General features: G+C 26.5%; 6 protein-coding genes across 12 annotated transcripts; 3 read left to right on the top strand and 3 right to left on the bottom strand.

The window, feature by feature from the left end:
* The first annotated feature begins 2,737 nt into the window (after positions 1 to 2,737).
* Positions 2,738 to 3,861, top strand: LOC113552160. Of its 4 annotated transcripts, none has more exons than XM_026954883.2 (5): positions 2,738 to 2,935; positions 3,071 to 3,168; positions 3,241 to 3,316; positions 3,425 to 3,526; positions 3,602 to 3,861. In XM_026954883.2, exons 1-5 carry the CDS (start codon positions 2,926 to 2,928, stop codon positions 3,826 to 3,828), a joined length of 513 nt encoding a protein of 170 aa, XP_026810684.1. In that variant the 5' UTR covers positions 2,738 to 2,925; the 3' UTR covers positions 3,829 to 3,861. The 4 variants fall into 4 exon arrangements, with proteins under 4 accessions (XP_026810684.1, XP_026810685.1, XP_026810686.1 ...); XM_026954884.2 differs by having other exon boundaries at positions 2,740 to 2,935; positions 3,434 to 3,526; XM_026954885.2 differs by having other exon boundaries at positions 2,741 to 2,904.
* A 225-nt stretch (positions 3,862 to 4,086) lies between these two features.
* Positions 4,087 to 5,832, bottom strand: LOC113552159 (sin3 histone deacetylase corepressor complex component SDS3). The gene is made up of 8 exons (XM_026954882.1): positions 5,532 to 5,832; positions 5,425 to 5,470; positions 5,230 to 5,343; positions 4,978 to 5,162; positions 4,653 to 4,916; positions 4,459 to 4,597; positions 4,317 to 4,401; positions 4,087 to 4,228 (listed from the first exon to the last, which is right to left on the bottom strand). Exons 1-8 carry the CDS (start codon positions 5,635 to 5,637, stop codon positions 4,130 to 4,132), a joined length of 1,038 nt encoding a protein of 345 aa, XP_026810683.1. The 5' UTR covers positions 5,638 to 5,832; the 3' UTR covers positions 4,087 to 4,129.
* A 1,675-nt stretch (positions 5,833 to 7,507) lies between these two features.
* LOC113551669 (trafficking protein particle complex subunit 10) lies at positions 7,508 to 14,870 on the bottom strand. Of its 2 annotated transcripts, XM_026954051.2 has the most exons (19): positions 14,546 to 14,870; positions 14,239 to 14,459; positions 13,875 to 14,068; positions 13,612 to 13,810; positions 13,435 to 13,546; positions 13,180 to 13,367; positions 12,907 to 13,113; positions 12,650 to 12,835; positions 12,326 to 12,561; positions 12,127 to 12,233; positions 10,563 to 10,890; positions 10,348 to 10,471; positions 10,024 to 10,245; positions 9,762 to 9,953; positions 9,454 to 9,699; positions 8,997 to 9,179; positions 8,720 to 8,918; positions 7,863 to 7,997; positions 7,508 to 7,728 (listed from the first exon to the last, which is right to left on the bottom strand). In XM_026954051.2, the coding sequence occupies exons 1-19, from the start codon at positions 14,610 to 14,612 to the stop codon at positions 7,631 to 7,633; spliced, it is 3,444 nt and encodes a 1,147-aa protein (XP_026809852.1). In that variant the 5' UTR covers positions 14,613 to 14,870; the 3' UTR covers positions 7,508 to 7,630. The 2 variants fall into 2 exon arrangements, with proteins under 2 accessions (XP_026809852.1, XP_026809854.1); XM_026954053.1 differs by lacking the exons at positions 7,508 to 7,728; positions 7,863 to 7,997; positions 8,720 to 8,918 and adding an exon at positions 9,326 to 9,371 and having other exon boundaries at positions 9,020 to 9,179.
* Positions 14,871 to 16,540: 1,670 nt separating this feature from the next.
* On the top strand, positions 16,541 to 22,619 carry LOC113553362 (protein N-terminal glutamine amidohydrolase). 3 transcript variants are annotated; one of them, XM_026956665.2, is made up of 6 exons: positions 19,724 to 20,020; positions 20,080 to 20,243; positions 20,954 to 21,107; positions 21,195 to 21,337; positions 21,398 to 21,519; positions 22,328 to 22,612. In XM_026956665.2, exons 2-6 carry the CDS (start codon positions 20,173 to 20,175, stop codon positions 22,423 to 22,425), a joined length of 588 nt encoding a protein of 195 aa, XP_026812466.1. In that variant the 5' UTR covers positions 19,724 to 20,020; positions 20,080 to 20,172; the 3' UTR covers positions 22,426 to 22,612. The 3 variants fall into 3 exon arrangements, with proteins under 3 accessions (XP_026812468.1, XP_026812466.1, XP_026812465.1); XM_026956667.2 differs by lacking the exons at positions 19,724 to 20,020; positions 20,080 to 20,243 and adding an exon at positions 16,541 to 16,753 and having other exon boundaries at positions 22,328 to 22,619; XM_026956664.2 differs by having other exon boundaries at positions 19,725 to 20,243.
* A 3,956-nt stretch (positions 22,620 to 26,575) lies between these two features.
* On the top strand, positions 26,576 to 32,362 carry LOC113552670 (receptor-type tyrosine-protein phosphatase N2-like). The gene is made up of 5 exons (XM_026955516.1): positions 26,576 to 26,609; positions 30,054 to 30,332; positions 30,451 to 30,524; positions 31,088 to 31,291; positions 32,228 to 32,362. Exons 1-5 carry the CDS (start codon positions 26,576 to 26,578, stop codon positions 32,360 to 32,362), a joined length of 726 nt encoding a protein of 241 aa, XP_026811317.1.
* Positions 32,363 to 36,484: 4,122 nt separating this feature from the next.
* LOC113554635 lies at positions 36,485 to 49,407 on the bottom strand. Its single transcript, XM_026958561.1, has 7 exons — positions 49,360 to 49,407; positions 47,668 to 47,745; positions 41,011 to 41,129; positions 38,956 to 39,124; positions 37,851 to 37,991; positions 37,533 to 37,745; positions 36,485 to 36,603 (listed from the first exon to the last, which is right to left on the bottom strand). Exons 1-7 carry the CDS (start codon positions 49,405 to 49,407, stop codon positions 36,517 to 36,519), a joined length of 855 nt encoding a protein of 284 aa, XP_026814362.1. The 3' UTR covers positions 36,485 to 36,516.
* Between the last annotated feature and the right edge of the window lie 10,689 nt (positions 49,408 to 60,096).

The raw sequence follows: 60,096 nt of genomic DNA on the forward strand, positions 1-60,096 counted from the left end.
TACAGTAGCTATTCTAAGCACGACTTAAAAATTAGGGAATAAAATAATATTTAAATAAAAAATATTATTGATATATGGAAAACAGTTATATTTGTACATAAACAATAATAATATTATATAATAAGCAAAAAAGCATCTGACAGGACGACGACACAATAAACGTGGACGATTGGGGGGGGGGGGGGTGATACACGAATTCGGTGTTAAAAGTCACCTGCGCAAAATCCTTCCGATCGGTCTTGCGGGAAAATGAGTGCCGCGGACTCGTTCGCTTGGGCTTGCGACGTGTCTACCGTAACGGCGGCCGAGGCCCGACCGCCTCGGCCGCGGGAGTTTACGGCTCCGCACGACCTGAGCGTCCGAGCGCCCTCACTACCGTCAGAGGGTTGACCGCGCGTCACGGAGACCCGCGAGCTCACGACGACCCGCGAACCTGTTTGCGTCCGCAAGTGATCTCTGGTGAAATGTGCACAGGGGATTTACCCGCCTTCTCGTATCCCCGGGGATCCGCTAACCCGCACGGACGCAACATGCGCGCAATACGGCTCGTTTTACGCGTTTCCACGCCGCCGACAGCGGGAAACACGTTTTGCCTTTTCGTTGCGTCTGACTCTTCTCGGCGTTTATCGCTCTCCGCGCCCTCCACCGATGCACATACCGCCATTATAACTTGTTCGACCACATGACCGATTACCGGCGATGGTAATTCGTTCATCTGTGCAGTCGTTTCGTTCATCTGTGCAGTCGTTTCGTTCATCTGTGTAGCCGTTTCGTTCATCTGTGTAGCCGTTTCGTTCATCTGTGAAGCCGTTTCGTCCGTTCACATCTCCTCTTGTGTTTCGTTAATAAGTGCCGTTTTGTCCGTTCTCGTCTGTTTCATCGTCAATCAGTGCCGTTTCATCAGTTTCCATCTCCGTTGTTTCATCTTCATCTGTAACTCTTTCTATCACGTTTTCCACCAGTTCTCTCAAGAACGTTCGAATTGATGCAGCGTTCTCGTCTGCCATGTTTTTCGATACCATATCGTATTGAAAAGGTAGTCAATATTAGTGCGAGAAATGAATGCGTCTGACACGTTGGGCGTCTGGTAAGTTAATAAGCTTATTGAGTTTATTTTTTCGTACACCGTGGCAGATCATCCGGACAACGAGCTCACGGTGTCGTTTATTACTATAGCCAGCGACTACCACCGCGTTCGTCAATAATTCTAATCGGCCGACATTATAGGATTTCGCGAGCCCGTTTATTTTTTTCAAACACTATTATTACTATTATTATTTATTTATAGAAATTACCTCTATAGTAACATTATAACTATTTAACGAGGATTTCGGATATTTCGATTCATACTGTACCCGTTAGGTAAACTTTTAAGTGGTCTTTTTTATTTTATTTTTCAATATAATATATATTATATATTTATACTTCATTCAGTTTAACTCTTTGCCCACATTTTTTCAAAATAAAAAAATTGACGATGTCGAGCAACTGCACATTTTATTATCATTATTATGATATGTAATTTTGCTATAATTTAATTAATAGTGCAAGTGTATAGTATGATGTATATTATATTACCGTTATAACACAGTTCAATATATCTATTGGAAAATAATTATTAATTTGTATTGGACTTTCATTTAATTAATTTATAAAGCGTGACAAAATAAAAAACAACATTTGAAAAATCAAATAGAATGTAGTAAAATATTATGGATATTTTCAACTTTTTTTAATTAAAAATTTACCTAAAAAATATTTTTAATCGTTCAAAATTCTAACAAGTTATCAACACAAGTCAATACTATTAAGATGCTTGCAGGTTAAATTGAACCATATCAAAAGTCAAAATATAAATGTAGTAAAACCGCATGGTGTATATAACTATACGATTTTGCCCCACAACACTTTCAAAAGAAATCGAGCTTCATATGAAACATTAAGTAAATAAATGAATGTATTTAAACTACAAAATGTAAATTACACTTAATTAGCTATTGAATAATAATAAAAAGACGCCTGTAAAATTTTTTTCTTATGAAAATTCTTATTCAATAAATAAATAAACAAAACATTTCAAACTAGTGTATTCAGTTTACGTCTATGATATCAATAATTATTGATAAAATTCCGATTATATGATTTTGCTCCACTTACGGTAATAACCCGCTTTTTTGGATCTAATTTGTGCTTTAAAGCACGAACTAAAGCATATCTTAGTTCGTGCTTTAAAGAGTTCAACATTTTTACTTTATTACGGTATTAATTAATAGAAAGATAAAATAATAAAATAAAATTTCAAATATCAACCTGCCGTAATACTAAAAGTAAAATAAATTACTATTTTATATTTATACAATTTTCTTTTGAATAATTCTTTACGTCATATTTCATAGGATGTATCTCACATTCTCACAATTTTATGCTTAAATTAATATTTAATAATTATTATTCAGGTAATCTTAAATAATTAAATAAATTTGGGAGTGCTAAAATATATTTTGAAAGGGCTAAGCCCTCTAATTCCCCTTATAGTTGTGCCAATGCACTCGTACCTATGCGAAATATTCACAGAACAATATATATATAATGTATTATTAATTCATTATGTTTCGTCTATATAAAACATATAAAGAATTATAAATAAATTAGTAAATAATGAATAATATCATATTATGATAGTTAATGATAAAAAAAAAACAATGATATTGTTATCAGTATTTTTGTTGTTATTAGCACGATCTGAGATATATCCACTGATATGTAACATATAATATAGAATAAACTATATTATATATTATATTGTTCTATATAATATCTCAAATAGTGGCTTCTTCAAATTAGTTGGTTGACCGGTCATCACGAAACACTATCGGTTATAGGACATAGGCCTTTGTTTAACCTGTATGTTTTAAATCACGGTTAATGGTTATTGGTAAAAAATAAATAAATCTTCACAGATTATAAAATACATTCTATATAATATGCTCTATACAGTATACACTCTTACAATAATACTACTGTATAAATGTTAACTTCTTAAATCTTATAACGTAATTCTATTTTAAAGATTTCTTACCAAATACTTCAAACAATATGTCAGATAAAGCGATGCTCGTATTGGGAGAAGCTCCAGAATCCGATGATGAAGAGTTTCAACACGTTGAGGTAAGACCTACTATAGCGTTATTGTTATGTTTAAAACACACATTGCCATTGAAAAATAATGATTATTTTCAGAATTCAAAAATTGGAATAGCCGAGAGTGATCACGCTGAGTTTGAAGCCGATTCTAATTATCGGACAAGTAATTCAAGTAAGTCAAAGCAGTTGTTTATGCAATCAATCACTTTCGAATATTCACTAGTTATCTAAATAGTTATTTTAATTGTATCATACACCAACTGTTTCTCATTAATGATAGCTTTTATAGAAAATAGAAAAAGACAAGTGGGAAGAGAAAGTTTTGCTAGCCGCTCTGACAATTTCAAAATGTCTGAAGACACTTTACTACATAGAAAATTAAGTAAGTATCTATGGCAGTGTTGCTGATAAATGTCCATCATAATTCATGGTTATTTGTTTAATTGAATTTGTTCAGAAGAGAAAAATATGCAGTTTTATTCAAATCTGACGACATTTAACAAGGAAATGTATGTAAATGCTATGAATAAAATGAATGAAACAAACCAACAGTTGGTCAAAGCTCAAGTATTACTGCAAGATTCTGTGACTAATTGGAAGTATATTGAACAAAATTTATCACACATCAAACGGAAGTTGAATGATATACTGGCTGAGGAATATATTCCTAAAATTATTATTTAATGCATTTTTTTCAGTTAATACATGTTATAATTGTTATTCTATATTTCTATACAGAAAAAAAAAATGTATTCTACTATATTTTTACACTATAAACGATGATTTAAAATAATTACATTTTGAATACCTTGATTTAATCATAGGAAATGTAACATTATTATAGGATATAAATTATAATTTTTATACATACTAATAATAAAAAATAAAAAAAAACAAAATGATACATTTTAAAATAAAAATACATGCTTAAATATATATAAATATATACATAGAACATAACATCTGAATAAATATAAGTAGTTGTTTAAACAGCAGCTCGACGTTTGATTGACATTTTACCTTTTGATAGGTAAGACAGGTTAATACGAAATTTACTGTTGTCTGATGTTTTCTTTACCCAAATCTGTAATAAAGAAAATATTAGGTATTTTTAATTATGCTATTTTTCAGAATGTAGAATATAAACTGTCTTCATAATTTTAATGACTTACAGTTTCGTTGCCAATGGCAGAGATAACAGCTGGGAATTTTGCCATTTGCCTTCCTTCGACAAAAACAGGTTGTCCTCGATGATACCTAAAATTAAAATAATTCATATCTAAGGAAACGATTATACAATTAAATTGTTCATACCATCTCTTTTCAAACAGTAGTTTTCCATCCTCAATTCGCGTATCTGGTATGGCTGATGATCCCCCCTCAGTGTCTGAATTCTGACATTTTTTAGGACTCATATTACCTGCAGTTGAGGAACTTGTACTTGGAAGAAACCCTAAACAGTAATTTAAAATAAATACTATCGCTATGTAATTGTAAATTTTACCTACCAGGTTTCCTAATAGATGAAGAATTAACTGTATCACGTGTTTTTACTGTAGGAGTTGTTGTGGTAGAAGTAGACGGTATTGAAGCCAAAGACTCTTGAATAAGCTTAACATCATGTTCAATTTCATGATCTTGCAACAAATAATAAATATTTGATACTGGTGGTGGCTTGCGGCGTTTTTCTTGAGGCGCTGGCACTACTGGATCATTTGGTCTTCTTCTCAGTTTTCTTGTCATAGCAGGTTTTTGATCTGACAAATCTGGAGCTGGAAACCACTCGATTAGTATAAAAGGATGAAATATACTATAAACATATGATTTACATACAAAGTTCCACATTTAAATTTTCATGTTCTATAGCTTTTTTCCTCTCATTTAATTCTGATATCAGAGTTTCAGTGAGTTCAGAATTACGATCTTCAAACTCTTTGTGAGCTAGACGCCGTTCTCTAATAAATTCTCTTTCAATAGCTTCAAGCAAGCAGTCACGCCACAAATTGTTCATCATTAGTCTATTAGAATATATATTGAATGATTATACTGGTATGATAACATTGAGAAAAACAAATATTAACTCACTCATTTTTATGTTGGGCATCTAATTTTTTCAATTGTTTTACATATTCCACGTGCGTCCCATCGCGCAACTGTTGTAATTGCTTTTGGATACTAGCCAATTTGTCTTGATAAACTCTAAAATAGTTTAAAAAAATTAAACATAAATAGAATTTTATCATCAATACAGTTAAATCGCGCAAAAATCAGCTAACTTACTGCTCTTGTATTTCAGTGTGTTTCTCACGGTTTTCTTTCCCTTCGTCTGGAAAACAGAAACTTATGGCATTAATGTGTTTGTTTATTTCTTATAAATTAGTTCATACCTTCGGAGTCAGTTAAGTCTTTGTTTTCGATTTTTACACTGTTGTTGTCGTCGTCGTCCATTGAGAATGTCGAAGATGGCGACATGTTACTGTCGTGGAAAGACATTGTTTGTCAATAACAAACAGCTCCAACCCACACTCGTCCACGAAATTGATTCAACAACGTGAAAGAATAAAATTACAACAAATAATGATGGAACGCTTCGAGACTATAGCAAGCCAACTAAAAACTGTAAGAGACAAGAGCCTAAGCCGTAAGGAAAAAATATTTTAATGCTATTATTTTTTTTAATAATAATAAATAATAACAGATAATGAATATCAGCTATTATCTAAATTATAATTTATCAGTTTAATACGATCGATACAACAACGGTTGTTATGTTGTTATCATTAAGACTATACTTATCACTTGATAATGCTCAATGCAGTTAGTACGCACCGGTTTTGAGAACGTTTTAATTTTTTTGCTGTCTATTCATAGAAATAAGATTAAATCACAGATATATAGAATAAACTTATTCTTTGTGTCTGTAGATTAAATTCTTCTATAGACCTACAAAAAAAATAATAATGTATTATAATATGTGATATTATTTAATTTATGGTAGCTATAATCTACCTACTATCTATACTAGACTATTTACATTTCGTGTTTTCCTTGCTGTGAATTAAATTTAAAATTCTATTTAATTTAAGAACCAAAAACGTATAGTTATTAGTTATAAATATATAATGGAATCGATTTTAAGTATTATCAATGAAAAAATAGATCTATTATGTATTGTGCACAAAACACCTGTAAAAAAAGGTTAATTGAGTTTATTATGAATTCAATAAAAACATAATTATGAGGGTAGGAATCAAGAAGATAGGTTAACCAGTATCTATGCATGTAAATGATGATTTTATTTATATCATATTATATTATATTTGAACTTTGAAGAAAAATTATTATAGTAATTGTTTAATGATTTGACGGTTTATACGGTTAAGGATAATCAAATTATAAGACGTACTTTATAGTCTTACCATGGTGTGATAGTATGTTTATGGTGTAGTTTATAGGAAATTTAAAATTAATAATTGAAAAAATATAACTGTATATTGAAGTTTATAATTATAGTAAACCTAAGTAATGGTGAAGTTAGGCGTCCACTACAATTAAGAATTTTCTAATTTATGAAATATCTAATAAGTATCAGTGTTTGGAAAAATTCTGGAAGTGGCTGGATGTTGTGAAAACTATTAGCATACCCAGTACTAAGGCCAGAGTTAAAGACTATGACAAAACATGTAAAATTATATAATTTCTTAATTTTGTTAGTAGTATGAATTAAAATGATTGAAAACAAACAAATTTATAAGATAAATAAACAATTTCCACTGTCACACAATCAATATGTAGATTTTGTAATCTTGCCAGGCTCCATACTTTTATAGGTGTGTTTAAAAAATATATGTGAAGTACAAGCAATTTGGAAAATCTGTTTATATCAACCAACATTTTTAAGGAATATGGTAAGTTATCTAAACATTTTTTATAATTAAGTGGGTATTTAATAAAATGCCAAACGTATCACAAGTGACGTATAATGCTAACTTTTGAAAAAAATATTCATACATTAATACATATATAATATAATATGTGACATATATGTCCTTTAAAAGACAATGATTGAAATTTGTATTTGTTTAATATGTTTATAAATCAAGTTAATAGATTGGATTAATAATTATTATATTAAACATACAGATCTTACTTGACTTAATAAGAAGTAAGCTTTTTTTTACTTTCTTAATCAAATATAATAATTTGTATATATTTTGTAAAAATGAATAGATAATAAAAAAAAAAGTCAATTATCTAGAAAATAAAATAACATGTAATATATAATACAATGTATAATAAACCCTGTACAATATAATATATAATATGTATAACATACTTTAAACAATGGCAACAAGAATAATGATATAAATATATTGTATGTATATGAAATTTTAATATTAAAAATATTATTTATTATATTTATGACGTATATTATAACATGAGCAATAAATTTTTTTGGATAATACTATAAAAATAATTATTATACTTAGGATGTATCTGCTGTTATACGAGGTAATACATGTGTTTGTACACCTTTACTTGCATCGTATACTTGACCAGTTGAAAATTGTTCCATTTTAGATTCTGTAATATAAAAATTAAGAAATTAACATAAAAATCAATACATTGGATTCATTTAAAAGGATTTTATTAGAAAGGATTCAGTAATGATTTTCCATGGAAATGAATCATAACAAAATATTAATGTTGTAGCTTACCTATGTTTTGACGTGAATTGGATGGAAAGTAACGAAAAACATTTAATGTAGGTATAGGTAAATATCCACTCATCAATGGCATTACCTCGACTGAAACACTCTGTGTTATTGAATTTGGTAAAAATGTAATAACATCTATATGAATAATCAAAGAATACAATGAAATTATTTTAGTTATACTTAGCATATTAAATATAAACATAGGTATAATAAATTAGGTAATTGTTATTTGTAAAGCGAACACTATATTTTCATTTTGGTATCTCAGTAGTTATCATTTTACAAGCCTATAGTAAAACAAAATTATATACAACAGTATACATTTAATTTTGTTAGTTACTTTTAGTTATAGAATGAATTTATTTATTAACAAATTCAAACAACATAACTTTAAAAATTAAATGTGAATTGTTAAGAAGACGCTACATCCACATGTGTTGTCTTTGTCTGACACATGTAAAACATAGCATGAACCACTCAGGTTGTAGTGACAGTTAAGATTCCAAATTGATATACAATATAGTTGAGAATATTATCTGTGAAATAAAATCTTAAATTTTTTTTTGATATCACTTAATGAAAAAGTTCTTATTGTTTAAAATCCATTATTTTTGAACTTGATTACTTTTTTTTTATAGTTTTTAATATTGAAAAATAAAAATGATATTAAACAGCCAAAGTTTTACTTTTTATGAGGTAAAAATTTCTTTTTATAGTTATGACTGTAACTTTCTCAGCTCTTTCTTGCGCAAAATAGTTTTTGTTATGCTCTATATTTGTAAGACAGAGACAACATATGCGGGTGTTGTGTTCTCTCGAAAAACAATTAAATTAAAAACACATTTTATCGAATATACCAGATCCACGACCACAAACTGCCCACATTGTTTTGTCTGCAACAATTTCGTATTTAAATGAAATTTCACTTGGAGGAATGTTTGTTTCAGAATGTTCAGATCTCTTGAAATGTGCAGTGTATGTGCATACTGTATTCATGCGACAGAATTCTCCACTTTTACCAGCCATTTCAACTCCACTTTCAATTAACAGTAGTGTCTGTTTTAATTAAATTTACATAATAAATAATTTATATAATATGCAAAGTGATTAAATAAAATAACATTACATTTTTACCTTATAATTGTTAATAGTAAACTCAAAACTTAAATCTTGAGTACAATCGAGTTTTTCAGCAGAGGAATACTTTGTATGGAAATTTAATCTCAATGATTCAGCAAACGATCCTAATGTTTTAATGTCTGTAGTTGATAAATTTATTTCCCACAAATAGCCTATTGTTTCACCATTTTTCAGATACTAAAAAACATTTTAATTGAGTATATTTTACTAAATTGAATTCACTACTACAATATTAGATTTTCCATGAATATCAAAAAATAAAACACTAGAAATATTATGTTGCATAAACTGAGAAAAAGGTGCATTTATAAAGAGGTAAATACCTCCAAAAAGGAACGTTTCTTCAAGTCCACTGCATGCATCTTCTGCCTAAATTTAAACCCCTAATGTTTAACCCAACAAATAAAAAGAAAAAAAATCTACTAACTTTAGATGCTTGTTGAATACTTACAGTTAACTGGTCACATGTTGTGTTCATTGAGGTTAACTCGACAACTGAATTAGTAGGACTAACACAGATTATTTCTGGTATCTTCAAAGCCAATGACCAATCAGTATGACAAGCAATGTTTATACCAACAAATTTACGATAGTGACATGTATGTAACCTATGAGTTACAGTTAGCGGAAGATTAAAGTCTATAGAAACGCAAATCATTTCTTCGTCATCTGATGAAGTTTCACATTTTATCCATAACTAAAATACATTTATAGTTAGAAATTAGAAATTTTTTAAATATATCTTAAAATATAAATTACCTTATGATGAACTATTCTAGGATGATCTTTTAATGGTGGTAATTGGGCAAATAATTTAATAGGTAAAGATACTGAATGACTAGAATTTATAGATAATGGAGATTTCATATACATTTCAGAGCAAAATTCTGTTTTATCCTCCAAACAAAAAGTTAAACCAGGCGTGGAATGTAATCGAATTTTTTCAACAATCTAAAATTAAAATAAAAAAGCAAGCATAATTTTTTTTTTGTTACTATGTAATTAGAAAAAAATGAATTACTTTTTTCGATTTTGTCCCAAACTGAAGAGACAATGTAGACAGTTCTTCAATACCAGCAAATAAGCATTTATTATCTGATAAAATAAGCTGAGCAGTTGAGTTAACATTTTTTAATGCAAACATAAGACCATAAGGTATACTAGTCAACAATTCTAGACGAGGTTGTAGTATTACAGATAATTTGTCCAAAAAGTAAATTCCAGATTCTATATTTTTTGAATTCTAAAATATAATTAACATTTTTTTTCTTAGTCTTAGAATAATAATCTGTGCAGTCTTATAAAATTAATGTCAGATAGAAAAAAATAACTATTTATTACTTACATTAAGTGTTAGGTCAATAATATTCATTCCAGGTTGAATTTCTACATTATTTGCAGATATTATGTCATGAAATTCATTTTTGTTATAATTCATAGATGGTTTTCTTCTTTGACTATCCTGTCGCCTACATATAAATAAATTAAAGATAAATAATATAGCTATTTATAATACTAATAGTATGTTAATAGTATTATAAAATAATCGGAATTGATTACCTCAAATATGATTTTTGATTTAAGCAAGTTATACCAGTAGATGCAAAATGGCCATCTTGTTGATAATTATGATTGTATGTCATTGGTAATATATTGCCTTTGTTTATATCATAACTATAGGTGTTTTTTACTAAGTTTAATTTATTTTTCATTTTTTTCAATGCAGATCCAATTACCACAGAAATGGAAATTTTTGGACATACGATAGTTTTAGGAAGATTGCTTTTAAATTTTAGTGACACTGTGGATGGATAATTACTTTCTTCATTGTTGCATTTTACATCTATTTGATCCAATACTATAACATCGTCCATTGGATAAATGCATTCTATAATATTATTGATTAAATTCAGTTGAATTAGTATTGTATTATAAAATGTTTAATATATTATAATTGTAATTTTATAATATGTATAAAAACAATACTGTAAATGTCACAAATATTTTGATTATAAGGCAAATATAAAGTCTGTTGATATGTTTATTGATTAAAAAAAAAACCAATTAGTAAAATAACTTTAAATATTTTGTTTAAAAAATATAAAGATACTAATTAACGTAGAAAGTTTTACTTATATTATTTGTAAATTATGCTGGTATAAATAATAGGTAATTAATAATATTATATATTTGAAGAAAAATAAAACGCAGAAAACATTTATTTTTACCTTTCTTTAATCAGTCCTTATTTTTATAAAATTGTTGTCATAAATTCAAATGTTTATAATAGTTTTTTGCAAAATCTGATCACTAAATATTTTCAGTTACTTAATTACTTTATATTTAGATGCTTGGATTGTTTCATTTTTAAATTTAAGTTTAATTCATGTTGTTGAGGAGTAATGGAGTATGGAAAACAAAGTCTTCTATAGTCCTCGTGGTTTTCAATATAACCATTTTTGTTACATACAATTCCAATCATATTGTTAACTTGTTCACTTTAATTGATAATTTATAAAATGATATGCATTTATATACATATATACTTTAAAACATCACAATCAATACAGCTAATCATTTTTAATAATTGTCAATTAGTTCAAATAGTCTATCTTTTCCAATAGAGATGAAGAATCTATTAGCATTTTATCAAACAATTAAAATACTTAGTTATTTTTCAAGTGAATATTAAATTATGGGTGGAGTAACAAGTCTTTGAATAATTCTATAATGTTTTTAAAAATTATTTCTTAGGATTAAATGTTCCAAAAATATTTATATAATCATCATACTTTTCTGTGCAAATTTAATTAGGATAATATAATGTGCTCATATTTTTAAATAAAACATTAAGGAGAAATACTTACTTACATTTAAATAAGTATAAACTTTAAGACAAAAGCAATAAATTATACCAATAAATATGCTAACAGTTATTATGTTTAAATAAATATTAAAATTAAATTTTATAAGTTTACATGAAATTTGATAATTTTAAGACAATAATCTAATGCTTGTTTAAAATATTATTGTTGCGTCTTCAAAAATAATTAATTGTTAAATAATTACAATATTGTTTCATATCAACATATAAATTAATAATTGGAACTCTAAAATAACTTACCTATATTTGAATCTTGAATCATGTTTAACATTTGGTCAAAATGATCTTGTCTAATTTGAAGGTTGCATGCAGAGGCTGAAGCTAATTGTAAACATGTTTTTACAAATCTAAGATTAAAAAAATATATTAGTTGAAATATTTACATTGTGATATAATAAAAAACTATAGAACTAATAAATTAATAAAAAATGAAACATACTGGTCAACATTGCCAATTTTTTTAAAACATTTGACTAATTCTAAATTTGTTTGTACTATTAATAGTTTCCAGTTATCTTGTTCAAATAGCTTTAAAGCTTTAACTAAAAACATAGTTCTTTTTGTTGTATCCCCAGACAATGTGTAAAATTTAGCTAGTTCTAAACCAACTAAGCTATGGGCACATCTCATTAGTTTGTTGTGTTTATAAGTGCTAATGGCTAATTCAGCTATATCCTAAGTAAATAAAATTATACAGTTATTAATATTATTAAAATTTTTTTTCTTTATACAAAAGTGGTATGTTATGTAATACTAAACATACCAAATAATGTTTACTGAATGTTTCAGAAGAAGAGAGAGCTGTTTTAAGAGTTGCTACAGACTCAGTAGCTGTAGTCAAATCGTGACCACTTTGCATTCCACCACATAAAACTTGTACAGTATGAAGTTGTTCAGTAGTTTGAACATTGCCTGGGAGTAGTCCACAAAGATCTCCTAATTCATATAACTTAAAACAAAATAAAAATAATAAGTAAATAATTAAATAAAAGAAATAAATAATGAATCATTAATATTTACCTTCTTTAACGAATAATATAGAAGTGGAGCAGTGTGATGAGAACATTCTTCTAAATGTTCTGGTTTTTTAACAGATTGACAAATAACTAAAATTTGAGCGCAGCATTGCAAAACCCAACAAGCTACTGAACCTTGTGGACATTCAATTTCTAATGTTTTCAAGTCACTTACTGCCTGATGGAGAAATATCAATGCTCTCTCGGCCACCTGTAATTAACATTTGTTACTTATTGTGAACAAAAATAAATTAAAAACAAAAAAATTAATACACACAATCCAAGGCTTGGATGCAGCCATCAATAAAGACGCTTGACGTGAAAACAAATAGCATCTAAATTCAAGGAGTGATAGTTTTCTAATTTTAATGGCTTCTCTTTGTTTACGACTTATATTTTCCATAAATAATACAGCAGACCACCATTCTAAGACAACTTGGAATTCAGTTAACCATTGAGGAACATCTATAAAATAAAATAAACAACAATAAATAAAAATACCACATGTTTATTATATATTATATCTATTTACTTCCAACTTGAGAATTTAATATAAATTGGGTAAACATGGCATCTAGTTCATCATATTGGACTAAAGCTTCATCATGAATTCCAAGCATTTCCAAGGCAAAAGCCAATTCTTCCTATTTAAATGTAATATTTAAAAGATAGATTTTGTAAATTGGAAGTATACGAAAATGTGTGTTACTTGGTATAAAAAATATTTGCAAAAACTCCAAGATGGATCATTTCTTTGTTCTCTATAATTTCTTATATTATCTTCATATTTTAAAAATAGTCTGTCAAATGCAGACAAAATTAATAGACGTACATTGGTAATTAATGCCCTCCATGCACTGCTGCCACATCGGACTTCTGATTTTGGAGGGTTTATTACAGATAAACAGCTAAATATAAATAAAATGTTGCAATTAATGTTGTATAATTAATTAGAATAAATTCAAGACATACCGATCGGCTTTTTTTTCAGCAAAATCACTTTTGATCTTGTCAAAGACAGTTGTTCGAGGCAATAATTTATTATGTTTTCTCAGATCATAAGTTTCAACTACGACTATCACCCAATCAATAATATTGTGCTTGTTCATTTCATTCATCCATTTATCAATTTCATCTCTTAATAAAGATTTATACACTTCCATATCCTAAAAACATTAAAAAAAATTGTTTAGATTAAAACAGAAAGACATAATATATAATGAAGTAGTCTAATAAATGGTTAATAAAATATAGGTAAGTATGTATATTTTAAAAGAAAAATGTTTAAATTTAAATTATTCTATAAATTGATTTATGTAACATGAGAATTGCTTACCAAACACTGAGTCCAAAATGTATGCATAATTGGACGACCAACCAGATTACGACTACTGATTTGTTCAGCCACAGAGTCTTTGTTGAAAGGTACAAAGTCTGTAGACAAGGTGACCATTTTCATAGGTCTGCCGTACTGACGCCTCCATTCGATCGGTTCCTGGCTAAGTGACTGGCTGAGCACAAGTTTTAAATTTTCAAATAGCTCCTTGTCACCGGCATCTATAACAAATACAATGTTGCATCGACCTGTAAGTGGCAGAATGCACAACTAGCAAATCTAAATAACAGTATATAATTTAGCTTGCATGTAATGAGAGGTTTGTGATCGGATATCCGGAGTGCATCATTGCCTTTTGGATTTGCTGTGGTCATTTTTCCTCAGCAACACAATTCGTGTACAGCATATCACCAAGGTGTGATGTGCCAGTTCGAATACCGGAATACCAATGCGTGCCAACAATGAACCGCACTAAGCAGGTGTTTCTGTCGTCGCGGCTGCGAGCAGTACATTGACGTGTATGATAAATACGTCGACGACACGCAGCGATCAATTAATTATATTCGACACGACAATTGGCCAATTTGGCCGATTTGTATTTTTTAAATCTTCCGGATATTATCATAGCACCTAGATACCTATATTTTTATCAGTGGCCAGATCGCGTTTCGTATCCTTATCAATCAGAGCGGCAACATATTATTCATAGATAATATAGAATTTTGTATATTATTATTAACTACTACTAAATACTATAGTATGGCGAGTGTGATACAAACCAATTATCGATAATTGTATGTCTATTCTAATTCTATTGTACTATAAGTATAGTAAGTACTAAATAGTAACTGCTCTACTGACAAAGTCAGACATCAATACCAAGCCAAGGTGGGATGATTGTATTAAATATTGATAGTATATTTGATATTGATACACATTAATCCGTGCTTAGTAGTCAGTACTATTACTTCTGCGAATAATAAATAATAATACATATTAATTGCTAATATATCAAAAGATTCACGTGGAATGTGAATAAAAAACCATTGTGTTATTAGTATAGATAATAAATCTATTTTATTGGAGACATTGGAATAAGGTCACGGTAAACATCTAAACATCTTCTCTACATCGAGATCAGTATCATAACTTTAAAATTTGCAAGGCCGCCCGAGAAGGAACATTTCAAAATTCCCTTCCACCACTAATCAAGGCAAATATTTAATAGATCTTAGTGGTGTTCACCTATTTGCTGAAATTATTTTATATACTTTTTAAATATTATATAATTTCATGAATAAACTAATAGTAGTGTCTAGTGTCTATTAGTAACTAATAGACACTAGACAACATAATATAGCGGTATATGCATTATTTTGAGTGAAACTTTTACAGAACTCACTTTTTGAAAATTTGAGTCTACCTTTGTCAATTGCAAAATACGCGTAAACTTCAGTTTTTAAAAAAAAATTGGATTTTCAGTAGACAGTAAGATATATAATAAGTATAAAGTAGGTATCTTGTACACATGAAAATTGAATTGGTAACATATTCACACACGTTGCTTAGCTTCATAGAACTAAATTATTGTCAATCGTTTTTTATAATTATTACAATAAATTTACAAAAAATATAATATGTATTATTAAAATAAAAATATACTTCGGGACTAGGACCTATATTTAGTATTTGGTACCCTCATGGCCAAAGGTTTATAAATAAAGGCAATACGTATATGGCTATATATAAGCTTGAACTCAATCGTGGTGTGTTTTTTTCAGGTAAAACGGGCTCAAATGCTCAATTGTATTACACACTTACACTATGACTAGCCTTTTATCAACCCTACTCAACATCAATAAATATCACAACTTATAGTTAACAATAGACACAACTAGGCGTCTTGGCGTCTTGCCTCTAGGTTTATATTATATATATTAGGGGTGCTAAAATTATGGGCGCACCGCATGAATAAAAATATTTTATGAATCCGTATTTAAGCATGCACCGTATTTCCACACAGTTTAAAAAATGAATGCACTGTAGCTCAGCATTCTAAAAATATTTTTAACACCAAAAGTCCGTATGCCATAAAATTAATTAAGATATCTTAGATATCGGTGTAAAACTATAACCATGATGTTGAAATTAAACTATTATATCTGCAAAACCATATCTAATCATTATTGTGTACTGTGTATAGGTACCGATTAATTTGCCATGTCTTTGTGACTCAATGAATCGATAGGTAGTGATCACGTATCAGTTCTCTAACTATCGTCATTTCTAAATAATAATAATTATTAAGTTATTACAAATTTATTTAATTATGAGTTTTATTTAAATATGGCAACTGGAAAGTGAGATAAGTGTTATTGTATACAGTCAACGGAAAAATGTGCTGTTAGTGAAAAATAATTATAAATATTCCAAGTATTTAGTAACAAGCGATGCAACATTTCCACCCAATATTTGGGCAAAAAAAAAGCAACATTGGAGACAACAACAAACAACTGTGAGTCTTTTTACATCAAATTTGGTGATTTATTTACATCAGCATATCCAATTATTGAATCTTTTATTAAAATGTATTAGCTATAGTCTATGAATTCTGCTATATGATAATGAAAGTAATATACTAGGTTAATTATATTATAGAAATCAATAAAAAATGAATATGCAATTTATAAATAAAAATGTATAATTATATGTATAACAACAACCAAATTGATAGAAATAATTTTGTAAAAAGTTTAGCTTCATTTAATAATATTTAATTTTAATTTACATTACAAATGTACAATTGTATTATATTTAATTTTATACCGACAACAACGATGTTTTTTGTATGATTCATTATTATTATTTTTATTAAATACCTCATTAGTTTTTAGTTATTACTACCTAGATTTAAAATAATTGATATAAATGTTAGTGATTGATACTGATATGATATATCGTTTAGATTATGCTGTTTCCGGTATTTCTTAATACCTACCTAATATTATTTTTATTTAACTTTAATAATATATACTGTATTTTGTATTTTAGCAATAAATAATAAAACAATATTATGTACGGAGTTAGAATGTTAAAAAAAACCTTGTATGCGGGTACAATTATTTTATATTGTAAAATGGCCTATAGCTACGATGCATGCATAAGTTACGGTGCATTGAAAATGATTAACAGAATAACAGCTGTAAAATACAGCCAACCAATTACCTATACCCATATGATCAATTAAATTTAATCCTCATTCCAGGCTTTCCATAAAATAAAGGAAAAAAAGGATGGACAAATGGGTATCGCTCTGCTGTTGAGTAGAGATGGAGAGTAGGTCACTATAATGGATGTGTTAAATTTGAATGCAATGACAGGTATCATTGTATATTTGTATACGAAAAACGATTCTGAACGGAGTTAATTTGTTAGTTTAGGATAATTAGTAGGATATATTATATTATTACCTAAATTTAAATTGTAATATATCGTTATTTTACGCGATTTCATAAAAAATGTAATGATCAACGTTGCTGTTGCTGTTTATTGCTCCGAAAAATCTGGGGTACTTGTTTGGTATCACCCCGATAAATTGTAATATATCATTATTTTACATGATTTCGAAAAAAATTTTCATTTCATACGCTCATAAATTTTTTTCTATATTGACGTTAGAATTTTTTTTTACAGTTACCTATTTGAAGGAAAATTTATGGATAATCTTAAATTTGGTTTTTTAACCTTAGGTATAAATCACAAACATTTTACGAATTTTCAACTTCAAAATTCCTTGCAAATTTTCACGATTTTGATATATTTCGTAAACATTTGAACTTTAAATGCTTATAAACAGAAATTGTGACTAACAATTTTTAACCTTGTATTAAATTTTTAAGATTTTCTGCATTACCAAATTACATTAAAAATATTTTGGAAAATTAATCGTAAATAGATAACGTTAATATAAACATTTGGTGAAAATTTCAAGTATTTACAATGATCCGTTTTTGAGTTACAGTAAAATAAAAAAAATCGATTTTGTTAAAAATTGATTATGCGTAAAAATTCCAGTTTTTTCGTTACTTTTTTGGGGGTTTTTCAAACGCTTTTGAAACTACTGGATTTTTTTTACTTTTGACCCCCAAACTAGATGAATTTTCCTTTTCAAAGAAGGGCTGAAGTGATGACAGACACAAAAAAAACATACATCATTGTAATATTTCGTTCAGAATCTAAAATAACGTTTAATGGTTATAGCCTTATAGGTATGTCTTCAGTTTTGAAACACAGTAAAAAAACTATTACCTATACATGGAGTTGTAATAAAAATAGTTTTTTAAACATGTTCATACATTCTTCATACTTCAATATTTAAAACTGATCAACTCAAAAGTAAAAGTTATACAAGAGCATCCAACTGAAAAAAAGCAAAAATTGAAGTTACGAAAATCATAAGTAAAATTACAGACAGTAGTGTTCTTAAATTAATACATTTGAACGTTTCAGATATATTATGCTGATGTGGTATCTCAATTCTCAATTAAATAAATGTTCTCCAAGTTATTCGACTAACCTAATTTATACCAATGTTATTTTTTTACTTTATTTAATTAACTGACCAAATTTTTATTTGACTTAGGTACCTACTTTTTAATATAAACAATGTGAAATTTAATGAAAAAAATCTAGTTAATTTGTTTTATTATACTTTTACCATTTTTTTTGATTTATAAGTTCTATATTTCATTTATTCAAAATTTTATAAAATAAGTAGTTACGAGTAATCTGTAGGAAATCTACTCAGTTGGGTTATTGGTCTAAATTTGTAATTGAAAAGTTAGAACATTTAGAACTAATGTATAACACAAACTAACATTATAAAATTATACAAATTTGTAGTTTTTTTCTCCGATTCTATCTAGACCATAGGGCATATTAATGCCCATATGATTCTATTGATGTTTAAAAATTAGTTATACTTTTTTTTTTTAGTTTTGAACCGATGGCGCAGCGGGGATTATTTTCGCATTACTTCCATAACGCCGCCAATAATATCTAAGTAAAAAATACAATTTTAAAATTAAAATATCAATAAAAGCTCACGAAGTATCCTAAATAATTTCCTTGTTTTTACTTTAATAGCTCAATTCATTAATATAAAAGCTAATAACACAAAATTGGTTTTATTGAACACAAGTTTGGTAGGTTTGTTGTATTGTTGCGGGTGGGCGAGTGTGAGTCTCTAATTTAGATTTTTGGCAATCTAACATCTTCTAAAAAATCTTTTTACCTTCATTTAATGTATTGAGTACATTGTAACATACGATCGTGGTTATTAGTAAATGCACAAACATAAACAATTTACTAATGTTTCAATGTTTATAGGTAAATGTTAATGTTATCATACGCATATTATCAGTTGTTAAGCTAAACAACGTCAAACCATTCTGTGGTCAAACCCTTAAAGGACAGGACGTACTATCACTACGTTCTGTGTAGAACTGTTAGAACCGTATGATCAGTGTTTAGAATTTTTTTGTTATTCACCAAGCTAAAATTAAATAATAATGTTTAACTTGTTATTAATAACTACATTTAAATCATTCAATAACAACATAATAAAAAAAGGGAAGCAATAAATTGTATGTTTTCAAATTTCAACCACATGGCCTAAGTGAATACAACCGTGGTTCATCTACACGAAACCATATACCATTTATGGAGGTATTATATTGAGATTACCGAGTTCGATGACGATGACGACGCACAATTGAACTAAGTTGAGTCTCAGCATCTGGTTATTATTGAGTATTGATGTAATGACGTTTGTATCCTTAGAGAATTAGAAAATATTATATTTAAGTCTCCGCTGCCTTCGATCCTACCTACTTGACGACCGTTTATCGACAGCGGAATCCGAACGGCTGAGAGATGAGTTCGGAACAGTCGTCGAGTTTGGTAATCCCTCAGAAATCCGAATGCATGTACACAGCATGCTACTGGTATGTATCTCCATTCTCCGTATACTACATGACATGTGTATTCTAAGTTCATAATGGCCGACGATAGACCACTATACAGATTGCTTATGCATCATGAACTGATCCTTTGCATGTCTTAACAGTCCAAATCGATCGTGTCAAAAAATTGTTTAGTTTGCTTTTAAATATTTTATTATTAAGAACACATCTTGCCTACCATTTGTTTTCTCCATCTTACAAATTTAATTTCAGTAAGTCACGTTTAGCTCGTTAATTTTATTGTTGGAGGGAATTCTATTATCAAACAAAGGTAACAACATGGTCTGTTGGAGGTGTTTGTTTTTTTTTCATATTTAAATTTTAAGCGAATTATGAGCATTTTAAAATTTTAGTGTATTATACATTTATATATAACCAACTACAAAATTAAAATGTTGAAAAATATCACCTATTACAAACCACGAACAATATTGGTACCTTTAGCCTTTTGGGTTTGATAATAAATCAGTTACTTTATTGTGATTAAATATCAAAGCTAAAAGTGAACTGCCTTATGCAAATTGGCTATCTTATGTATTTGTAAGAAAAGGACTACAAATCTGGGTGAAAAATGCCCTAAATATTTCTTTATTGTTTATATTATGGTCACTGCAAAAATAATTTGAACTGAATCGATCAATGCTATTGTTTTACATGACAAATCAAAACCTATTTTTTTTTTTTTTTTGCAGCGAAGAAAATATTTGGCAATTAGCAAAACAGATACTAGAATTAAACAAAGACACACCAGACATGAAATGTTACGTTATTTTTATCTCCAACTATACTAAATGCGTACACTTGTGGAATCAAAACTGTAGCCATACTGAAGGACTTGTATTTTGGGTATAAAAATGATAAAATTATTATTATTTACTTTTACTAAATATTATTAATATCTGGTTTTTTTTTAATTGAATAACGGATGAATAGGATTACCATGTGTTTTTGATTGTTCAGCATCTTGATAAAACTTTGGTTTTTGATATGGACACTAGATTGCCATTCCCTGTTCCTTTTGCACAATATGCTAAGGAAGCTATAAGAGAGGAATTTAAGGAATCTTATTCCAAGCGGTATATCTAATTTAATAAACATATTTAGACATAAATTACAATTATTATTTTTATATTTAGTTATTTTAAAGTCGTTGATGGTGATGTATATGTGTCTCAATTTTCATCTGACAGAAACCACATGATAGAAGATGGTCGTTGGATGTCACCACCACCTCCATATCCTCCAATTTTAAACAAAGGTATAAATATAATCTTATTTATTACAATTAATTATCATTGTTTGAATTGAAAATTAAAAATATAAGATAATTTATATACATAGGATGATCCATTTAATATAAGACTTATTCGATGAGTGTCATCCTGTTGTATATTAGTAGCAGCTAAAAAATAATTTTTTGTTTTAGTAGCTTGTATGCAATTGGATACTGTGAAATAAATTGTATCTAATATGTGAACGCTAACTTTGCAATGACTATTTTAAAATGGATATTTAAATTTTTAAATCTAGACCAAGTTTATAATAAGTTATACAGTTATAAATTATTCTTAAACACGATTTCTGATGTTCATGTTTGTATCGGTATACTTGTTTTTATGTAATGTAAAGTAATAGATTTAAAAATAAATAAATAAAAATATTGATTTATGACTTAAATGTATGTTAACATGAATAATTTGATTGTAACGTTGACCAAATTATAATGCAATGAATGACATGGTGAACCTATACATCAATAATAATTTAACATTTGATCTATTGCCAATAATTAATTTGTACTACTTAATACATATATTCCAAATTAAGTAAAAATAATACATTTTTCTAAAAGTATCAAAACTGTTATTTTATGTTTAATTATACCACATAAGCTTTTTTTTTTATCATGAAAACAAATAATTTTAGCTAGTCTTGTTTAATGTTAGTAAAAGTAGAGTTCTTTTAAACCCTATTGGCTATTATACAAATTATTAAAACATAATCTACCTATATGATTTAAAATTTAATTTTAACATATTTATATTTTTGTGTCTTGTTCATTCCAGAAAAAGTTAACAATTTGGATAATTTTATATCAATGGATCCTTCAAACGAATTTGGACCAGTACTGAATCTCGAGGAATTTAAAGCTAGATTTTCATAATTATGCTTATTACATAATGTGCTGTTTAACTTTAATTGATGAATCTCATTTTATTCATATTAAGTATTATACCATAATTGGATTTTACTTTCAAGATTAATTGAAAGTTTGCTTTATTCTATTATAATTATTAATTAAATTTTAAGTTATTAACAAATAATGATAGACAATTTCTAGGATAATTTTAAACTGAGATTTGTATTTGTCTAAATTGAAGTGTTTGAAATTAAAATATACGTAATAATTAAATATATTGTGTTATTTTTATTATTATAATAATTACATCTGTAAGCTTATAAAATTAGAAATATAAATAAAACTGTGTTAATTATTATTTATTACATTATTTAATACTTGATAATTATGTGCCAATCAATTTGGAAGATCACTAGAACCATGTGTCTCGGGAAGTTTGGATGCTCTCAGCAAAACACACATTAAAATTAAATTTGTGGCTGGTACACTCACCATTAATTCCCAATACCACCACTGCATATTAAACATAATATTATTAATAAAGTAAAACAGCTGCTTGCACATTCTTATATAATACATAGTTAAATTTTTATAAAAAAAAAAAAATAAATAAATAAAAATATATCTAAATGATTTTGATGTACTAAAAACTCAACCAAAGTTGGTTTTATTAATTTTGTATCAAAATTTAGTATTTACTAAAAGTAATATAAAAATGTAATACTTTTTCATATTTGAGGAAATGTTATTAATTTTGAAAAGTTAATTAATAGTTTTCTATGTCCACTCATGTTTTTAGTAAATGCAACACTAGTTCATTTTCCCCAGTAAGTTGTGTACAAAATTAATAACTAGATCTACAAACAATTTATACGCTATTCTAAAAAAGTATATTAGAGCTATTTTAACTATATCAGTTACAAATGTAAACAACTAATAACAATAATGTATTGATTTCGTTGATAAAATGAACATACCCAAAGTAATGAATTTTACATTTTTCCTAAGAGTTAAAAAATATGAAGTATCCAACATAAATAAATAATGCCAAGCAAGTTTACAATGTTTACATCAGCAATAAATTTATCATAAACTATCTTTTTCTAACCTTTTTCTTGTATTGTCTATTATAGAAAAGTCTTCATACATTTTTATGATCAATATTCAGCGCCAGATTAAGAGTTAAAGACGCTGGGGGCAAAATAAATTGTTTTAATAATAGGTTATTGGTACTAAAAATAGTTGACACCATTCTTAACATATAAAAATTATGACACCGGGGGCAATTGCCCCCTTTGCCACCCGTTAGACACGGCACTGTCAATATTTAGTCATTTAATTATTCTATTATTCTTCCCTGACTCAATTTTTTTTTGTTACATCAAGACTTACAGCTCCCAAAGTAGAATTTTTAAAACATAATTTAATAATTCCTAAATGTAAATAATTAACTTAAAAAAAAATAGTATGTAAATTATTTGTTTGTATTTTGCTTGTACACGATTACATAATGGAGCATTGGATACTTTTAGAGCCTAAAGAAAATAATATTCATGATTAGGGACTATGGTTGAAAGTTTATGTTTGTAAAATATACATTTATAATTTAAATATATTTTGAATCCATTATTTATTAATTATTTACTTTCTCAGAGTCCTGAAAGTAGTCAGAATTGCTTAAAAAAAGTGGTCATATTATACAGTGTATCACTACATCTGATCCTAAGCATACGTTTAAAACACGACTTGCCAGACCTAATATTCCAAGGACTTAGACGCATTTATACCTAAGGCCTATTTAAACTATACCTGCCAGCGTCTATTGAAATATAATCTAATATATAGAGTGAATTAAATACGGTGATCAATGGGCTTTTTCGACGGTAATGGTGGAGCGGATAGATGTCACTGCAAGTATAGTGTTTACTATAGACTAAAAAGTAATAAGAAATATTTATACTTCGATGGTGTTTACTTTTACATTTTTTTAATGTTTTGTCATTTTAATTTGTTTTTTATCAAGGTTTTCCAATAATAATATTTTTTTATACGGCATTATTTCTTAAACATTCATATTTGTCATAATATGCTTCAATAGTTAAATTGTGCGTTAATTTAATTAGGTATTATTTTTTTTATAAATGTGTAAAAATATATTCACTAAAATCGACTGGTAATACGTTATAATAAGGTTAAGTTAGGTTAGGTAACACAGGACTTGCGTTTAAAACATAGACGTATAATATTATATGTCTATGGTTTAAAATGTTAAAATGTTTTCATGATGGGGGAGGGAGGACGAGATAAAATATTTTCCGATTAAGATTTAATTTATGCTGACTAAACAATTTTTATCATAATAACTTTTTAAGACAAACTATGTTATGTTATTCCTGTTTTTTCTGTAAACAGTTAAAGTGAAATAAAATATCTTAAGAAAAAAATAATAGAACTACAACATTTTAAACCATTTTATATGCATAGTTATAAACTTATAACATTAATTGTTATATCTTATATATACCGTTAATAATGCAGTGTTCAGGTGCCTACGCAAAGTCGCTATAATATAGTATTATAATCGCAATGACGGATTTGAAATTACTTACTCGAAAATCGTTTAGGCATAGTCTCATACGATGATCACGCGCGTGTACCTATCTGTAAGTATGTGCCGACCAGACGACGACGTTATTATCTTCGTTTCCCCGGTAAAACTCTATTTCTAAATAAACGAATCCGATGTGCGGCTACCGTCAATTTTTACGCGTATTGTGATCATCGCAGGATCGCAAATTGTATAATATTATGTGGTATAGTCACATATTGTTGATTGCAGTCAGAACGCATATTATCAATTTGCACAAGAAATAGAACCCATAAATGAATCCGGCCGTATAATTAGTCTATAAATTTGGAGAGAAAATTTAAATTATGACAGACTTATTTACTTAATATGGTTTTAGGTATTCATATTACGAATATGATAATAGTATAACACATACAGTTAGATATTTAATTACATATTATCTTATAATAATGTAAAAATTTAAGCTAATAATAATTCTATTAGCATAAAGCATAATATTATATAATAAAAATAAAAATTAGTACCAATGTAGGTACCATTATTATGATATTATACTTTATCAAGTATTTCGAGATTTATATGAAAAGTAATACTATACCAAATTACTATAATAAATAATTATGATGTTTAATAAATAATAATTATATTATTTTTTCGATAAATAATAATAGTGTTTGGTACTAGCTGGCTTGTAATAAACGAATTTTACTCGTCGTCTTGGTGATTTTCGAAATTGTCTGTAACGACGGTTGACTGATGATATTCTAAATAAGTTAATTTGTAATTTAAATTCCAAAACGCCGTGTACACAGTGGCGTTATTTTTGTTTTTGAGAAGGGGGGGGGGGCAAAAGTTTTGACCGGCCTATAATAATAATAAAAAAAAAAAACCACTTGCTAACAATTACATTACTATCACATTTTTATCTCAATACAAATAGCCTTAATAATTTGTCATAATTTTATACATATAACCGTGGTTATACTCTATGCATAAATAACACATTTTTTTTTCAGAGATAACAATAACTAAATTATAAATATATAATATGTAGAGGAATACTCAATATTATCTATTATATGTTTTTCAAGAGTTGCTTAGATTCTAGGCAATAACAGAGTATATTCTAGTTTTTATAGCTCCAAACAGCTTGATTTAAATCTATTAGTGAAGCTGTTTCCTTCTCCACGGCTGTAACTAATAAACTAATAAGGATACAGTCATACAGATACCCTATAATATTTTATGTATTAGCACGAGCCTCGAATCATGGTTAAATTTTATTTAGCAATGACATGAACATCATGAATCATGTTTGCGGGTTTGCGGTCCAAAATTAGCACATACTGCGGCCCGCTACTGACAAGGAGAGGCAAATACCCCTCCACAAATGACGTTACTGCGTGTACAGTGTGGACGCAACTGCACATTTCCGGACAGCAAAATGGCATCCCAAATCAATGAAAGAGTTATGAACGAAGCGGACAAGGCCGTTAAAAACATGACTCGCTATGTCCCGAAACATCAGTTGTCGTCGGAGTGCGAACCGCAGAATCACTCACTGTTCGGGAGGATTACGCTGCAATGTCCAAAGGTATCCAGTTACGCGTTGACTCCGGTGAGTCCAGTCATTTCTATTTTGATCACGCTGTTGGTCCTTACTACGATGATATTCGTCCGATTTGCTGCCAACTACGAGTAGGATTTTCATACAGGACACTGCACGCAACTATATATTCACTATCGCTTCGAGTGCAACGCCGATATAGTTGAACTTTCAGTGCGGGCTAGACAAAATATGAGATTTCTGTCAATCCATATACTAATTGGTAAAAATCATGAGTTTATAAGTACATTCTATATTGTTGTATATTTTATAAGTACCTGATGTGCTGTACATATAATATTATAACGAAAACTATCATCTGCGCTGCAGTATATTTAAAAAAAGGTCAAGTTAGGTTAGTTATTGCTATAATATCCTTGAGAAAAGTTAGTGTTTTATTTTAACTATAAACATATTAAGAAATGTATGTATATATGTTTGTATTGCTACCTTTTTTCCCATATTCGGAGTAATTTGTAGTCTATGTCTCTTCTCAACGGTCAAAATGGTTTCCTCTCTCAATGTGCAGTCCATTTCTTAATATGTCTATTGAATGGTTAAATCAGCCGTAATCATGGTCGGAAATTTGATTTAATTTTAGAGAAGGCTATACATTTAAATCTTTAAATGTACAACATACTGCACTACAATAAACCGCTCTATGCGCGCGCTCGAGTAAGTCTACTTTCCTTTATGATACAGCACTATAACAAAATTTATGTATAAATATTATTTTACTTAAAGGTCTAGACAACCTTTTTTTGTTTACGCGTAAAAGATTAGACACTTAAATCGTATTATTTACCATGATTATATTTTATATTATTATGCGTTTGGCAATCGGCAAAATACGGAAACGACTACCGGCCGGTCATCGCGTGTACGATGAGGGCTGCGCATAGTGACCGCGGCGTCGTTTGAAAATTGAAATCGGTATTCAGCACCAAAACTATATGTTATCATATACGTAGGTGTCGCAGCAGTATAATAGGGTAGGTGTATAATATGCCGTCCGACTTTTTTATTGTATACAAGACAGTATACCTATACACCAACGACCGGCGAGGTCGCTCACGGCAACATCGACGTACTTATATCGTTTGAAATTGTCGGTTTCTATAGAAACTCCGCCACTCGTGAGCCACACGGCGGCCCACGCGCCACTACCGTGGGCCGCATTGCGGGCGCCGAACCAAAGTTTACATAAACGCACAGTATTCAATGGTCCTTGTACGGAATATTGCAACGTCTTTTATTGACCGATATATAAAATTATCGCGATGACGTTCAGGCAAAACGGTTTTTCAAATGATGGTATATTAATCATATTAGCTCCTGCAGAGTGAGGCCCTAAGGTATAGGTATCAGTAGTTCTTAACCGGTGTTCTGCTAAAATCTTACAAAATTTCAAGTGATCCGTCATTCGAAAGAGGTTAAGAACCACTAGTTTAAATCATGTATGAAAAAAAGTTACAGAATCCAATCTCGATAAAGATGGATAGGGTCGTGTCTTGAGGATGGTGGTTGACGAACCGACAGCTATATACTCTAGTGATCTCCGAATCCTGAACCATAAAGAGTTCATCGACCATCACATCTGAAATAAAAACAATTTATTTTATTTAAAAAAATATATTTAAATGTATTAGATATATAGTTACTTATCTAAATAAATATATAAATCTAAAAAAATTGATTAGCTCAATATCAAATAATTTTAGCCAATATATGCGTTTATGCGTTTAAATCACATATGAAAAAAAGTTACAGATTCCAGTAATGAATGACATTTTATTATGTATTGCTTAATTAAAATTTTAAATACATATAAATATACAAAATGTATATTACAGAAGTGTTGTTAGTGGATGCAGACCCGAATTAAGGCGTAAGCGGTGTAGGGTGCAGCCAACATAGCCACGGATTTAAGGGCACCACACACTGACCTGATATTATTTTTACTAAAATATTTGTAATATGAAATAGTAAATTAAAGTCGGTGTCGAGCGGTATTGTACACAATTTTAGATAAAATTCTTTTTATAATTTTGAATCCTATTTTTAACTTTAACATAGCTTATATTTAATAATATCTACGGGAATTAATTTTCAAAATTATTATCATCACTTAGCGTAATGTTATAACGTAATATATTTTATGCCTTAAGCACTTAGTAATATTTGTATACTTAAAATATTCTTTTATTGTGCATTGATTATTGAATAGTTAGCACTTAATCGTCTTAATATGTCGTGAATAGTCTATTATTACCCTATATCAGTGGTCTTCAACATCAATTGTTTAGGTTATACACATTATGTATAGAAAAACCTCTAAATACAGGACACTCTAAATACTTAACGGATGAGTGTCCGCTATTCAGAGGTTTCATTGTATTATATTTTTATATTATATTGTAGTAAAAATACTCTGGCTATAATCACCCATACTGGCCATTCGATAACGGAAATTGTAAACAATGAACGTGTTGCTTATAAAATAACCAACCGAACCTAACCTATTAATGGTAAACATTTTCTTATATTTTCTGAAATCGTAAATCATGCTAACATTAGGTTATCTAGAATTGTCGTATAAAATGGCTGCAAAAAACAAATTGTTTTCCTCTAGCAAGATGGAAGAACCAAAAAAAAAAAAGATTGTGAAAAAATATCTTGTAAATAATATTTATTAAAGTATACTAGTACTATCGGGGTTTAATTCGAATATTTTATAAAAAAAATGTAGGTAATGGTTTATAAAAATATGCAAAAATCGTTTTAACCTCTGTAAGTTTCTACCCTTGGCATAAAATTAATATTTATTTTTTTTTAAATAGTTTTAAATAGCTTATTTGAATAAACTAATATCATAGTCTCACATGTACGCACTTAGGGTGATAAAAAACTTTTGGGTCAGTCTGTATTTTTAACCTTCAAAGTTTTCAATTAAGTCATAGATTCCAATGATTATGGTACTAATAAAATTATAGTAAAGGATCGGATCGATTAACCGCACATCAATTATCCATCTCATAAAATTGTTGTACAAATTTATTTTTTGTTTAATTTAATTCAGTTTTATCATTTTTTATGTCCATTTTATCGTGTATATTATAATATTATTATAAAATGCAAGATTATTTTATTATCTTCAATGGCTTTTATATCATATTATAGGTACGTTATAGTGTTATACACACGGTAAATTAGTTTTTAACTTTATTTTTAATGCTTAGTTAATTATCTGTACAAATAAATTATCCGTACCCCTCCCCCTAGGTCACTATTAATGCGGATAATCCACGCTTTACTGTACTTTATGTATGATATTTACCAGAGATTGAAATTATTGAAATTGATTTTTAGTTAATAATACAATTTGTTTATTAGAAACTCTTAACTTCATTAGCATGATGAAAAATGTCTAATAAGTTAATCATTTAATAGTTCTAGGTAAATGCACCGAACCCGTTTATGAAAATGTACCATTGCCTAGGAATTCTAAAGATATCCGCAGCCGTACATCTAATGCACAATTATCTTCAGAGACCAAAGCACCGATTAGTAAGGTGCTTCAACAAGTGCAGCCTGTAAGGAAAGAAATTACTGTAGAAAAAACACAAAATGAAGTTTTACCAATGAAAAACAATACTTTAGATGTGAGCAGTAGTTCTAATAATTCATCACAAGTAATTTCAACAACAATTATTCATTCAGCAGAGCAGTCTTTTGGTAAATATATTGTTAATTATGTTTTAAATTATCATAGAAAATAGTATATTTAAGTAAATTTAATAGACATTTACTTATTATTATTATTATTAATAATAATTACCATTACAATTTTTAGATTCTTCAAACCAAAGTAGTAGTAGAGAAATACTGAAAAAAGAAGGAAGGAGTGAAAATCACCAAAAGTGGCAGGTTTGTTAAGTGGCGAGGTAAAAAGTAAAACTTTAAGCAGAAATGGTGACATAAGTGTGGAGGAATTTAACAAACGGCACTCTTCTGTTCCACGACTTCCTTACCTTCAACTATTTCTAAAGACACTATGGTATAGGTTATAGTTAATTTACATTTTTACAATTATAATTAATAATCTTGATTATTTGTTTACAATTTTAATGCCAAATCTTATAACATAAGTTAGAAGATACACAATTATTTAATGAATTTGATAAAATAACTAAAGTTAAACCAGGTTAGGTTCGGTAAACCCAGGCATTAGTACAAGAAAATAATTCAAGGAATAGGTATTTATTTTATTTCATTTTATTTTTGTTGAACTATATATTGATAAAAATATTTATATAGATACAAGGATATTCTGCCTTATGAAGAAAATCGTGTTCGTCTATCACCAAGTAAAGAAAATCGATAAGGATATATGAATGCATTTTATATTACTGTAAGTTAGAATAATTTGTGTTTTTAATATTTATTTATTAAATTATTAATTTTTAAATTTTGAATTTTGATGTTATCAGGCATCAGTGGGAAATGAACAAAGATTTTATATAGCTACACAGACCCCATTACCTAGTACAGTGAATCATTTTTGGCAAATGGTATGGGAGGCTGGAGTACATCTTGTCCTCGATTTGTCCCTACCCAAAATTAATACTATAGACAAAAATTATGGAAATTATTACTTCCCAACAGTTGCTGATCATTCTATACAATTTGGGGAGGTAAACAAATTATTTTTTTCACTTTTAATATTTATCAATACTTATCGTGAGGACAACTTAAATCTATCAATTTAATTTTTGTATTATGTGTGTCTACAATCTACGCAAGAGACTGGTTATTGTGTTACTTGTAAATTAAAACTCCAACACAACTTATCTAGACGATCAAGAAGTGTATGGCATTTTCGGTATGATCAATGGGTCGAGCAGGATTGTTCTACTGATGTTTCACATTTTCTTGGTTAGTGATACTTATTCGTAGATACGGGATTAAAAAAATATACTAAACTCTGTTAGCAAAAACATTACAAAAAAAAAAAAATTGCACAGTTAAACAGCCATTTTTTTATACTGTGTCCCATTCACTGATGTAAAGCATCAGTATAAGAATTATTTGGCTTGTTATTTATGTAAATAATTAAATTTAATAATCTATTATTAATTGTTATTTCATTCGATGTACTGGATATAAAATATGACTTATTTTTATATTTTATGAAAATATTTATGCATAGTCTGTTCACTGTAGAGATACAGTGATAACATCTTTATTTAATTTGATTGTAAATTAAATAAGTGTAAGATTGAGTGTTTTTTTTAAGTGTTTGATATTAAATGTACACACATATATTCTTTGTATGATAGCATAATTTTACAAGTTGTACAATTTTTAATTTATCATGGGGAATAGTTCATAATATTACATGTATTTAAAAAAAAAAGTACGAATAATTCCCATAATATATATTGGTTAAAGTAGCAACGGATGCTATTACATTATAGGCTGTGGCTATTAAACTGTGTGTTTTATCTCAATGAAGGTTGCATGCTTATGGTGTTCTCAATCTAGTAGAATAATCATTTATCTGTAACTGTAATTGAATGTTTGTTTTGTCAATATGTTTCTTGAATGAAATGAATTCATTACGTGAGCAGACAATCCAAGGAATACCTACGGGACAAAATCGTAATCTACCGATTCTTGTCCATTGTAGTACAGGAGTCGGTAGAACTGGCCTGGCAGTATTAACTGATATTCTATCATATTCACTGGATCACAATAAGGTATGAGTTCATTTTGTTATGAGAATTATTATACCTATGTAAACTATGATGAAAATTATAATTTGTAGATTATTATTTTATTTTAAAAATTGTATTGGCTATGTCATTAAGCCGAACAATCAAATTATTTGTCCTGATTTATTGAAAAATAAGACAATTTTTAATTAATGTGTTTTCTAGGAATACCTAAGACCGTATCACTGGCTCGACACCAGCCCACGTTGTTTGTGGAAACAGTTGCATAATATAAATTTATACACTAAATATGTACCCAAATAAAAATAGAAAATTACTTCCATAAAAGAACAAAACATTTTACAGTATAATAGCTCGATGGCACACATGTCCTATGCTATCTACCAAAAAGACCATATATACAAATCTACAAACTTACGTTACTAACCTGCTGAATAGCCTTCTGGTTGACAGTTGTTCCATTTTAAACAGCCTGTTTGTTCATATTTCTTTAATTTCTTACACAAATGTTTTATGAAAAAAAATGTGTTATATGATATCTACGTAAAAATGTATATTCTAAAGTTTCCTAAACATTTTAATTAGAGCTTGTAGTTTTATAGTTGTCATTTAAATTATAATCGTCTTACACAAACGTGTCTATTATTTAGTATTATGTCTCTTAAAAACTTTCAAACACATTGGTTGTATTGACTAAACACTCAATTGTTTTTTTTTTAGCACTTATATGTGAATTTATGAAGTTCATGCTGTGATTGATACGACACGTGTGCCAGCTCGATTATGTTATTGAGCTTGATTATGTTATTGTCTAGCCGTTGTACCATAGAATAAGAAAATGGTTACTCTTAGTTTTGTTTAACCTGTTATATTGTTATATTGTAAAATACACTGTTTCGTGCTCTATACCTAAAACGTTTTAATTCTTTCTACTTTAGATATTCTGAGTAATTGAGCTTTTACTAGAGTATGAAAGTGGGTTCAGTGTCGTGCTAACTAACCGTTCGTTAACACCATCACGTTTATATTTTGTCACACGTTCTCGTTTTTTACGCGTGAATTTCGTCTTTTTTGACGTCGAACGAAAATCACTCTTGCGAGTACCACACAATTTGTAATTTCGCATTTTTTTTTTTGAATTGTAATAAAATATAATAATATAATACGTGGTTGTTGGTTGCAAGAAGAAGTACTGCAGTGGCGGCCCATAGATAGGGGTGATGGGGTGATCGCCCTTCTAAAATTATCATTTATTACTAATTTATAAGTTTATATCAAATTTAAAATTTATATTGTAGTATAATATTGTCAAAAATAAATAAGGGTGGGCAAATGGGTATTGCTCTGCTGTATAGTAGGGATAGAGATTAGGTCGCTATATAATGGATATGTTAAATTTGAATGCAATGACAGGTATCATTGTATACGAAAAACGATTCTGAACGGAGTTGATTTATCAGTTATGGATAACCTTGAATTGGGTTTTTTAACCTTAGGTATAAATTAAAAATATTTTACGAATTTTTAACTTCAAATTTCCTTGCAAATTTTCGTGATTTTGATATATAAACATTTGAACTTAAAATGCTTATAAACAAATATTGTACTAACGATTTTTTTTTACTACGATAAGTACAATTTATAACAAACCTTGTATTAAATTTTAAAGATTTTTTGGATTGCCAAATTTTTTATAGGCATTTCAAAAAACAAAAAAAAACAAAAATCGAGATTTTAAATTGTCTATAAATAGCTTAAAGAAAATTTAAAATATTTTGAAAATTTAATCGTAAGTAAATAACGCTAATATAAATATTTGGTAAAAATTTCAAGAATTTACAATAATTTGTTTTTGAGTTACAGCAAATTATATGTAAATATACGTCATATTTTATATGCTTATACGGGCTATAAAGTATACAGTATAGGTACTATAAATAGTTGTATCATTTCATAGTCTGCGTTTGTGTTCACCTGCTAGATATGCTATCGGTTATTGTGAAAATTATATTGTCATACGGTACGAATAAGTTTAAAACATAGAAAAAATATTAATTGATAGTTATAATACGATTTGTATCAGGCGGCTTTTATCCGCGTCAAATGTTTTTACTAAACCAGTAGACAGTCAACCAATTTACGAGTAATCTGATTTCGTCATTAATCGTCATGAAATGGTGCAACGTGCAGCTACGGGCTATACAGTATATTATATAGTATAGAGAATTAGAGATTAGTGGCACTGCAGAATATTTTATAAACGATTAAAATAGGAATGAAGTGCCTTAGGTTTAACAAATAGTACACGCATTTTGATTGAGAGATTGCTACAAAATTAAAAAAAGGAAACCGTCAGCTAAACAAAATTAAAATACAAATAGAAAAAACATGTTTTGAAATTAATAAGTCACTACGAGCCAGTACGAGGTGATTCTTTTTTGAGTAAACACACATTTCTCGGAAAATATTAACGTTTTTAGAAATATATTTTTTTGATAGTTTAAAATCATTAAAAAAATTGTTACCGCTATAATTTTAGGTATATGGTATGCCGTAAAATATTGATCCACCATTTTGCTAGTCCAAACAAGAATATACTATTATAATTTATAACTAAAAAAAACTAATTAACTATTGGCGATTTACTCTCGTTTGAACTTAAATTTATATGGATATATATATTATATTGAATTTTCTAAAAGTTATTTTGGTTTTGGAATTTAAAATTAAAACGTTAGATTATCTTTAATAATAATATGTAATTGTAGTATATAGTATCTACTATTTAGTTATAAAACTATGTTCAATATAATAATATATATATAAAGTATACCTATACTGTCAGTGTATAATATAAATATATATTTATAAGTCTATGATAGTAGTATGGTTAGTCCCCGTCAATCATTGTTTTTAAATTAATAATAAATATATACATGATGGTTTAGGAAAATCATTATTGTATATTTATAGAGTCACAATGATTATAATTTATATTTTTTTATCTACGTTTACATACCTACTCAAAACTAAAATTAAAATTATTATTGTATACTTATACGTGTTTCTAAAAAATCTAAGATAATATTGTATTTAACTTGGTAGTATTTCTGTCAGTTATACTATTGTATTTACTATATTAGTTATAAAAGTTGTAATATTTAGACAGGTCGTGACGATGTTAATTGTAAATATATATATATAACTTAACAGACAGGTGAAGGACGATAATAAACATAATAGTAGTAGACACCCTCTATAGTTCAACGTAAACATAATAATATAATATAATATGGATAATAAGTATGTATATATAATTACTAATTACCTAAATAATAATAATTATACAAATCATTCGTTCATTATTTATATATGCACATTATTTACAACGCAATTATTTGATTATTTAAAGACTGCTGATGAAACATCATAATATTTCTAATATACTTGTCTTAAATAGTTTGTAATACACATCGAATTTAAACTACGGGTATATAATATTATACACAGGTACATTTATAATAAAAGTATAATTTTTATTTTATATTTTATATTGTACCTACCAGTTTTACTAAAATCTATATAATATATATGTACAAGACACTGGCGCCATGTCGATGTCGAGTTCCTATATATACTATATAGTATAGGAATTATGTTTAAATTGGTTTCTCAATGATGCCTTAGGTAATCGGCGGGTCAAAAAATTTGTATAGGATCAATAACTCTAATGGCAGGCTGTCAGGTTTTTGAAGAGTTGTTCTTCACATTAGGCATGGGTACATCGCAGTTGAAGTCGCTCTTTCAAGAGATACGTTACATATATTATTATTATTCCGTGATCAAAAACGTTTGTATTCATTGTTACACTCAATTTCGAGGTATTATTACGAGCAAACCTATTATTGGCGGTGTTTTTAAATATATTTATTGGATCAAAGTAAAAAATATAATAAACCGCGTCTGCAATATATTCACTTCATAATAGTATTGTTTTTTTTTTTAAATTGGTACAAATTTATTAAATAATAGTGGGTATAATAATACTGTGAATATTTACAGAAATGTCTAGTACAAATAATAATAATAAGTGAATCACATATTAGTGACAGTATTTACTATTTCAACTATAAAAATAAAATTGTTCTGTGGAAAAATAATAATATTAATGAATATATGAATATTCAAACTTTGATATAGTTTGGCCTCGAAGAAATAATAAAAAGTTGTATAAATGTTATAATCACACAACTTATTAATAATGCACAAATCTGAAATTAAGTTTAAGAATCATTTTTTAAACAATAAAGGTTCAAAATTTCATTTATGAAATTTTATACATTTGTGTGATTAAAATAACTACTTATAAGTTACAGTATAGTGACGTGTAGTTCTTGTATATTTTTAATAATAATTAGGTATATACGAAATATGTATTCCTATATATATATATATGACTATGTTTTGATTTTATTGATGGTTATATATATATAAAGAATGCTTCTAATTTATGAATTACACTTTAAATTAATTATGTATATTATTGATAACTTATTGAAATTTATCATATTTTAATAATATTTTGATTATTGATTCGTTATTTTTTATTAAAAACAATTAAAAAAAAGTTATTTGAAATCTGCTATTATAAACATATATATCTTTTCAAGATTAGGTAATGATGTAAAATTTATTTTAAATGTTTTGCATGGAACCTATATCCTAATTTCACTCGTTACTTCTATATCTTATATTTAGTTTTAATGATTTGCCTCAAGGCCAAACGGCAAATTTAATAATCAAAAATTGCAGTAAGTTAATAAAATATTTGTTAAAATTATAAATTATTATATATTATGGGAGTTCACGAATTAAATACATGTAATAATAAAATGTATCAGTGAAAAGTTAACAAAAAAAAAATTGTATTGAGTTTGTAACTTGCAAGTTAGTATACGTAGTATATTAGTTAGATTATTATAATAATTAATACAAAATAGATAAGTATTAAAGGATAAATAATAAATATTAATTATTTCAGTCATTTTCAGTATTTGATGAATGTACACAAAGTATATGTACGACTCGATTATGAATTTATCACGTGATTATATGAATGTTATTTATATTATATATATCATATATATATATAATATAATATATAATATATATGAATTATAAATGGTTTACTAAAGGATACAAGTTCAACAAATGTCCAGCTTTTTGGTAGTAGAGCAAATTTTAAGCTTTGAATAAGGTTTTTAGAAATTTGTTTACGGACCATACACATTTGTAATGGTATAGTAGATGGTATAAAATCATTCCAATTAATATTCTTTTCATTTTCCCATCCAAGATCACATTCACATAAATCAGTAATGCTGTTCAAATATCCATTGTGACAACGGATTTTCTAAAATGTATTAGTACATATTTAGTTGAATCGAATTTTAAGTATAAGTTTGTTTTTGTAAACAAAAACACTTTTAAATTATTATTCGTTCTAAGTAATACATACTTGGGTAGAATGAATTTCGTCGAATGTTTGGAACTGTTCGTCACTTTTATTGTTTTCTATCCTAGATAATACTTCTTGAATGTCTTTTTGTGTAATGGTATGATTTAGATCTGCACATTGGTTGTTAAACCAAATATAGGCCTATAAATGGGTTTTAAATTAGTTAATATATTTATAACTTTTAATTCAATTTAATCAAATATATTTCAATATTTATTCTCAAGTTGTCGCAAGTTGAAGAGTATCTATACATAATTATATTTCTTTCTACAAGTCTAGAGAATTATATAGGTTATAGGTATATGCATTAAAAAAATAATAAATGTGCATTATAAAAGTCAAGAAAAAACATTTTTAACCAAATAATTAAAAGTTTATTAGTATTAATAATTTTCCTTTTTTTTATAATACAACATTAAATCCATATTAATCACTGGATACTTTAAAAAAAAAATATTAAAAAATAATGATTATTATTTTAAAAATAAAATCATAGGTCAGTATAATATATAGATTATAACATCATAAAATAATTTCATCAGTGACTAGTACCTAAGTAAAATATAGGCATTTACTTTTAATTTATCATTATACATTAATAATTATTAAATAACAAGTTTTTTTGCAGAATTATTGTTAAATAAAAAACGTTAGATAATGCGATGCGTACCTAATCAATAAATATGCAGTATTAAGAAAATCCTTAAAACGGGTGTAGAAAAATATACGTATAATATATTTTGTATTTATTTGTAGACTCGTTATATATTGCGTTATTTTTTACTCTGTAGACTATTTATCCAACTACCTTCTGTAAAAAATAAAAAATAAAAACATGCAAATGCTTGATTCCTTAAACCTATAACTATGATGCGAATATAAAATTAGCTGTAAAAACCAAACTACATGATACACATAACCAAGAAAATGAAAAAAATATCGATCACAGCTAACGGCATTCTTTAAATTTGATACAATATAATATATATATATATATATTATATGTCTCTATAATATAAGAATAATTTAAATTAAAATAATAAAATCCTATTAAATAAGAAATAGGTACCTTATTAAAAAAATAATAAATAAATAATTTATTTACCTGATCTCTATTATTTTTTGATTGACATGTTGGAATTTGAACACATTTTTGTTTTTCTGTACTAAAAAATCCTCGATATCCAGAATATTTCATATGACAATTTATAGGATTACAATAATCTAAATAGTCCTCATCAGGAAATTCACATTTCATACCTAAATGATGATTTAATATATAATATAAAAGTTATTAGTATTTAGTTCTAAGTTAATTTCACAATTCCATCAATAATATATAATATATTAAACTAATATAGATTATAAAAATATGAAATGAAACTGTATTAAGTAAAATTGTTATTTTTTTTTTTTATTAAGTATTGGAAAACAATTTTTTTACCATACTTACATCGTACCTACATGTTATTGTTTGGTGTGTATACAATATTATACAACATTAATTTTCGATACTTTGAAAACGCATATTATATTAGATAAATATATATATACTTATCAGTATAGTAAATTAGCTGGATAATTAAACTAGATTGGATAGTTTATAATGAAATTCAACAGATCGCGTGATCACAATAACAAAGTGACAAATGTAATTATTATTGTACGAGCGGGGAAATTTTCAGACTCAACGTCTGTAAACTTAATTCTATATATCTATAGATTTTACTATGTATAGTATTATTGTTACCAGTGTAACCTTATTATTATTATCGATATTTGTCGATTAAATTGGATATGGTATGTATTTGAAGACGTCAATCACCTGCGTATTACAATTTATAAAATAACCGTATACAACAATAATTATATAGATGAAATACATTTTATAGTTTGATTTCAAAAAAGTTGAATTACCTAGAGGGGAAAAATATATTTATGCTTAAATTAAAACTCCTATCATAAACACTATACAATTTCAACTTGGTAGATGTTTATATTTAAAAAAACTAAAACGTCTCACGTTCTTTGTGTAAATGGATTAGTAATTTTTTGACACATATAAAAATGATTAAAAAATATATGCATATTTAATATTTATGAGTTTTTGTGTTATTATTATCTACAACTTATTACTTTATTCAACAACTAATTTTCATTAAAATGTTTTTGTTATTTACAAAAAAAAACTATATTACATTATTTTAAATATACTTATTTGAGCTGTACGTTTTGGAAAATATTTTATATAGGTATATCTTACACAATAGAATATATATAAATTCAAAAAAAATATATAATAATCGATTGATTATGAATATCTAATAATTAATATGTAATTTAATTTAATTTTGAACGAATATAATAATTCTATTGTTACAGACTTACTGTGTAGAATGTACATGAATTTTTTTTATATTAGTAGATCATCATTCATCATTATTTGATTTATTTTAAATGAATGATAAACGCATATTACTATTGGATAACTTTATATAAATCTTTTAAAAATCTGTAATTAACAATTAAAGTGATAAAAATTATTATTTTAGATAAAGAAAATAAATAAAATTGATTCTTTATTTAAATTAATTTTCAGCGAGTACATAATTTACGCTTAATATTATGTTATACCTATAAGTATATACAGAGGGTTTTCGATCAATATATTTTCAAACGGTCATTCAGCTAATTGGGACCGATAAACGATAATATGATATAACTAATGAAGTTATTAAATATTTTACATTATAAATGTATAGTAGTGTTATCTGTTATTACTACGTGTATGTATTAAAATACGCATACAGTAATTAAGAGTTTTCAAATTTATAGAACTTCTGGTATACCTTCTTATTTTTGATAACAGGTACTATTGATATATAGTCAAATTAAATATCTGTTTTAACTTTTAAGTTAAATTAAATTTTTGATTTTTAAGAAAGTAACGATATGATTATTTTTGATTTGAATAAATGAATAACATTAAACTGTAGTTAATTTGCTAGCCATGACATTTTTTAGAGTACGATGCTTACATAAGATGTGATGTAATTATATGTGATGTGATGTGATGTACCTAACCTAAGATGTAAGCATCGTATACATATTATATACTATGTAATATGTATACATTTAAGTTACCTCGTAGCCAACAATACCTTTGTTTACTGTTGTATCAAAATAAATCTTTTGAATGACTGTTGATTCGATATGTTCATTTCTGTTATATATTATATTTACACGAACATCACATTCGCCTCGACGATTGTATGAATACTGTCGAAGAATGGATGTAATTATTAAAGAAATATGCGTTTCGTAAGACATAATTTATTAGTTTTTTGCATTAATAAGTAAAATACTATTAATCTACGATAATTTATTACTAATTTTTTCTTAACTATAATTTATTATCATTATAATTATAGTTACTATGTTTCATAGTGGTGCATTGTTTTAATAAAAATAGATTAATATTTTGTTATAGAACAAATTAATTACATTTATATTCAAATTATGAAATCCTATAAAAAAATTAATATTAAAATATTATGCACTATATATTTCATCAGTTTATACAGTTGATAATTATTTTGATAAAAGTTTGTTTGGTAGAAATACCAATTGACTTAATATTATATTAATGTATATTAATATTTATGCTTGATATAAGTATAAATATATTTATGTTATAATGAGGCTTCTAAACAAACCTATATAATATTATGATTTACGATTTTGGTTGATAAATGAACTAAACAGTAAAGTGTGAACCATGTTTCATATGATCATTAGAATAAACACTTAATTACATTCGTGACTACACTTAAAGATAAACCTATAATTATGCAGTGTTCAAATTGAATTTTCCCTTCATATGCTAATATGCTAATATAATAATAAAATGGTTAAAATAAATATAATTACTAATTGTTTGTTGTTGCTTATTTGTATCCTTAATTGCTCAAAAAAATAGTGCTAATTATCAAGAATTAGAGCTTATAATTAGTTATAACTAATATTTGAGTATTGCCGAAAGGTATAATTGTAATAATGTAAATTATCAGTAAAAGAATTAGGCAATTAATACAATCCCAAAATATAATACCCCTCACATACAGTTCGGCTTTAGGACAAATCACTTAACAGTGTACCAAATAACAAATGCATAGAATTACTGCAGCAGACAAAATTATAACTCTTAATTACCAGGCAATTATTGCCTTCTAACTCAAATTAGCTTAACTCTCTTGCAACAAACATTCCAACTAACTCGTTCCATTACAAAGACTCTTCTCACTTTCCGTCTTATACAAGCGGCTTAAAAATCTGTGCGAATGTACAACAACTGTTTCGACTATAAATAACATTTGATCAATTAATTTAAATTAAAAAACGTACTGCTGAAAAGAAAAAATAAAGATATACCGTATTTAAAAGAAGGAAACATTTTATATTTTTCGTGTTCATTTATTTATTTTAAAAATTAAATTATTATGGTCCATGGGCCGCAATAAAATGCAGTCATGGACCCATCATGATTTGGACTCTTCAACCACTGATCTACATTAATAAGTTGATAAAATTGTAAAATATATTAATAGTTAATATTGTTTATAGTTAATTTCGAAAAAGTTTAAATATAATATTACGTGTGTATATAAAATATAAATAATATCTAACTGCGAGGTTACATACTTATACTAAGTTGGTATTTACATTTTACAGCAGCAATATGAAGGGAAAGAATTCCCAGGAGGTTTTTTACTAGTTGCCAATGGTAACGTTGTAAACTACAATAAAAATAAGGCATTAACCATTGGAGTGTGTCATAAATATACCTAGGTACACATACAAAATTACTGGGGGAGATATTAGATAAGTCTAATTTAAACATTTTTATTTTATAACTATACGTTTTATAATTTCAACTTGACTACTAATGCAAATATCAAATAAAATAAACAGTATAATATTTAGTTTTATCTATAATTATATGCACGGTTTTATGTATATATGATATATTAAATTGTTGCAATTTGCAGCTTATTTTAACTTATTAAAACAAAGGTTTTTATTTTTGTTTTGAAAATTAAAAATATAGTAGGTAGTTTTTTGTATGTCATACCAATTAAAAATATAATAATGTATCGTATAGTATGAAATAATATCAATATAATAAAATATGTTTTATTAAAAAACTGTATTCAATTTAACATTAACAGTAGATAATATTAGTATCGGAATAATAATATTAAGAAACAAACATGATTTTTATCTCTTTTATGTATTTTTTTTATTTATATCATGTCTAAGTTACATATTTTATTAAATATTTATTATAAAACAGTTAAGAAATGTACCCGTCATAATTTATTGCTTACTATATACCTTTAGTTATTAGTTACTATAGTGTTACTACGTTTTATTATATTCTTTATTTGGTATGCACAAGATATATTATGAAATAATAAATAACTGAGCAATTATATACATTATACGATTTAAAAGGTTCAAACAAAAATTGAATTGTACAAAATAGTAACTATTTATGAATATCTACTGGATAATATAATCTTTCTATTTATATAAATGATACATTAATAATATATAATGAATATACCTAACAATTTTTTAGGAATAATTAAGAACATTTATCTTTGCAACTACAAATACCTTTATGGCTATATATACATTATACCGATTAGAAATGTTGCTAATATTGAACCTAAACATGAATTGATAGAAAATTAATTTCAATCCAACTAATTTAGAACAATAGTAAGAACATTATAGCCTATAGGAACAATAGTACATATAATTATCTTTTACTCTTTAATCTATAAATATACCTAAATACTTTGTGATTATTATTTATTATGATATAATTATACTATGGATAAAAAATAGATAAAATGCATACTTTTTTTCAAGCAATATTGTAAATTGCGATAGGTTAAAAAATATCTGGAAAGTCGTTTTGCAGTTAATAGCATAAGTATATCGAGCATCATTGACATCATTTATATTTTTTAAGTAATATAAGATAGATTGAACTAATTTTTCAACGGCATATTATTCATTAAATATATTATATTATTGATTATTTTTATAATATTACAATATATTACATAAATATTATTTTTATTAACTCCCTTTAAAGAAAAACTATTATTTTATGTTTAAATATTATCTAAAAATGTCAACATTTTAACTTGAAACGTTTGGAGACAATGTGTAGCATTGCTACAGTAGCAATATTTATTAACTGCTGTAAGAAAAACTTATGAAAATTTGATACTAAGAAACAAAATGTATTTAACACATATCTAATAAAAAAAAAAATTTCAAACGTTTTGAAAAATATTAAAAATTATATATTGTGCCAAAAAATACAAAAAAAAAAAAAATATTTGGTAAAAATAATTCCAACAATTTTCCCTATGTATGAATTACAGCGAATATACAAAATATTTTCATTTTCCACTATTGCTTATAATAGTTTTTCCAAATTATTTTTAAAAAAATATTAGACATTTTCTACCTTATTGATTTTGAAGTACCTATTAGATAGAATTGTTTGCTATCATATAAGTTACTCCTATATTAAGATTAAAGTATTTTTTACCCAAAAATGTACAATAAATAATAATAGATAAGAAAATAAAATTTAAATTTAAAATACATACTATTTAATAATCAATATATTCATCATCCTACTAAGAATCTATAAGGTTGATTATGATATGGTCAATGGTCATTAATCATTAATAATATATATATATATATACTCATTTATGGATAAAATTTCTGCTGGATATTTCAGATGGTTTAAATATATTCAAGTGAGTTGTAAATTCTTCCTGGGTTCCACGCTTCTGTTATTATTATATGTTCTTGATCATATTTATAAATTTATAATATCTATGTTATACTTTTTCAGTAAATTTTTAATCTGAATTACATGATATATAAATATAATATAATAAAGATATCTCAATATGACAGTGCATAAACTGATAAGTGATAACGCATTGATATTTGATATACAGTAACAACTTGTCACATCACAGTATAGAACATATATTATCTTAATAAATTATAAAAGTAGGCTTGTAAATAAATAAAATTATTTTTTTAATTAAAACTTAAAATAATATTTGGCTTGCCCGTAGCTACAGGTATACGTCTTGGCACTATTTAAAAATAAACATTAAGGTATAATTGTAATAAGCACATATATTTATTAAAATAATATGAATCAGTAGAGTTGTTATATGGTTATTTAATTGTACAGCTTTTTATTTTATTTCTGGGAGCGTATTTTACTATTTTTTCTATTTGGGGAGAATTTATTCTATTGTTAAAAATCGTTCCTTCTCAAAAACATGTGGTTTTAATCAAAAATATTTTATGCTATGGGCTATATATTATAATATATAATGTGGACAATCGTGTGAATATTATTATTATTATACAGAATAACGTCGTCTGTCGTATAAAAACAAAAAACGATACACGTACATTATAATAATATTATACCTATATATTATATATAGGTATATGTATAGGTATATAATATATATATATAGATAAATTCTATTTGTTGTCAACGGATGAAAACATTTTCTCACCATCATAATTCGTGATAGTAGATATATAGCTTTTATTTTTACTTTAAGGCAAAATCTCGTGTATTGTTTTACGTACGAAAATTACGACGAATTAATTTTGGATTTCCGTTTGAAACTTGTAATATTCGAAGTCGCTATTAAATATAATATCATATATATAGGTATACACGACTGCGGTGACGGCAGAAGTTAGTTATTTTTCCCACATCGATTGACGGTAAGTATATGTATGTATGTATTGTATGTACTATGTATGTATGTATGTATGTATGTATATATCTATGTAAGTATGTATGTGTGTATGTATATATATATATTTATGTTATGTACATAAAGCAGTACGTCCGGTTCTTTCATTATTACCTACACTTTTTTTCTTATTATTTTTCCTATTCAATATATAAATTATTAACATGGCGGCCGTCAAATAATTGCTTCACGTCAATTACTACATAACCGGGTTAGGTTATGTAGTCTCGACGTCGATATTGTTATTATCATCATCATCGTCGCAGTCGTTATTATCATTATCATCATAACGCATATACAATGCACCCGAGGAAACAATACAACCGGTTGCTGCGGTTTCATTGGATGACGAAAGGTCACGCCCAATGAACTCTAGCTGTTTTCCAGTTTTCACGTTGTGTTAAGGACGAAATGGACAGGGCCGTATAGATCACTAGACCAGAGCGGATTTAGTTTTATTAATTAGTATATATGTAGGTATACACAATATATATTAATATTTTAGAAAATAGTACGTGCAATTGAAAAATATTATTAATTGCTTAAATTATAGTTAAATACACATGTTGAAAAAAAAATATAAAAATAATGTTGAAAATAAATCTTTGATGGATCTCATTGATATAATATTATATCTATTAGCTATTATATATTTATAAGCAAACATAAGCCATGTTAAAATATTTTATATTTTCAATATAAAATAATGTTAATTTATAAGAGGAATAAAAATGTAATAGTTGTGTATTGATTTTAGTGTTCAATGTTGCAGCGGCTTTTGTTATATTTGTTCTTGTTAAGACAATTAAATGCTGACATGCTGTATTAGATTATCATTTTATACTTTTAAAATTGATTGATTTGGTTTAAAAAGGATTTTCGACGGACTAGTTTCAAAACATAGTAGGTACTTATTTTATTTATATCTATTTATATAAAATAACTTAATTAATATTTTGTAATAGTTTTCTTTGTTAATTTTTACTGCTTGAAGATTATTTATTCCTTGGCTTCTATACTATACAAATATATATATATATATTATATATAAGTTTTAAAATGTAATATATCCTATATAATTTATAGTGAAAAAAATTAGGTGTTTTTATATAACAAAAACGACGTATATGTTTTAATATTTGACTTTTAAATAATATTGAAATACAGACATATTTATTTTTGTCATTTTTGTACTTTCGGAATTAGTTCTAGTTCATTCGCGCAATTAAAATTGGAAGTTTAAAGGTACTGTAGGTATAGAACCTCTATATTTTAACTTACACATCCAATTTAACCTTCACGAAACCAAGTTAAAACTCACTTGAATATACAAAATATAGTAAAATATAAATTAATGGCTATTATTAGCGTAACCTACATAAAATAGAAATGTTTACTATTTAAAAATAAATAGGTAATTCTACAGGTAAATTGGTTTTATATTAAAAAAAAAAAAGTTGATAATTTAATATAGTAAATAACTATAACTATAAGAATTTGTATAAATAATTTGACATCAAAAAAACAAGATTGATTTGGAATTTATTGGGAAATGTTTTCAACCATCTTATTTTTATTAAATGATTCCGATTATAAATAAAAACTATTTGGACACAAGCAGTTATATCTCTGTTTGTTTATATATAGTTTAAAAAATCCAGACCTAGGTTAGGTTAGATTACTACACATACAATTTTTAGACTTGAACAATGACTCTCTAATAGTAAGATTATTTTATCATCAAGTGCATTTTATATTTATATAGTTGTGGCAATTTTATTTGTATATTATATTATGTAGGAACGAAAAAATATTATATATAATAATATGAACTCATGTTACAAAAAAACATTGTTTTTTATATTATAATTTAAACTATATGTAAGTAGTTATAGCCTATAGGTAGGTACGTTATATTTTAAAGAACTTACAATATTCAGGTACTGAAGAGTTATAATTTTAGAATCTCGTCCTGCCAAATCTAAGCTGCTTCCAATTAGTTGAAAATGCTAGAAAATTTATAACATTTTAGCAATTCAATGTAATAACCAATTAATGTAAAAAAAAAAATGAATATTTAATTTATAAAATATAATAATTAATAATTAAGTAAAATTATTTTTACTATACATACTAATATAGATATTTTGTAATAATATATGATTTATTTGATTTATATACAATATTAAGAATAGCTTAAGCGACGTATAGTTATTATAATCTATTTAAAAATTAAATATACAAGTTATAATTAAAATTCAGATCAAACAACAGTATTTTAAATGTTAAACTATACTAAGAAAAATGTTTATAAAAAAGATTTTTATCATGCAAATCAATAACCATAATTTATGTATTCTGAATTTCTAACATAATTATTATAAATGATTAATTATTCTAGTTTTATTTATACCTACTAATTATTAATATATCTGTATTAAATTAAAATTATTATTTTAAAACTCATTCAGACTAAATATTTTTTAATATTCTTGATCTGTAACAACTATCACGTCATTATAAATATTTCTAAGTATCGAAAAAAGGATTTTTTTATTTTTTAATTATTTTTTTACCTTATAAAAATACTGTGGTAATTATTTTTTTTTTATGATTTTTCAGTGCAATTATGTACAAGTATGTGTACTGCAGTTGTCCATTAGTCATTAATAAAAATGTTATATTAATACAAGTACTTGTATAAGTCATCTATTATATTTATATTATATAATTTATAGTTTATACTATAATTATAATTAATATCATATTAAAATAGCTGTTCAATATATTATTATGAATGATAATTTTTAAAATAAAAATATATTATAATTAATTTTAGAATTTAAGCATATTGAATTATAATTTACAATGTAGGTACGTATTTTTCAGATAAGAAATAAATTGTATTTATGTATATTAAGTTTAAAAAAAAAAAATTATAATGTTATCTAATGATGCTAAAGAATAGTTCAATAATATTATTGTTAAATAGTTCGTTAAATAACCTAGGTTAACCTGCATGTTCAAATATAGTATAATATAATATAAATAAATTTGAATAAGCTGGTCAAAACTTAGTATTCTCTCAGCTAAATAAAATATAAATTTAAAAAAATCACAGGCCATTCAAATTAATCTAAAATTATAATACTCCATTTTAATATGTCGAATTTAAGAGTGCGTTAGTTAATATTTACGTATATCGTATATCTTATCGATAGATTAATAATTATGCAATTATGCGTAGATTTGTATATAGTATATTATAGTATACACTATGTACAATAAAATCATAATATAATATTGGAAATGTATATAAGTTATATAGTATAATATAGTATATAATATAATCACTATAACACATTATATATGTATGTGCACGGTGCATGGATATTGGGTTGTATATTTAGGGGGTTTTGTTTTCTGGGTTCTCACACTCATCATCGAATTTTTTTGGTGATTAGCCATATAGTATTTTATTAGCCAGTTAATATTTAATTTTTGTCCATATAATCACTACATAAAATCTCCCCACCCTTAAAGTTATGTTGGATATATACCACTGCGTATGCATACACATGTGTATATGACACTGTGTGCTAATTAAATATTTTTATACGTACGTTACAATCAATATCAGTCTTGTCGATATGTTCACAACATTTTATCATATCTGCTACTACAGTTACCGGACGATAACCGTAATTTTTTAATGTTATGTCTGTGCAATATACAATAACGTGATTAGAACTAGACAATCGTTATGAGAGATAAAAATATTTTACACTTTACTATTTAAATAGGTACGCATTATACATATAATTTATATAACCAACACAGCGCATGGTGTAAAACGTATTATTTTGTCATCTATAGCTAGGCGTCTTTTTATCATATTGAAATTTACAGTATTATTTTTAAAAAATTTTTTTTGGCATTCATTATATACGATTACGTACGACGAAACAAACTTTTATATTAATAATTGTTTTCATTCAAGAGTAAATAACGCGGGATAAACGCAACACACTGCAGCTAGTTCGTCGTGATGATAGGGTGATGTATATACAAACAGGTATCCGCAGAGCCGCAGAGCCGCAGAGGTATACATATCACGTTGGACAATTCTAGGGGAAACGATAAATTAAAAAAAAAAACAAAAACAAAAACCAAGTGTCATACACAAACTCACACACGCTTATAATATACAGACAGACACAAACACACACATACACACACACACACCTAACCGACGGACAAAAAGAACGTATACGTCGTTGTTACTATTATGTGACTGAAACAAGATTAGGTGTACGCGTTGTATATATACGTGTAATGTGCATGGTATAAACAGTGCATTGTTTATGTTGACAACATGCGAAAAAGAACACGCGTCCGTAATGCAGTTGATCACGCGAACCCCCTCGTATACACAATACGATAGTATATTATGTACTCTGGCCGAAAATATATACGTATAAATGTTTAGTTGTAAACACACATACGTGCTACAGTGTGTATGTGTGTGAAAACAAAAATGATACAAAAATATACACATATATAATGTATACGTAATTACAAAACGACGAGATAGTATTTTGCCTTTAGTGGAGTGCGTTTGTAGCGAGGGGCCCAGCCTCAGACTACCTTCACCGCGCCGCCGACACCGCCCCGTCGGCCGGAAACTTCAATCAAAACCGCACTATATACATTATATTATATTGTATTATTATTATTACAAAAAATGTATTTTAGACGATAATAATATTATCATCGTATTATAAACGAGTATAGCGTTTTGTATAGTATTTATACCTATATATACTGTGCGGGCGTTGTCGTCGAGACACGGGTAGTCGAGTTTCCGAATACGTAAAGGTGGATGATATTGTGCAAATGATTATGAAGTGGTCGTCTTCGTCGTCTAATATATATATATATGTAGGTACCTACGAATCACTACTTGCTATACGAGATACTATTATATGATTAAAGGGCACCGTCGTGCGTGTGATAATGATACACCAGCTATATATGTCTTGTGAGATAATAACGTGAAAAATATGTTGCTGATTTATATTATATTATATATATTTACTATAACATAATATATCCTAAAATAGGTACCTATGTAATACAGTATCTGTTATATAAATTATAAGTACAGCCATATACTTGGTACAAGATATATCTTAGCTCAACTGACAAATAGGTACCTTGCTATATCGATCACAATATTATATACATCGATTTTATGATGTATAAACATCTAGTAAATAAAAAAAAATATATTTATATTAAAGTCTCGTATCTTCTCTAAATAATTCAATAATTAAAATATTTAAAACTGTTACACCGTATAATTTGTATAAATTATTTACGATTAAGATAGTAATAAAATAATAATTGTATAATTACTCGTTATATAAACATACGTCCCTGACGATATCAATATACAATATATTATTTTAAGGTCATTATAATTATTATAATATTTTATTAGATTTTTTCAATATGATTAAGTAAACTTACAAAATATTATGGTGAAATCTCCTTCCTTCCAGGGAATTATACCAGAACCCTGAAAATGAACCAGCTTAAAAATATGTAATAAAAATAATAAAATTGTGCTATTTTACTTACTATTATACTGACATCACTTTCTACAAAAACAATTAAGAACCCGATAAACATGAAAACCGATATTAATGGCATTATATATATATAATCTTGAAAAAAAAATGATTATATTGAATATCTTATGTTTGAAAGAAAAATATATCTATACATATATCATACTTATAAATAACATACTACAAACAATATTATTTATTATTTATACCATATTATAAATTATACAATACAATTTTTTGATTTTCATGATGTTGTTTAGATTTAAAATAAACTCATAACAACGGATAGTATATTATATATTTAAATATTCAAGTGAAAATGGCTAAATATATAACCATAGACTAAATGTAAACATTAGGCATACAATTCGTTTGGTCTATGACAAGCAATTTTCCTGATCGTCCGATCTGGCACCAACATTGAAGAATTTATACCTATTTAATATCCTGTCTCGTTTCTCGCATTCCTTTGGATATTTTCGGCCTTTCTAATTCCTTAATAATCCTTCTAAATCCTGCAGGCCTTTAGTTAATGTTTGTGTGATGATTTCTATATGACTCTTATTCGTTTACTATTTACCATGTGTGTATGAATAAAAATATTTTTTTAAGTATCTATAAAAGTTAGTGTTACTTAAAAGTTACTATTACTTATTTTAATAAAAAATGAACAGTTGATAAGTAGAATGCATTGCTTTGTACAATTTTTCAAAGTAAAGAAAATTCTAGGAATATAAGTTTTTTATAATTCCCAGAAGACGAACGTTTTACTTTATGGGTCAACATTTGTAATAGGTACTAGGTATACAATACAACTATATGCTTATTTTTTAAATTACTACCGGAAACTTAATGAAAAACACGCCAATGAAAAAAACTAGCTATATTAAGATTAAATCGGGAAAAAAAGAAATTTTAAATTACATGAAGACAATGAAGATATTTAAGTCAACAACTATGTAACCACGATACAGTTTAAAATTATTTAAGACTAACTTAAAAAATTTATCACTTAGTTGAATTATTTGTTATTGTTAAGTTCTATATTCATTTAAAAACAAAACAAAAAGAATTTATAGAAAAAAATAGGTAATTTTTTGAAAATAATTACAAAATAAAAAGGGAGAATGATTTGAGACGTATTGGTAACGTAAGAAAATTGGGTACCAACTGTTGCGTGATGTTAATGATTAATAACACTATAGTTGTCTATCTTTGTATGGTGTCACGGATTAATACCAAACAGCGAAATATGAGAAGATTTTGATGTTAATAATAATAGACAAGACACTTAGTTATACTGAGTACAATTTAACATATATTGAAATAAAATGTTAATATGATCTGTTTTACTTTATCTATGATCCGGTAATAATACATAGAGAAAATGATGAAACGAGAATAATTATAGGCACACGAATATGTATAGCAAGACGAAGGATTATTATAATATATTTTGTAAGTAATCAAAAATAGTTATAAGTATATGATAGAACTCCGTGATAAACTGAATGAATGTAACACACGTACGTTTACTGTTTAGGATATAATTATATATATATATTTATAAATGCTTATAAAATTAAAATGAGTTTAAATACTGTGTTGGTGTTTTCTACCATGGTGAAACACCATTACAATATAATAATTAAATCAAATAATTAGCATTAAATTTCTAGGTAAACACTCATAATTCATATGGAATTATTATTATTATTTTTGATTATGCAAACATATAAAATAAATATTTTTCATTTTTTTCATGTATTTTTAAAGTTTATGAAAATAATGAAAAATCAGCTTTTGGTAAATTAAAAATGACCTATGATAATTTTAAAATTATGTCAATTTCAGAATTTGCATTCATATCTGCATTTTATCTGTTGAATTATGAATAGGCGATAAATTAAAATAAGAATGCTTCGACATTTTTAATAGAACAACTATGTTCAAACTTTTATAATTATTTTTAGTATTATATTGTATTATATAATTTAATAAATACTTTTTTAAATTCTGAGCTGAGCAATGAATTTATCGATTTCACAATGATGTGTGTATGTGTGTGTTTTTGTGTGTCTGTATACGATAAGTAGTCGAAAAAATGATTCGATTTTCAACTTTGAGCGTGGTTTTAAATACCAAATTGGATCTAGTTTGTATTTTATAGAAGATTTGTGATTTAAAAATATATACTTATTATAAAAGTTTATTAAATCTTTTGAAGTTTGATGTAAAAAAAGAATAAAATAAAGCAGATAAGAATTTTACTGAAAAATACATTAACAAATTACGTGAATGATTTGATGAGCAATACTTATATGGTGTTATAGTTAAACCGTTAAAAATATTAAATCAGACACGTAAAACATTATTTGAAATTGTAAATAACTATGAATATATATATTTTTTTATTAATTTGAAGTATTAAATAATTTGTATCAAACGATAAAATGAGCGCTGCTGTATGCCTCTAATATGCTTGTAATAAGGCCAGGGGTTATAATGGCCTATGAGCGACGTCTATCTTACAAACTAGTTTTGTATTGATAGGAAGATAATAATAATGTATACCTACGTATTTTTTTTACTATTATTATTATTTTTTTTTGTTATTGAAGCGAAGGAAGTGATATAGCGTGACCGAAATGCGATTGAAAAATAAATAGGGAAAAATATTGTCGGAATAAATGAGATAAAATTATAAAAAAATACATCACAAAAATCGAAGGCCAACCGATGTTGGACGATTATAATACTAATCCCAAGCCTGTAATTATGTATCGGAGCCCTGAGGATTTTGCCCCTTCACCCAAGTATCAAAGTCTCAATTATACCGATTGATGTAAAGAGTGCATACGTGTGATGAATCTAAAAAAAAAATGTTTGATGGATGTGGAATGTAACCAGGGGCTAATTTTAAATCTGATTTTAAGAAAGTCGTTTTTTTATTATATATGGATATTTTTGAATTTTATGTAAAATTTAACATATCTGCGAAATTGGCAAATATCTAATTTCTTAGTTATTTATACGATTTTTAATTTTTATATTTTTTAATCTACTGAACTTACGGTGTATTTAAGTAAGTTTGTTAATTTTGCCTATATATCGAAACATATTGTAAAATACTATGGTCAAATACAATCGAAGAATTATATTTATATGCAAATATGCAATTAAAATTATACTAATAAATTTGGACAGAATACAAAGATTCCGTATTGGAATCATCTCAATTCACTCACCTTGTAGTGTAAGATAATTTTAGTGCACTAAAGTGTATTATTTTATATAAATGAAAGCAATATTATAAAGTTAAATAAAATCCAATTCGAAAGTGATTCTAAAGTCGATACTTGTTAATAATTTAAATGAAAATTTATAATTTTATTTGCAATACAAATGTGTAAAAATGTTTTCGCAGTATTTCAATACATAAAAATCGAAATAGAACGAAATTTAAAATTTAGGTAGGTGATGGATAGACCAGGGGTGGCCACGACGAGGCTCGTCAGCCGGCAGCTGCAAGCGGTTCTTTACATCAAGTTTAGAGTAAAATTATTAATTATTTTAATTATTGTATAAACATTTCTAATTTTTAATCAAAATTAAAAAAATAACAAATAATTATATATAGTTTTAAAAATGTTTTTTGAACAAAATAAATCCATTTTTATTTTTTTAAGTTGATAATCATTTATTTAAATTACATACTATTATTTTTAATTAAAGTTTTATGTATGGCTTTTGATAAGTTACTTAAACTATGTTTTTTTTTTTTTTTATCAAAAAATATGTATAGTTCAATTTATAGTATTTATTTTTCCTCTCTGGAAAATATAAATATACTATTTTGTGTTAACACGAACACATTTTAAACTCGTGATTTAAGTAAAGAAATATTTAAATGATTCGTGAACAATTTATTTAATATTTTTGGATCATTTAAGAATTTATCAAGAAAACCTAAAATTGTTGTTATTTATATTGGTGAATAAAATGTAGTTTAATATAATTGATTGATTATATGCAAAACTAGGTAGGTATATCGTCAAAGATCAAAATATATAACTAATCAATGACCAGTTTATAACTTAATATTATATCTTTTTTTAAATACTAATTACTTATATTTAATGTTTTGCTTTAAAATGATTATTAATTATCTTATATCTGATTTAATAGTATGAAACGAAATAAATACATTTTTAAAAATGTGAATAAAAATACCTAAATAATGATTAGTTATTTAATTTATACGTAAATCCATAGGATTAGTAATTGATTTTAATTATATGTGTGATTAACATCCATTGAAAAAATAATTTATTTAAATATTTGATATATCTTATCAAATTCTATGAACTAAAATAAAATAATATACGTATATTACTATTAAATATATAACTATATTTAATATTTGGTTTTAACTTAATACTTATATGTATATATAGTTAAGATCGTTAATTATATATTAAAAATTGAACAAACATATACTACCCACAAAAAGTTAGACCTCAAGTAACTCACTTACTATACTTATTATAACGATGCCAGGTGCATGCTTATAATAGTGATTATTATTATTATTATTAAGTTGAATGTCGTCTGCACCATAATGTAGTCTTTACATACTGCAGCTTCATTGCTTCAGTATAGTGATATACGAGTGTAGACGAGATTTATAGCCAATAACATTACGATTTATATTGGACATTGCTTTGATATTTTATTTTATTTAATGTAATATATACATATTATAAATATAATAAGTTGCTTACTGGTCAGATAGGTATATCAACAGCGTGATTCCATAGAATGCGTGTTTTAATTAAACGTTTCATTATTTACAAATTTTTTTTTAATAATAATAATGCATTAATGCAGTAAATAAATAAAAGAAGTAAGAAAGAGTGCAATTTCAAGTTGTCCATAGTCTTTGGATTCTAGCCAAATTAATGATAAATGAAAAATGAATAGACTTACCAATCGTACAGGTGACTAACAATAATATAAAAAAAGATAAATACTATATATTGAACTAAAATCGGAAAATAGTAAGTATACTTAAGTGTTGATCATTGAGTAGGTCACTATAATAGATAATATATTGAATTAAATTTGAATTCAATCAATATAATTTTTAACTAAAATATTTTGAACATTTTCGTATATTTGAAAAATTTTGTAATATTTAAACTTTAAATGCTTTAAAATTTTATTTTTATTTTTTTAAATTGCTATATAAATACAACTATCTTTAAAATTTAAAATATCCATACATATAGGTTAAATTAGTCTTAATATTGAATAGTCTCAATTTTTCATTTAATTAAAAACTATACTTATAATAAGGAATCTTGTAATACATTTTCATGCAAGGTTAGGTATCATGCATTTTTTATAAAAAAAAGTTGAAATTTTAGAATATCTTTAAATAGTCAAAAAGAGCTAAAATTACTTTGAAAATATCATAACTTAGAAATGCTAATATGAATATTGTATAACAATTTCAAGTATAGGTATCATGCCTTAGTTACGTATATATTTGCTTTTAATTTACAACAAAATTACAAAATCAATTTCGTCAAAAACAATTATACTCTAGATTTTTATGATTACTAAGAAAAATGCGGACAACTTTTGAAACTTTTACTTCAAAAAATCTAAAAAAAAACAATTTCATACCAGTATCCACCTATGAAGTTAAAGATTTTAACATTTTATCTAATATATATAAGTGTTTCTTAATGTAAAAATAAAAATTAATTAATTAACAAAATTATATTAGGTTTTCATAATTATTATTATTATAAAAAAAAAAGAATACAGAAAATTTTTTATTTTTGGTCACCTTAATTTTGACAACTGAAGCATTTATTTTGCTACAAAAAATGCCTTCAGACGCGAAAAAAAAACACATAATTGTAAAACTTATATCTTTATATCGTACCGAATCTAAAACAAAGGTAGATTGAATAGTAATTAAATAATTAAATATTTGTTAAGGACGATATGGGAATTTAGTCGTGACTTCTTTAGTAGGTAGACGTATGTTTAAATAAAGATTTAATTATATACACGTGATTTATTGTATATATATATATTAAAGTGGGTTTCATTAAATAAATATCTTTTAAAAAGTCTAAAATTCCACATCGTATATATTATGTATACATAATATAAATATAATATACATAAGAATGACAAGTTTAAAATAGGTTAAAATAATTTATATAAGTAAAATAAAAAAATATAGTGGTTAAAAAGTCTTGAAATTATATATCGTGTGTTAATATAAAAACAAGTGTGCATTTAGATACTATATTTATATTCAAAATAGCTGAACCGTTAAATTATCTATATTATAAGGTCGTGAGAAAAAAAAAACACGAAAAAGAGAAAATAAAATAAAATAGGTACCAACTACCAACTGTTCACGTATTATATGCATACACTATATAATATATTATACGCTCGTATAAGAAACGATGTAAATATCTGTAATAATAATAATAATAATAATAATAATAATAATAATAATAATAATAATATAATAGTAATATGCATGTATATACGCAAATGAATTTCGTGCAGACATTCGTTATAAATATTATAATAATGTGTTTGACCGACCTGAAAAAACTATTGATACAATAATTGTATTACATGTATACTTACTAATTTTTTATCCCAAGATATTATTGTCGTGCTTGTTAATTCTTATTTATTCCATCACGATTAAACTTTTCTACCTAAAGGCTATAGTGGCTATAATGGCTTAAAGTCCTGCAAGTTTATTGTTATTAATTATTATCTACCTGATTAGTGATTACCTATATATATATTATGCAAGCTGTATGCTTATTGCTTATGGATGCTATGTACAAATAATAACCTATGAATTTTATTGAAGTACCATGGTACTATTATGCATAATAGTTATAGATTTATTAATGATCGTTTTTTTATTTGTCAGGCACTTAGGGGAGAGGGTATTTTATATTAGTACTTTACTATAAGGTATATTGCAGCAGTCTTTTAAATGAAATGTGATGATATTAGTAAACAAAATTTAAATGTCTATATGCAGTATATTATACGCAGACATCCTAGAGGACGAAAATAAAACATACGACAACTCAAACAGTGACCATATAGGTACAGTTAAACCAACTAAAAATTAAACTATATATAATATATTACGATAGTATCATATTATAATAAAATGTATATTATACTATGTTTATTGTATACATATTATATATATATATATATATATATGACGACGTTTCGCTAAATATACACATAATATATAATATACACACGACGTAGCTTATGATATGTATATATTATATTATTATAGTATACGCGTGCAGTGTGCTCACAACATGATAAATTAGCCGATTGCGATACGGGTGTTAAATTATATATTATACGAAAAACGACCATTAGGGCTTTTGTCGAACGGATGCGGAATATGAGCGCATAATTTGATTTGTGTCGTGCCCGCGGCGGGACTCCTACGGCGGCGCGACGATTACCCGCGGGGAACCCGGTTGGGGGTGTTGGCCGCGTTCCCGGTGCGTACATTATATTATATGCGTTACCTGCCTATAGTTATATATATGTTATATACATATTACATATACACATATTATTACATAAGGCATTTTTGATTCTTTTTATTCCAACACTCGCACACTATACATTATATATCACACGCAAAACACAATAATTATTGTTGTCGAAAGAAGTCGTAACGTCGATACCATTTTTTTTTACCCTCGTTAAGTCGTAAGGTATTATTGATGTTAAAACATACATTAAAATAAATATATATATCATTATTCTAATAAGCTGCAGTATGTATATTTATTATAAGTTTCTAGTCACGAAAATTTCAATTTAAATTCTTCCATCATATTATATATATAGGTATGAGTATTGAGCACATACATAGAACACAATATGTACTCACATACTATATGCGTTAATAGTTGACCGTTAAACATTTTATAAATCATATTTGAAACCAGATAGCCTTATATATATATATCCTTCGCTTAGATTATGATTCATAATAAGATACCTATAGACGTCCCTCCTAAATGATTTAAAATGCCGTCCTAAGCCGCCTGAAATCACATCAGCTCATGAGGAACGGTCAAAAATTAACATCTATGTATATATATAATGGTACGCATGAAAATGAACTCACTACAAATGTCCATTCCTAACTGTAATGCAGGAACCGAAATATAACACTGTATAATATATTATAGCCATAAACAGGTGTAGCTGCAACATAATATTTTTTTAACTATAATAAATAATATAACCTACGTATTTACTATAGGGTTGATTGCATACGCAATGATAATAAAGCATACGCATCGCCATCACTGCCGCCAACCAGCATATATTGGTGTTATTATTTTAATCAATATTTATGTATCTATATCAACCCATTATCACTGCACTATTTTTTTTTCATATTAGTAACCTTCATAATATATTCACAGTATTTGTTATAACATACATGTATATTTTATATGTAAATTTGACATTTGGAATTGAATCAAAAAAATTAGGTAGATAACTATGTGTAGGTATACTAAAAAATAATAATAAGATTATATGGGTATACTGCAGTTTACAGGTATTATAATTCATATTTTTTGCATATTTTATACTGCAGTAAATCAATAGCAACGAAATACG

The sequence above is a fragment of the Rhopalosiphum maidis genome, chromosome 1 (assembly GCF_003676215.2).
Source record: "Rhopalosiphum maidis isolate BTI-1 chromosome 1, ASM367621v3, whole genome shotgun sequence".
NCBI lineage: Eukaryota > Metazoa > Arthropoda > Insecta > Hemiptera > Aphididae > Rhopalosiphum > Rhopalosiphum maidis.

Excerpts from the sequence above, each read along its gene's own strand:
- LOC113552160 (XM_026954883.2), top strand. Across the intron at positions 3,317-3,424 it reads TTATCGGACAAGTAATTCAA|CTTTTATAGAAAATAGAAAA; the intron begins GTAAGTCAAAGC and ends CATTAATGATAG. Across the intron at positions 3,527-3,601 it reads TTTACTACATAGAAAATTAA|AAGAGAAAAATATGCAGTTT; the intron begins GTAAGTATCTAT and ends GAATTTGTTCAG.
- LOC113552159 (XM_026954882.1), bottom strand. The coding sequence starts at position 5,637 with ATGTCTTTCCACGACAGTAACATGTCGCCATCTTCGACATTCTCAATG. Across the intron at positions 4,402-4,458 it reads CTACTGTTTGAAAAGAGATG|GTATCATCGAGGACAACCTG; the intron begins GTATGAACAATT and ends TTTTAATTTTAG. Across the intron at positions 4,229-4,316 it reads CTGCCATTGGCAACGAAACT|ATTTGGGTAAAGAAAACATC; the intron begins GTAAGTCATTAA and ends TCTTTATTACAG.
- LOC113551669 (XM_026954051.2), bottom strand. The coding sequence starts at position 14,612 with ATGACCACAGCAAATCCAAAAGGCAATGATGCACTCCGGATATCCGAT. Across the intron at positions 10,472-10,562 it reads AATCAAAAATCATATTTGAG|GCGACAGGATAGTCAAAGAA; the intron begins GTAATCAATTCC and ends ATTTATATGTAG. Across the intron at positions 9,700-9,761 it reads CTAGAATAGTTCATCATAAG|TTATGGATAAAATGTGAAAC; the intron begins GTAATTTATATT and ends AATGTATTTTAG.
- LOC113553362 (XM_026956665.2), top strand. The coding sequence starts at position 20,173 with ATGAGTTCGGAACAGTCGTCGAGTTTGGTAATCCCTCAGAAATCCGAA. Across the intron at positions 20,244-20,953 it reads ATGTACACAGCATGCTACTG|CGAAGAAAATATTTGGCAAT; the intron begins GTATGTATCTCC and ends TTTTTTTTGCAG. Across the intron at positions 21,520-22,327 it reads TCCTCCAATTTTAAACAAAG|AAAAAGTTAACAATTTGGAT; the intron begins GTATAAATATAA and ends TGTTCATTCCAG.
- LOC113552670 (XM_026955516.1), top strand. The coding sequence starts at position 26,576 with ATGTCCAAAGGTATCCAGTTACGCGTTGACTCCG. Across the intron at positions 30,333-30,450 it reads TTCAGCAGAGCAGTCTTTTG|ATTCTTCAAACCAAAGTAGT; the intron begins GTAAATATATTG and ends TACAATTTTTAG. Across the intron at positions 31,292-32,227 it reads ATTCTATACAATTTGGGGAG|ACAATCCAAGGAATACCTAC; the intron begins GTAAACAAATTA and ends TTACGTGAGCAG.
- LOC113554635 (XM_026958561.1), bottom strand. The coding sequence starts at position 49,407 with ATGATAAAATGTTGTGAACATATCGACAAGACTGATATTGATTGTAAC. Across the intron at positions 37,992-38,955 it reads CAAAAAATAATAGAGATCAG|GCCTATATTTGGTTTAACAA; the intron begins GTAAATAAATTA and ends ACCCATTTATAG. Across the intron at positions 36,604-37,532 it reads GCTGGACATTTGTTGAACTT|ATTTGTGCATTATTAATAAG; the intron begins GTATCCTTTAGT and ends ACTTAATTTCAG.